Source organism: Dromiciops gliroides, chromosome 4, assembly GCF_019393635.1.
Source record: "Dromiciops gliroides isolate mDroGli1 chromosome 4, mDroGli1.pri, whole genome shotgun sequence".
NCBI classification, from domain to species: Eukaryota; Metazoa; Chordata; class Mammalia; order Microbiotheria; family Microbiotheriidae; genus Dromiciops; species Dromiciops gliroides.
Window position 1 is genome coordinate 62,349,457 of NC_057864.1, and position 72,089 is coordinate 62,421,545.

General features: G+C 39.7%; 1 protein-coding gene across 4 annotated transcripts; it reads left to right on the forward strand.

The window, feature by feature from the left end:
- The first annotated feature begins 15,411 nt into the window (after positions 1-15,411).
- GORAB (golgin, RAB6 interacting) lies at positions 15,412-35,780 on the forward strand. Of its 4 annotated transcripts, none has more exons than XM_043999687.1 (5): positions 15,412-15,564; positions 19,313-19,659; positions 23,126-23,232; positions 28,973-29,113; positions 33,438-35,780. In XM_043999687.1, exons 1-5 carry the CDS (start codon positions 15,504-15,506, stop codon positions 33,895-33,897), a joined length of 1,116 nt encoding a protein of 371 aa, XP_043855622.1. In that variant the 5' UTR covers positions 15,412-15,503; the 3' UTR covers positions 33,898-35,780. The 4 variants fall into 4 exon arrangements, with proteins under 4 accessions (XP_043855622.1, XP_043855623.1, XP_043855625.1 ...); XM_043999688.1 differs by having other exon boundaries at positions 19,313-19,655; positions 23,131-23,232; XM_043999690.1 differs by lacking the exon at positions 33,438-35,780 and having other exon boundaries at positions 19,313-19,655; positions 23,131-23,232; positions 28,973-29,117.
- The last annotated feature ends 36,309 nt before the right edge of the window (positions 35,781-72,089 follow it).

The window sequence follows — 72,089 nt, forward strand, 5'->3', positions numbered from 1 at the left end:
CTCATTGTATCATAGATGTGATTGTGATTTCTCAAAGGCCATACCGGTGGAGCCTAATAGGCTTTCAGAAGGGTCACAAGCTTAAAATCTCCAAAGTAAAGACAGAAAATTATCAGAAGAAGCTCACACAAGAAATAAGCTACTGGGAAGTCATCATTAACTGCCAACCAAACCATATACTTAATCTCTCATCTCTAAAAAATCATTTCCGAAAATGACCTATGTACACTCGGTGTTATCACTCAATAAAATAAGGGAACAGGAATGCTTTCACAGAAATTTCCGCAGCAGTCATTCAGTCATGCCAATTGACTGAAAGTGACAAAATACAAGATTCTGCATTTGATTGCAAAAAAGCATTTGATCCAGTAAAGCAAAATAGAGCCTTCAACGATCCCCAAGATGCCTTCTATTTTAATCTTTTCAGATCTTTCTGTGGTTTTGCCACTGAATATCTTAGCTATCCCTTTCAGCTTATTACCTTTATAAACATACCATCAATATCTTTAACATTTTCCCATTACCTGGAGGAATGAAATGCACCTTGTGAAATGCTAGTAGATAACTTCTTCCCTAAGGGGATAGATTGTGAAATATCCATTTACTGAGCCAAAAGAACCTCTTTGGGGTAGAGCCTATCCCCTGGAATTTTAGGATTTTGCCACCAAGACTTTTTTTTTTTGCAAGTAGCCAAAGTATTTCGTTCTCTTAACTATCAGAATAAGTGTTGACATTTATACCTTGAATATAATTCTCTAGAAATTCTGGTTCACTGGTGTACTAAAGGTATCAGAGAAGTTAAGATGTGATTCTGACTTTGGTTTGACCCAAAGACATTATACTGCCACAGAAATACCTAATATTGCCTTTTGGTAGCCCTTGGGCATTTGTAGAAGCCACATTCTAGAGGTCCCTAGAATAAGGAAATCCTTGTTGAGCTCATAGCACAATGCTTGACAAATAGCAAGTGCTATATAAACATTTGCTATTATTATAATAATTATTATTAAAGATGAATAGTGGGCTAAAATTACTTGAAATAATTAACAAAAAGAATAGGGAAGAGAGGTTTTATTGGTGAACAAGAGAGAATAGGAAACTGATCAATTTTTTTCCCTTCTTCTCACACTACTCATTGTATTATAGAACTTTCTTCGTTCTCTGCTTTCCTATTTCTCCCAAGTAGGACAGTGACCAAAACAAAAAGACATAGGGCTTGGGAGAAAACAAACTAAATGGACATCTACAGCTTTCTGAGCTTTTCCTTAATGCAGTGATTGGTTCTCCTGCACCTCCTGAGAATTCCTCCAGCAGCACTAGCGCCCTAAGTGAGATTGGAGAATAGGGCAGACTTTCCCCACCCAATTCATCACCTCCTCTTTCTCCCTTGCTCTATCCAGGTAGCACTTATACACTGACAACATTAGTTCAAATTCCCCTCCCCAAATCTGCTTTCACCCCCAAATGCATCAAAAGTTATCCCTTCTGAACACCAATAAAAAATCATTACATCAAGTAGATTCATCAGCTCTTTGAAGCAGGTTTTGTTTCATTTGTCTTTGTTTACTTCCCTGGTAGCTAACATAGTACTTGGCACAGAAGTATTTTAAAATGCTTGAATTAAATTGATCTTAACTAGTTTTCCAACCTATCTTTTTAAATTATCTGCCAGTAAGATAAAAATAGCTGATTAGCTTATATCCCTTGAAGAGTATTTCAAGCTTCCAAAAAAGAGATGACTTTTAGGCATCCTTTTCCCTTTCCCCAGCAATCCATGCATACTGCTCTCTTCCATTCCAACAAGGGAAGAAATAAATTGCATAAATAACTGATTTGGTTTCATGCAGTCTCTTCTATCAACCTCTCACTCCACCATACCTTTGTAAGTGATGCTTTACCCTTTGGGCTCAATAAAGCCATGAGCTGGTAATCCATTTAGAAATACCTAGTGCTTTCTGAAGTATGATTTGCTATGTGAGATAGAGAATGCTAGAGCTAGGAGGGACCTTTTAAGTGTTCTACTGAGGTCCTCTTTATTTTACAAATAAAGAGATTGGGGTATGCAAGGAAGGTGAATTCCTCATCCAAAGGCACATTCCGAGTTGCTAGAACCCAGGTCCATTGACTCAGTCCATTGCTCTTTTCCATTACATATTCCACTCACTGTCCACACACCTAGCCCCCAGGTCAACATTAATTCCTTACTCTAGTTTCCTATCTAATAACCACAAGTAAACCTAAAGCTTGGCTCAAAGACCTCAAAATGTATATATTTTTCATCTCTTCCTTCTCATATCTTCCTAAACTAGTGACTATGAGAAAACATGCAAGGCTCCAAATAGCAGGAATGCACTGCCAGGCTGGCCTTAGCCATTTACAAGCCAGAAGGGAATTGACAGCCTCCCCTTCACACATCTAGTATTCATAAGGATCCAATGAAATGATTTCATACAGTCAATTATTTCTGGAGTGCATTGGCAGAATAAAGTCATAATTAAACAGTTACTCAATGGTAAATTCCATCAATCTAATGGAAACCATTTTTAAAAGGAGGGCTATTTTGCCCAGCCGTGAGTTCCAGTTCATTTTATCTTCATGCGTCTTCATAAACACATGAACTTCAAAGTCATTATAATAAAAAAAACTTGCTTTTGGAGGGTAGGGCATATTTAGAAGTGCAGGAAGTAGAAGATGGGCAAGAGAAGGATTTAAACAGAGAAGAGAAACCTAACAGACTGCTAGCCCTCCTAAGCTAGGGTGGCTTCAACATTTGACACTCATGATTTCCCAGATTAGGCACACCCATATTCAAATATAAGTAGAAAAACATTCCCAAAGCCAAAGTATTGTACATTCAACTCTACTATTTATGTGACATTTCACCACTATGTAGATTATCTATGGCATTTTTATTCCCACATCAGCCTTCCCCCACTGGCCACCCAGCAAGATTTCCAAGCAGTCTGATCAGTGCACACCAGGGAGAAGGACAAACTTGTTCCAATACAGCAAATCAGCAAAGACTACTCCAAAGATTATGATTCATTTCAAAAGGCAAACTTGGGCAGTTACCTCCTTACAAAAGCACCCACTGACAACCCTTGCTCTCCCCTCCCAGGACTGCCAGAAGGCCCCACTCTGAATTTATTCTTACTGTATAATAGCCTCTTAAGCCTCCCAGAGGTTTTAAAATTTTTAAAAGACTATGCTTGTTAATCCAAATGAACCAATTATTGGTGGAATTTCAGGCAGCATTAGCAAGGTAACGTCAAAAATATTCTGACAGTTTCCGGGACACATTTTTTCAGTTAGATGGTACCCTAGACAGGGCTTTTTTTTGCCTCCTAGATCAGCTCACGCAAGTTGTTCCGCACCATTTCTTTTCTTCCTTCATTTCCAAATGCCTCAGATTCTTTTTTTTTTAAAAATCTGATTATTTTCCTACTAGCCCCTTATATGAGATCACCTGAATTCAATAACAAAAAAACAAACCCCATATGGGACCCAAGATAGTATGCACTAGGTACCAAGTATAGCAGTAGAAAAATGACAATCTCTGCTCTCACAGAGCTTATTTTGTATTGGAGGATGTGGGGGATAAGACATAATCAAAAGCAACTATATAGCAGGGAGAAATGGGAACAGAGAAGAAGGCCAAAGGAGCCTAGGATGATCTGAAGAAGATGATTTCTGAGGTAGTAAGGGAAATACCCAAGAAGAGATTACAGATAACTGAACACAGAGTAACTGAACTGAGTTCTGAAAGAAGGAAAGCATTCTGAAAGTCAGAGCTGAGATAAAGAGGGAATGCATTCTAGGAATGGATGTTAGTTTGCATCAATGCCCAGAAGCATGAGTTGGCATGGCTACCATACAGACTTTAGGAGGAGAGATGATGTGAAATAAGGCCACGGATGTAAACAGAAGCCAGAACGGTCCTTAATTGCCAACAATAGGAATGTCAAGGGAAAAAGTAAGCACTGTAAGGGTAAAGAGAGATTTACAGAAAAGGGAGGTAGGATGGATGCAAAACAAATTATTAAAAACAAAACAAGGTTTAGAGAAACAAGAGACTTGCCTAGTGGGCAGAACTAGAAACAATAAGGAGAAATTGCTAACATTTCAACTTAAATATGAAAAAGCTTCTAAGCAAAGCTGTCCAAAAGTGAAAATATAAAGGAAGGCACTGAGTTCTCAATCACCAAAGATCTTCAAATACAAGCTAGAATTGTAGAGGATATGCCTGCTCAGATATCCATTGGACTAGATAATCTGAAGTCTCTTTGACTAAATTTCAAAGGAAGAAATGCAAGCTACTAAAAAAACCATAAAAAAGATTGCTTAAAATAACTGACAATAGAAACGTGCATCAAAATAACTCTTAAGTTTCATCTCCCATCTAGCAAATTGGCAAAGATTTTTTAAAAAGATAAAAATGGCCACTGCTGGAGAAGTTGAAGAAAGACAGGCACACTTTTGCAATGTTGGTGAAGCTGTGAATTGGTCCAACCATTCTGGAAAGGAATTTGAGATTATACTTAGCAAGTGAGGAAAAGGCCCATGCGTTTTGACCTAGAGATCTAGCATATCTAGCATACTAAGCACATGTCAAAGACAGAAAGGACTCAACTACACTAAATTATTTATAATGGCCCTTTGGTGGTAGTACAGATTCAGAAATAAAATAGATGCTCATTGATTGGGGAATGACTAAATAAGTCGATGGTATATGAGTGTGATAGAATATTAAAAAGCCATAAATAAGAGGTGTATAAAAGAATTTAGAAAACCAAAGGAAGACTTCTATGTACTGATGCTTATATTTGTATTCCAAGCACTTAGTACAGTACCTGGAACATAGTAAGCAATTTTAAAAAATGCATATTGCTTGACCGAATACAGACTGAAGGAGACACCAAGGGAAATATATGTGATGGCTACAAAAAAATATAAGTAGAAAGAATAACCACAAAAATGAAAAAGAATGCTGTGTAATTATAATGACCAAGATTGGCTCCAAAGAGATGAGATTTACCTCACTCCCTACTTTGCTGATGTGGGATCCTAGAGGTGAATTTACCATCAGACCTGGTTAAAGTGCTTAGTTTTACTCAATTGCTTCACTCTCCTCTTTTCCTTTGTTACAAGGGATAGTTCCTTACATAGGGAAGAGAGAGTTATCATGATGAATGATAAATGAAGGTGATATGACAACAAAAGATTAAAAAATTAAATTTTAAAAGGGGAAGATTAGGGGGCAGCTAGATGGTGCAGTGGATAAAGCACTGGCCCTGGAGTCAGGAGTACCTGAGTTCAAATCCAGCCTCAGACATTTGACACTTACTAGCTGTGTGACCCTGGGCAAGTCACTTAACCCCAATTGCCTCACCAAAAATAAATAAATAAATATATAAATAATAAAAATAAAAGGGGAAGATTAAAACCACTACCATTTCAAAATTTCTGAACCCAGGGGAAAAGGAAAAAAAATTCTCTTTCTCCTTCCCCTGCCTTTTACCATTTAGCTAAACCCTTCAATTTTGGATCCAAGTCATTGTCCATCTGCAGTGCCTATGTACTATAGATCAGTTCAATATGCCTCCCATCCAACTGCATGTTATATTTGGAGCAATGCACATTTTTATTCACTTGGGTTTTTTTCCCCAGGGATTAGTTGGAGCTAATGAAAGGCAGCATGCCTACATGTAATGGATTTGTAGTCAGCAAGTTCTGCGTCAAATCCTGGTTTAGACACAGTAGCTGTGTCTAGGCAACTCCCTTAAACCCTGAGTTGAGCCTTAATTTCTTCATCTGCAAAATGAGATAAAAGCTCCTTTAAAGGGTAGAGGATCAAATGATGAGCTATTTAAAGCACTTTGAGAACCCTAAAGTGCTATATAAATGCCAGCTATCATTATGTTATTTAGGAAACGATTGAGTTCAAGAACTCAATTAAATCAGCACATTATCCAAGATGAACATCTAGAGAACTCCACCATCTTTATTCCCATTATGTCTGATTTTTTCTCTGCATGGTGTGCCTTTGGTTCATGTCTTACTTGATAGGTATGCTCAAGATTACTGAACAAAGTTCTTTGCATTTAAATAAAACAAGAACCTTTATTATCTTAAAATGGTAACATTGGCAAAAATGGCAATGGAAAGATGTATGCTAGATATGCTGTAGTTTACTTAATATCATTACTTATGTGTATTAGGTGGCATAAAAGAGGAGACCAGAAAAAGGTAGGTAGATCATGTATTAAAAGCAAAGGATAGGGGCAGCTAGATGGTGCAGTGGATAGAGCACCAGCCCTGGATTCAGGAGGACCTGAGTTCAAATCTGACCTCAGACACTTAACACTTACTAGCTGTGTGACCCTGGGCAAGTCACTTAACCCCAATTGCCTCACCCCCCCCCCAAAAAAAAAGCAAAGAATAGATAACACCTGGACAACCTATGCATTACATGGTCTTAAAGGAAATATTAAAAATAAAACAAACAAAAAATCCTACATGGTAAGCAGGCTTCCACTATCTGGAACAGTGTCTCTGTGAAGGATTTATGGGAAGATATGGTCAATAATCTTACAGATTGCTAGTAACTGTTGGAGAAAAAAACTGAACATGGTCTTTCAGACTCATGCCCAGTCCAGAAATCTAATCCTAATCCTATCTCCCTCATTCTCAAATAATCTTGCTACCTATTTTAATCAAGCTCTCGGCATGTGGTATAAGCTCACACCTATTTGTCTCTGTTTCACCTTGTGGCAAATAAAATTATATGTGGTCGCCTTATTTCTGACCCAAGTTTGGGGGAAATTAGCTGGAGTTGTCTAATATATTGCTACTTATAAATTAGAAGCTTTAGCACCAGTTTGGGGGCGGTAAGCATTTATTAAAGCATATTAGGTATTAGTAAAGATAGGGCACATTGCTCTGAAAGTTAGGAAAGCCTAGCTAGGATCTAGGGAAGAAGAGAGAAAAAAGTGCCTTAACCTATGAATCCTAGGCCAAAAAGGAAGTCTCTCTCCCTGTGTGACTGGGAGCTTCCTGCAGGTCCCAACAAAACGTTGCTTCAAGCTAACTGGCTAGCATCACTCAGATCCATTGGTTCACTGGACTTGAGGGCAGTCCATGACCAGAACATGCTGAGGTCAGAGTTCAGAGAACACACCCCCCTCTGAGGGCCAGGCTCTCAGGTAGGTGTGGTTTCAATCAAGTCAACTTTAAGTGAGTTAATCAGCAAAGTCAATCCAATCAATCCCAATATTATCCTCTCAAGCAGGGCCTCTGGTCATCCCAAAAGCCATTATTTTCTCACAACCTGTTACATCTCTCCTCCTCTGAAATATTCCTTCTCCTTTCCAAGTTTAGCCCTACCCTCCAAACTGTGTTCTTGATGTCTCCCTTCAAGACATTGCACTAGTCTCAATTTCTTTGTCTCCATAAACGTCTCCTCTTTCTCCAAACTTAATCTGGTTTCCTATAAAACAAACCTCTCCACTCTTTGAACAACTATCAAATCCCTCATCTTTGTACTGACAAAAATATGCCCCATCACTGCCTTGAATTCCTCAGCCTCAATTTATTCTGTAACTCTATGTAGTCTGGTTTCTTCTGCTCATATTTTAGATACTAATTTCTCATAGGCCAATAGTGCCAATTACAAAATCCCATGGTCTTTTCCTCAGTCTTCATCCCTGTCCTTTCCATAGCATTTGCCATGACTGACCACTCTTAAGCTCCTTGAAAATAACTTCTCTAAGTTTCCATGAGAGGAATAATCCTTGTTTTCTTCCTACTGAAGTCTTTATCCATTCCCTTTTCTATCTCCTCTAGCTCTTTTGTTCCTCCCACAGAATCTCAGAATTGGAAAGGACATGGTAGAGGTCTAAGCCAACCCATATGACCCCCCAAATCCCCACAAAGACATATATGTGGTCACCCAGCTTTTGCTTACAGACTCACTACTCCCCAAAGCAGCCCATCCAACTTTTGGAGAGCTTCAATTGGAGGACATTTTTTCTTACATCAGGCTAAAAATCTGCCTCTGACCAACTTCATCTTCTTGCTCCCAGTTCTGTTTTCAGAGATCAAAAGAACGCATCTAATCCCTGTTCTTCCAAGTACATTAAGACAGCTTTTATGCCATTCCCAGTACCATAACCACCACTAGCCATATTTCTCCAGGTTAAGTATCCCCAGTTACTTCATACAACCCTCATATAGCATGGACTCAATTCAACATTTTAGAGTGGATGCTCTCAGGCATATTATCACTTGCCTTTAAAATGTGGTATTCAAGACTAAATCCAGTATTTCTAGGTGTGGTCTGACCAAGAAAAAAAATATAGCAAGTCCACCACACCTCCTTATTCCTGGAAGCTATGCCTCAACACAGCCCAAGGTTATATTGGCTCTTAGGTGCCATGCCACTCTTGATTTTTATAGTTTGCTGTCTACCAATACCACAACATTTTTTCCCAAACTGCTATTCATGCCTTCTATGGCTTGTACTTATGATGTCAATATCCTGAACACAAATTAGCTTTTACCTTATTACATTAAATTCAACTTCCAAGTCAGGATCCTAATCATCTCAGATGCTAGCTATACCTCTCATCTCCATCATTTGTGAATTTGATACACATGCCATCTATACTTTTATCCAAATCACTGATAAAACTACTAAATAGTACAGATCCAAGTGGGAAACTACACTGAAGACCTTTCCCATTTTATATAAAGTCCAACCATTCGACTAATTCCAAGTTCATTAAATTTTACTATTTAGTCCATATCTCTTTGTGTTTCCCACAACAGCATGAGAAACTTCAATAAAATATTTTGCTAAAATCTAAGAAAACTATACTCTAGCCTAACACATCAGTCCAATATCCTCACACCCTTTTCCATCTTTAGCTCTGGGAACAATAATCAAATCAACCCTATCATTCCTGGAAAGGGCTATTAATCACCCTGTCATTTCACTCACTACCCCCAAAACTTCTGACCACATGGCCTTCCCATGTCCACCTCTACACATATGCACTGTCCCCCCCTTTTGGGGGGACAGAATGTTTTAATTTTTGTATTTCTGGTTCCAGTGCTTAGCATGGTACCTGACACATGCTAAGTGCTTAAATACTTTTTCATCCATCCATCACATTTCCCTGAGGCTTCTCCTGTTCCTTGAATATAAGCATTCCATTTAATGTTGCACCTTGACTCTGCCTTTCTCTATCCTTTCTTCTTAGAGATCTTATCTTATCCTCATATACCTGACCCTGGCTCACAGCTCACTACCTGTGTGACCTTAGGCAAGCAGGTCACAAAATTCCTCATTTGAAAAAAAAAATCAAGGGGCCTGATTAAACTCTTGATAAAGTATGGCAGCCTAGGGCAACACTTGCTTAAAGTTACCAGCTTATTTATAGTGACAAGTTTATGAGCAGATCACCTCCACCTGTGAAAGAAAGGCAATTGAAGAGAAAGTATTTTATTAAGTATTTAAAAACACTCAAGATATTTATATACTTTAATAACACACTTACACTTGACAAATACACCTCTCCCTTTTATTCAGGAGGCCTTCAGAATCATCTTTATGGTGTGGGATTTAAAATTGGATATAAGAGCATTAAACTCCCCCTTTAACTTTTCCCTTATATATCTCCCAGACCACTAAGAAAAAGAAGCCTCTGAGCTTTAATCAGTGAGGGACTAGCTTTTATTGTTTGGGAATTAATTAGACAACAAACAGGTGATACCCATTAGGGAAATAGGAAAGTAGAAATACAAATGAACAATCTTAGATCTAAGCTTAGTCTATATTCCATTATAAAACACCGAATCCCAAAACTGCCTGCCAGGCCAAGAACCAGAGCCAAACGCGTGTGCCGCCACCGCTAAACTGAGAAGCCAGAATGAGTGAGCCAGAGCGCAAACTTCCATTCCACTCTCAGTTTTAAGTTGGCGTCCTGGAAGTACAGCGTGCTTGGCCACGCTCTCCGGGCAGCAGCAGCCCACAGCCATTCGTCGAGGTTTCCTCACCAAAAGGGAGGTCCCTCAAAAACCGATTCAGTAGCACGCATTCAACTCTCAAATGATTCAGCTAAAACTTCCGTTTTTTACCAAAATGGATAAAGCAATTACACTTAAGGCTGTGTACTGTCTGGATTTAATTGATATCACCATTCCCACATCATAGAACACATTCATTTCCTATAATATGGATATATTATGGATTTCTAAGGCTCTTACCAGAGCCATATGATCTTTCCTGGAAGATACCCATAGGAGGTCATCCAGCCAAGCTCTCTGCCAATGTAGGATTCCCTTCTATACAACCCAAAGAGCCCAAGAACTTATTTCTATACTTATACCTCTTTGCAGAAATGCTCACCCATAGCTCCATAATTGTTGGCATTTCCTTCCTTCCACTGAGTTTGCATTTGTCATATTTCAGACTTGGAAAAATCATTGACCCTGTCAATGTATACATATGGCAGAAATTTCTTTTTTTAATCATAAAAGTATTTTATTGTTTTCCAGTTCTATGTAATGATAGTTTTCAACATTTGTTTTCATAAGATTTTTAATTCCAAATTTTTCTCCCTCCCTCCCTTCCCTCCCCTCTCCCCAAGACAGAAAGCAATCTGATACAGGTTATATATGTACAATCACATTAAATATATTTTTGCATTATTCATGTTGTGAAAGAAGAATCAGAAAAAAGGGAAAAACCTCAAAAAACAAACAAAAACCCAAAGTACATAGTATGTTTATTTCATCCACTTATTTTCCCTGTGCAGACAAAATATAGCAAACTCCTTTAAGGGAACACACAATCCACTGAAGAAGCTCTTTAATATTCTGGGGCTTGATGAAAACCAGCATATTTCCACCTACAGTCAATCCTCCCACTTGGATTGTGATAATTCCATAGAAGATGTAATATTTAAGCACCTTCAGTATCTATTATGTAATTTACTTGATATTGATACTTGGGAGTGGGGAAATTTCTTAGTGATTTAATCTTATCAAGAAACAGTATAGGAAATTTGTTTAAGATTTTATAAGAAATTTCTGTATTAATTTTTTTTTTTGGTGAGGCAATTGAGGTTAAGTGACTTGCCTAGGGTCACACAGCTAGTAAGTGTTAAGTGTCTGAGGCCAGATTTGAACTCAGGTCCTCCTGACTTCAGGGCCAGTGCTCTATCCACTGTGCCACCTAGCTGCCCTTCTGTATTAATTTTAGCACATACACAGGGAAATGCCTTGTTGAAGAAGAGTACTACTGAGTCAATTTTGTTTTGTTCTATTTTGCTCTACTACACATTAAAAAAAAAATTAGGTGATCAGCAGACATTGTGGAATCTTGTATTCTCTAAACCCCCTCATTTCTGGTGTTATAGAAAACAATGTTTAAAAAACTTACCTATTCTCATTATTCACACTAGGGAAAAAAAAAACAACCCAAAACAAAGAGTAAGGGTAACTTTTTGGCTAAAACTCTGCCCTTGCTATTTAGTGTTTGATGGAAGAGGGAAAAGAGAAAGTTATCTCTATCATTCATTTCCCTTATAAAAACATGTGTGTATTCACTTCACACATTTTGCTACTGATATTTGGATAAAAATTTTGTAATGTGAATCCTACTCTAAATGCACTGACTATTTAAAGGAAAGATATTAAATAGTCTGGTAAAAAGGGGGAGAAAATCTTACAATGTCCCACTTTCCCTTAAAGTTTGGATTTCCGTGTATCCAATTTCATCCAGATGTGAAACACATCTGCTAACAAAAGCCCTTTTTGACAAGTCTATGGAATGTAAGTTCTTTGAGGGTGGGGAACTTAGTTTTTGAGTCTATATGGAGAGCCTAGAAGTGCCTGACTCATACTAGACACTTAATAAATACTTGTTTAATTAAATTATTAATAATTTGCTATTTAAAATGTATTCCCAACTTACTTCCAAGAGGGCCTGAGATAGTTTCCAAATTAACATGACATAAAAATATCTAGAAATAAAACAGACCATCCAAAAACAAAAAACGAAAACGAAAAAAAAGCAAAACCCAGCTGTAGTGGTCATCAATTACTTGGGTTGAGCTAATTACTCGTTTTGGCTCTTAGGTTTTCCAGCAGATAAGACAAAAGGTGAAATTTTGTGAAATTCCCGAAAAGTGCTATTTCCTTTCCTGACAATGCAGCAGTTTTACCAAAAACTTTTCCTAATGTTGAATAATGCAGTTCATCATGATGATTCCTACATAGAAGGACAAGGAATGGGCAGTTCCCTTAACTAGTATTTCACAAGGGTCAACAGAATTCTCATACTGATTCTTTCAGAAAGCCTAACTCAGTAAAACCATTATTATAGGGGATTGGGTTGATACCTTTCTTTCTGAGAAACTTAACTCAAGGATATAATATGCCTGGGGAAATAACACATTTCTATAGCTCTTCAAGATTTGCAAAACACTTTCCTTGTCACCACCCAGTAAGGTAGATACTGCAAGTATCTCTATTTTACAGCCAAGCAAAATGAAGCTAAGGGAAGTTAAGTGATGTTATGAAGGTTACATGAAGAAATCATTGAGGTTGTGAATCTAGGTCTTTCTGACTCCAGGTCCACCACATTTTTTACTACACGATGCTTCCTTTCATAGTACTACACAGGCTATACAGTAAGCAACTAGATCTCTAAATCTTTCCAGGATAACTTCTCCCAATGCCTCCCATTAGTCACAGTGTGATGTTATAATCCAGGTTCTCAGATAAGTTGTTTCCAAAAGGATCTATATTTAAGTGATGGGAGGTTTGAATAAATACAAATCAGTGTCTTGATAGCTTCGTGCCTTATAAAGGAGTTAATTTGTCAAATAATGTCATGTTCCAAAAAACTAGGAGCAACACAGACTCTCCTGGAATTAATTCTCTCCTCACCTTTCCTCAGGGAAGGGTAGTTTCAAGGAACTACCTCAGTGCTATTTCCTCTTCCAAGTCCTTCCAAATCTCTTCAGTTAATGCACTCTCCCTCCTGAAGATACTTTGTATCCCCAAATGTCAAGTGTAGTGCCATACATTTGGTAGGTGCTTAAGGTTTTTTTTTTTATCTTAAATTTGAATTATGATATGCCTCTGCTTGAAGGTTTTGTGCAGACAAGGATCTTACTCATGATCAGAAAAAAAAATCATTAGAAAAAAATGCAACAAATGTAGAAAAACTTCCGGACTGTGCTTTACCCTCATTCATCAGATGTGGCCTAGAAGAGCAACTCTGTTGGGTTCATGGGGGTAAGGGGAAAAATCATTTATATATTGTTCCTTCATTCCAGCTCTCAGAGAAATCCTCTGCAAATGAACTTGATAAAAGCTAAAGTGACTGCAATAAAAAATGTGATTCCTTAGAGTTTAGTGTTATTCATCTTGATGGTATGATCTCTGAATTAAAAATTGGGACAAGGTGTTCTCACAAACAAAACTTATTTGGCAAAGTCTCAGATATCTACCTCCTTTAATTCTCCTTTCCAAGTCTCACTCTCTTTTAGTTATTTAATGCAGGCATCTCACCTCCCATAGACTACAAACTACTAGAGAACAAGAATCCCGGTTACATTTATAGCCTCTAGCTGTCTTGAACTTACTAGATCCTTAATCAGTGGTTTTGAATGGACTTTTCTCAAAACTGGAGTGACCTGGAAAAACACGGAGCATATCACTGTAGATATAGTTATCTAAGATGGCATAAATTTACTCATTAACCTGAATTAAAGCCTATTAAGATAGATCAATAAAATACTTTGAGAACTTTAACATCTCGTTTTCCCTCCATCAAAAAATAAAATAAATTAAAAATAAAGGCAGTTTAGTTGACCCTAAAACCTCTTCACACATTCTGTTGGATCGACTAGTACCTTGAACTTCTGTGATAGCTTCAGTCTCCTACGAAGTCCCTCTTTTTTTTTTTTAATGAGGCAATTGGGGTTAAGTGACTTGCCTAGGGTCACACTGCTAGTAAGCGTTAAGTGTCTGAGGTCGGATCCGAACTCAGGTCCTCCTGACTCCAAGGTTGGTGCTCTATCCACTGCGCCATCTAGCTGCCCCTTCTCTTTTAAAGAATCAGTTCCTGCCACACCCTCATGCAGCCCACTCAAAGCATTCTTTCCTCCTCCTCGAAGTTTTGATATTTTTTCCTGATCCTCTCCTTTGCCTCATCACAATGATAGCATCATCGACTGGAGCCGTTAGTTTAAAAATCCTTTATTTCTGCCCCCTTATTTCACAGACAAGGAAATAGCTCAGAGATAGAGGCTCACCCAGGTGGTAATTAACATATTTGAATTTGAACCCAGGTGTTCTGTCTTTCCAACAAACGCTACCCTGGATTGGACCTTATGCCCCACTCATGCTACTTACTCCTGTTCATTATGTCCTATTTATCCCACGTGTGGCTTATTCGTACATATTTATCTGCTTGTTGCCTTCTTGCCGCACGCCACATCCCCAGGAGAATATCAACTAACTTTTCAAGGAAAAGGGCTACGCCCTTTCTCCATCTTATTGTCCCAAGCTCCGGGCCTTGATAGTCTGCCCTCAATAATAACTACAGAACTAACAATAACTGACGCATCAAGCGCTTTAATTTAAGGTATGCAAAGCGCTTAACTTGCTTTGTTACATGATTGACTTTTGGAAGTGCCTGCTGCTTTCTCTACAAAGGACTCGAAGCCCACTATTTTGAAGACCAAACAAGCAAGAGATCAGGGGAGAGGAAGTAAGCGAGGAGGGAGAAACATAAGGAGGCAAGAGCACAAGCAGAGCCTCGGAGAGACAGAAGGAAAGTCCCAGAGTTTGGGTTGTTTTTTTAAAGGCCTAAGTCTAAACGAGGTTTTGGAGCCTGTTGGCAAAGATGTCCAGCGTAAAGTCTTGCTGATTTGAAATACGGCATGTAGGAACGTCATCTGCAAACCAGGTGACATCGTCCCCTAGACAAGGATGGTAAAGAAGCTGCCTGAGGGGCCTACGAATAAATATTGAAGGGCAAGTTTATGGTCCCGCCCCTTCCGGTTTATCTCCCCCCCCCCTTCCCCCCTCCCCCCGGGCCTCATGGGTCACCCTGTAAAACGCCTTTCAAGAAGCTCAACCTTCTTCCAAAACTCCACGAGGCTGTTCATTTTGTGACCAATAACTACAGCGAGGACGAGACTCTGGAGGAAGGTAAAGATGCACACGGTGCGTGGAGAACGTGTGCTGCGCAGATCTCTCGAGGTGGCCAATCAGGCACAGCTTCGGCCACCTAAACCTACCTGTCCCTGAATGAACGGGAAGGGATCGGGGGTGGGGTGGGGCTTATGTCTGAATGCGGCGCGTTGATTGGCTAATCGCATGGCCCCAGCCGGCGAAGGGCCGGACGTGCTGGGATGGTCGCGTTGGCAGCCGGGGATCCTTGAAGGCTCCAGGAGCCCTGGGAAGCTCCGGAGAGGCGCGGGCGGATGGCGCAAGGATGGGCCGGCTTCTCCGAGGAGGAGCTGCGGAGGTTGCGGCAGAACAAAGGTAACGAGCCGGGAGGTGGCTCAGCCCCTTCGGTCCTGGAGGGAAGAGGGGGCGGGGCTGGGAATGGGTCCGGTGGAGGACCGTGAGCGACCCTTCGGTGGAGATCCAGCCCTGCCCGCGAACATTTATTAAGCCCTTATTGTGTGCCAGGCACGGGGTCGGGGTGGTGGGGGGCTTGGTGCACCAGGTGGACAGATAGCGCTTCTATTAAGCTCTTGCTGGAAGCGCTGAGAATATCAGGCAAAGGCTAAACATCCTGCCCTCAAACAGCTTACTCTCTAATGAAAATAGGTACGAGTGTAAATAAAAAGTATTTGCGAAGTAAACACAAGTAATGGGGGAGGGACGCTTCACCAAAATTCCTCGTGACGTTTCAGCCGAGATTTCAAGATAGTTGGGGTCGGTGGGTTAATAAGCTCTTACTGTGTACCAGGTACATACCTCTGTAGTTATGACCGATTTTTTAAGCGCTTTGCTGGAAGCACTGAGTATACAAAGGAAAAAGCTAAACCTTCTCTGCTTCCGAGAAGCTTATTGTTAAATGGAAACACGTATGTGTATAAGTAAAAAGTATGTGTGAAATAAATACAAATGGAGGGGGACGTATCGGAAGTGCCTAGTGACATTTTAGCTGAGCTGTGAAGAAGATTAGCGTTAGTCGGTCGGTAAGACTATTAAGCGTCTACCATCCAGGTACTATGCTAAGTGCTGGAGGTAGAAGGAATGGCAAAATGTAGGCCCTGCTCTCGAGGTGCTTACAGTCTAATGGAGGATTAATATTTAACTAAATACAAATAAAATACGTAAGTTGCAAGTAATCTTAGAAGAAAGGCACTAAAATTAAAGGGAGCAGAAAAGGCTTCCTGTAAAAATGGGATTTTTAACTGGGACTTAAAAGAAGCCAGGAGAGAGCATTCCACGCCTGGGGGCTAGCCGGTGGTAGGGCCATAAAGTGGGGAGATGGAGTGACCTGTTTGAGGCACTGTAAGGAGGCCAGAGTAACTGGATTATAGAATGTGTGGAAGGAAGTGAGGTTTAAATGTTTGTGGAATTGAATTGAAAGAAGACTAGGGAGGGGGGCAGATTATGAAGGGATTTTATATTTAATTCTGGAGGTCTTAGGGAATCAGTGGAGTTTATTGAATAAGGATGTCATGGTCAAACCTACATCTTCCTAAAATAAGTTTGCTGGCTGAATGGAGTGTGGACTGGAATGGAGAGATATTTGGAGATAGAGGGTTTGTTCTCTTTGGGGAATGTGGAAGATAATCTGTGCAAAGGCTGCAGGGTGGAATGTTGTGGATGAGGAACAAGTAGACAGGTTTAAGTGGAACCTAAGAGCTCATGAAGCATATCAGTGTCAGTCTGTCCATAAGCATCAAGGGCCTACTATTTGCCAGGCACTGTGCCCTGCAGTTACGGGGAAAGGCAGAAAACATGCTCTTGAGAAGGTCATGATCTAATGGAGGTGATAACAAGCAAACAAATATATAGTAATAAGCTATGTATGGGATAAATAGGAAATAATTAACAAAAGAAGGGCACTAGAATTGGGATCTATTGGGAAAGGCTTCCTGTAGAAGGTAGAATTTCAGTTGGAACTTTAAGAAGGGAAGCCAGGATTGCTGAGGAGGAAGAGCATTCCAGTCCAAAGAAAATGACTGGTGAGGAGAGATACAGTATCTCGTTAGTGGAATAGCAAGGAGGCCAGTGTTGCTGGATTGAGGAGTGCATGGCAATAGCGAAAAGGTGGAGGGGACTAAGTTATGAAGGACTTTGATTGTCGAACAAGATTTTATATTTCATCCCATAGGTTGTAGGGAGCCCACCAGAGTGTATTGGGTAGGGGAATGATGTGGTTACATTGTACAGAGTTCACATAAAGGTAGTCTGGATACAGATTGATTGTAAAGGGGATTCCATTTTTAAAAGTACACTGGCTAATATGGTTTGAAGTCAAGAAAGGAAAGAGATCATGACATAGGTGACTCGGCTGCAGGCATGCCAGTATGTTGTTGTCTTGGCTCTCTTTAAGAAGAGAGTTGACTGTGCACAGTCCACAAGTACAAAATCACAACATAAAAAAATGCTTGCCAAGCAGGCGTTTGTGTTTTATCTTAGAAGTCATTGGGAGTTATCAGGCCTTATTGAGTAGAGGAGTGATATGGGCAGACCTCTGCTTGAGGAATATCACATAGGCAGTTGTATACAGGCTGGTGAAGGAGAAGATAAGAAGCAAGGAGACCACTCTGGACACTCATATTAGTCACTAGAGGAGAAATGATTTCGGATGATGGCTTTGTGAATAGAGAAAAGAGAATGGAGATAAGTTGTGGCAGTACAATCAGCAAAGCCTGCCAACTGATTGGTCATAGCTCCAGGGTGGTAATTCTTGGTGAGTGAAAGGATACTGGTACCCTCAGTGGAAATAGGGAAGTTTGGGAGAGGAGAAAGTTTAGGAATTATTGTCAGTAACAGCTTATCTATCACAGGTCTTTGAGTCTAGATGTTAAAGGTCAAAGTGGGGAGGAAAGAGGAACTAGATATATCTTTAATTTTTGCATTTAATAGAGTTTGTGGGGGAACTGTATGAGCCTTAAGTAAATGTCTGTGATTTTAGTTTAGAGAGATAGAAAGTAGAAGGGAATGGTAGTCACATTAATTAGATGAGGTAGAACAAATATATGGAATGGTAGTGGAATATATGGACTAGTTAAAATTTTGCCTGTTTCAAGGAACTTGTGTGTGTTGAAATAATATAAAAAGTCATTTGCAGACCTTAAAGTATTGTGTAAAATGTAAGCTACTAGTATTAGGTGTGAGTTCTGTGTAAATATATGTAAATTAATTTTAACGATATGATTTTTATACTCATGTTTTCATACTTGTGCCTTCTAACTCTATTTTTTTTTTATTTAATTTAATTTTTTTTTGGTGAGGCAATTGGGGTTAAGTGACTTGCCCAAGGTCACACAGCTAGTAGGTGTTAAGTGTCTGAGGTCGGATTTGAACTCAGGTACTCCTGACTCCAGGGTGGGTGCTCTATCCACTGCGCCATCTAGCTTCCCCTCTAACTCTCTTTAAAGAAAGAAAGAAAAAAATGTTTATACTGTCAGGCTTCTTTGGAGAAGCCTAGAAACCATGGTCTCTTTCAGTTCTTAATTCCAAACCATATTTACTAGTGTACTTTTCTAAATATTGAATTTACTTTTTTCCTCATTTCTACTGTCACACTTAATATCAGATATCAAGATGTATTTTGATTCTGTTTGGATGATCTTGTCAACAATCCCTTGAGAAGTTTTCTTTTTCAGTCAATGACATCCCCATCAAATAAAGCTAGGAAGATATTATTAGGGCTTGCCTGGTCATTTTGACCAGAAGGACCCTGAAATAATCTACTAAAGTAGCCTGGGGTGTTAGTAGTTGACTTTAGTGGTGTGATTACTCACAGAAATGAAATGACAGATCTTTCTGAAGTGTGGTTCATAGACGGCCACTCTGCATGCAGTTACATTTCAGAATTGACTATATGGGGAATTTTAACTGAACACCAAAAGTGGGCATGAGTACTGTTTAAGACAGAACTAGAAAATTATTTTTACCACTGTATGTGCAGTATAAAAGATTTAAAAATAGAGATCTAAAAGTTGGTTTCCTGAAGTCACTTTCTATTTTTATTATAGTAGAAAGTGATTTATAATCTGCTACTCTCAAATATGTTGTTTTTTTCTCATAATATACATAGATCCCTTTGATCCCGCTGATCGGCAGAGGCGTCACCCTATGAACAAAAGTCGACAGCAACTACTTCGTGAAAAGGCCCTTCAACAACAAAGCCAAAAGCTTGGACTTCAGGATGGGGCAGCATCTGTACCTCCAGAACAGTTGCTTTCTGCACCAAAACAGAGATCTGACTCTCAGCAGTGTCACCCATCTCCTCCTCTCCTTGTCTCCCCTGGCAATAATGAAAAGCATCCAAGCTTTGGAAATCAACAGAAAAGAGGAGGACTTGAGAATTCTTATAATGCTGATAAAAAAGATGAGACTCCAAAACCAAACTGTAAATTGGAAAAAAAGAAAGTGGAATTGTTAGTAAGTCTATATAACCCATGAAATTGATTCCATTTGCCCTCTTGGTTCCTTCTTTATCATTGGATTTTAGGGAAATTTAAGCTTAATGTCTTAGCTGTTATCATGTGTTCTGACCTAGAAATTTACTGGAAAGGAAAAGTTATTCTTAGAACCTGCAGAGCCCTCCCACTAAGCAATTTGAATGTCAGCCCTCTGACCTGTGTAAAACCACTCACCCTTCAGCTTTCAGAATGGGCCTGCCTGGTCTGAGGAAGAGTGCTGTGGGCAGTAGAAAAGGGTAAAGCACAGGGAAGAGGTGGACAGACACTGGGGATACATTTCAGGTGTGCTGTTTTCACCATATCTCATAATACAGTCTCTGAAAGAAGCTAATTTAGTATAAATGCCAAAGACCTATAGAATTTCCTATTCTTTGACATAAGTAAGGCGTCTGATCATCTGAACTCTAATTCTTTATTTTACATTCACTACTTTTCTTTCTTATCTCTTTAATTTATGACTCCCTGGGGAGATGGGATGCCATTTGTTTTTCTGTCTCATTCTCTCAGGATATCTTTCCAGATTATTGCATTCATCAAATCTCTTCCTGAGACTTGTTCCTAATTATGTAAAAATACTTTACTAAGTACCCCCCTGCAGGTCCTACTGAATATGAAACCAAGTGAGTTAAATGTTTCTTGTCTTCTAAAAGCTGATTATAATACACTTAAGAATTTGAGGGAACCTTGGAACTCATCGAATCTAACTGCTAGATGAAGCATGATGATGCCCTCAACAAGTGGCCATCCTGGAGCTTCGCCATAGAGCTAGCCAGGCACAGGGAATTTGCTGCATTCCAAGGTAGCCCAATCCATTTTTTAATAGCTTGAATTGTTATTTTAAAAATAAATTCTATTAATGTCCTTTTGTTTTGTATAAGTCTTTTATGGGCATAATTATCTACCCCAGAATAGAACCATTCTTTGTCATAAATGTAGTTAAGTAAAGATAACCAGATGTGGTTATGCCTGCCAATGTAAGTAACAGTCTTCTTTGTCATGTGACCACCACTCTAGGTTAGGGTTTCATCCTCATTCCCCTGGACTATTGGAATTGTCTCTCAATGGATCTGCTTGTTTTTTTTAGTCTTTCCTTTCTCCAGTTGGATTTACTACAGGTGCCAAAATAGCCTTGCTAAGGCACAGATCTGAGTACTTATGTCATTGCCCTGCTCAAACATCTTCAGGATCTTTGTCTCACATCCAAGCTCATGCAAAAGCCTTGGCCCTGGGTTTAAGGTTCTCTGCATCTGGATACAAGCCTTTCTGACCTTCTCTTATGTTGCTCCCCTTTACACAGTAACTCTTTCCCAGCAAAACTAGACTTCTGGTTGTTCCCTGAATTTGAAATGCCATCTCCTGCCTCCCCAGATTTGTTTCAGTTGTCATCCTTTCCTTCATGCACTACTTCATTTTATAAAGAATCTTGATATTCCTTGAAGGCTTGGCTCAGGTACCACCTTCTCCTTGAAGTTTTCCGGATGTCATTCTCTCCCTACCCCTCTCTTTTTGTAATGATTTCCTCTTCCTCAGTTTACCTTGCCTAGACTTACCTGTTTGCATGTTTTATCCCCATAATAGAAGATAAGCTCGTTGAGAGCATATTTCATTTTTTAATCTTTATGTCCCCAACATTTTGTACATATTAAGTGCTTTATGAATATAAATTTAATTACCCTCTGGCAGTGTCTCTGAGGATAGAGATGGTATGGTCAGAGTAATAATAATAAGTAGATGAGGAAACCATGGTATCAGTGTTGAAGTCCACTTGTGGAACACTGGGACTTGGAATGGAAGCAGGAAGTCTGGCTCTTAGTGAGAAATTATCTTTATCTAGACCTAACCACATCATGGTTGTAGGGTTGGAGAGGAAAGCATCACTTTGAAAGTTGTTCAGGTTTGCCTTTACTATAGGTTCTTTCCTTCTTATTTCATCCAGCATTTGGTACTTAGCTGGATGAATTTTATTTTGTAGAAATATATTTGAAAGTGGGTAAATTTGAAGAATCATGGAATTTAGGAGTTGGAAGGGATTTTAGCAACTAACTAGTTTAACCCATATTTGATCGGTGTCTGAAGAGAGGGAACTTCTCTCCTTGAGATAGTTCTCATTTGGAGCCTAGTTTTGCCTTTTTTTTTTTTTTTTTTTTTCTGCATCTCCCTGTGGCTCCTGCTTCTAGACTTGAAGACTAAATAGGACAAGTGTACTCCCTCCCCAGCATGATAAACCTTTAAATACTTGGCATGGGCTCAAGCTCCTTCACCATCCTGGCTACCCGCTTTTGTACGTTCTCTACAGCATCCTTCAATATTTGGAACCTATTTATTTTCAAATGTTATGCTTTTCACTGCAGCCTAAGATGACCTTAGCTTTGTGGGTTGCCACATCTTATTGCTGACTCATTGAGTTTCCAGCCCACTATAACTCCTAGGGCTTTTTCGGATTGCTGTCCAACCAAGCTTCCCTCGTCTTGTATTTGAGAGGTTCATTTTTATACCCAAGTGAAAGACTTTATGCTACTCTCTTGAATTTCATCTTACTAAATTTAGTCAGTGCTCTAAACTGTCAGGATATTTTTGGATTTAGGGTCTTAACTAGCCCTTCTAGTTTTGGGTTATCTGCAGATTTGATGACTGTACTATGTCTTTATCCAAGTGATTGATTAAAATGTTAAGCTGAGAAGGTCAGATCACTGAGGTACTCCACTGGAGACCTCCTGCCACCTTGATGCTAAATCAGTAACAGTCCAAGCATTCAGTCAGATTTCATCTGGTTGTGTTATTGTCTGGTCCACACCTCTCTGTCTTCTCCAGGAGAATAACATCATAACTCTATCAGAAGCTCTGATAAGATATAGGTAACCTATGTAGCATTCTCCCTATCTACCAGTTAAGCAAGCCAGTCAGGAAGGAGAAGAGGCAGGTCTGGCAGGACTGAGTCTAGATGTAGCCACCCTGGCTTTTTAGGATCACATTTCTTGTTCTGAATGTTCACTGACCAATCATTGCTCAGTGACTGTTAAGATGACCAAAACTTTCTGTGAGATCAGGGCCATAGATAACAGCTGAAAAAGCATAGTGAGAAGCATCTTCCAAGTAATTTAATTGGATTCCTTTTGTACCGGTAATCTAATGCCATCTAGTAGTACCATTACAAATGATCCACCATACACTGGCATCAGTTGCTTGTTCCTAGATCTCACACATATAAGGGATTCAATGGCCCAGTTTATTTAAACCATTACTTCTGATCAGCCTCTTTATTACTATCAGAATAAGATAATTAGCTACAAATGTGTCCTTAAAACCTCTTAATGGGGACTCTTAACAGGACATTTACACGACCGATTCATTACTTTTGGAGGAGGGAAAGGGAATTGGGGAGATGGGACTCATTTATGTAAACCCAATCTTATTCTTGGTTACTGACCAGGCAGGAAAAATCTCATTGGGAAGTCCTCCAGGAAGAGCAACGACTAATGGAAGAGAAAAATAAACGGAAAAAAGCACTTTTGGCCAAAGCTATTGCAGAAAGGTAAGAAATGTACTAAGGAATGATATCTGTAACCACACAGGCCCTTCCAGTGGGTTTCTTGCCTGTTTTATTGTATTTTCTTAATAACTGTCACTTTAGGGACCAGCAGTGTTATTAATATTTCTATTTTATGATAACCAAAATCTCCAGAGGAAATTTTTCATCCTGGAAAGAGTTCTATCTCTGATATAGTCTCACTTGCTAGCTATGATAATGACCACATCATTTAACCTCTTTGTTCTCTACCCAACTCCCTAGGATTTAGTTGTCAGGCACTAGTGAGATAATGTTTTAACACACCTTCCAGATCTTAAAGCACTTTATAAAGGCTAGCTCTTAAAGAAATTAATTCAGACTATTCATTGGAAGGCCACATACTGAAGCTGAAGCTTAAATGCTCTGGCCACATAATGGACACTTTACGTGGGACTTACGCTGGAAAAGACCCTGATGTTAGGAGAGATTGAAGTCAACAGGAGAAGGGGACAGCAGAGGATGAAATGGATAGAGAATGTCACGGAGGCAGTGAGCATGAGTTTGGACAGACTTTGGGACAGAGCGGAGGATAGAAGGGCCTGGCATACTACATGTGGCCATGGGGATTCTGAAGAGTCAAACATGACTGAACGACTGAACAGCAAATTACTTTTATGCAGTAGCCAATTTCATTGGTGGAGAAGTTTCTACCCAAGGAGTTCCCCACACTAATGAAATGTTAGGTCTGTGCCAAAACTAACACTACTACCAGATTTCTGCCTTGAGAGCTTACCAGGTAGAGATGAACCTGGACCTGTGATGACCAGAACCAAGGAAGAAGATTAGGACTAAGAGTAATGGCTTTGTGCACTTGATGTCCATTTGCATGAAATGTCATCTGTTGTGAAACTCAGAAGTGAGCAGCTTTGTCAGATGCACTTTACAAACAGTAAGACCATAGTTCTCCAGACTAAAGCTTTCTAATACTAAAACTTTATTTTATCAGTTGTTAGAAATATTTAAAAAATGCATTACATCATCAAAGATAATGAAAACTTTTAGGTATCACATCCATAAAACTGGAAAAAAATAATTAAGAAACATAAAAACACTGCTGATGGGTTGTAGAGAAACATAATGTATTTCAGTGAAATTGAACAATTATAGTATCTTTGGAGAGTAATCTGACAGGATTCAATAAAAGTTAATGAATCATACCCTTTGACACAGTAGTTTCTTGGGTGGGGGTTGGGGGGAGGAAGGCAGGCAACATATCCTAAAAGAATTATGGGAAAAAAACTGAAAAAGAATTTGCTACTGAGAAATGTATATAGCGGCATTTTTGTAATTCTAAAAAAATGGAAGCAACATAAATGTCCTGTAGAAGGGGAATGGTTAAAAGACTGACGATTCATCAATGTAATGACATACCATGATGCAGTTAAGACAAAGAATGAGTAGTATAAAGAAACCAAAAGGACTTTGTGAAACAATGCAAGTGAAAAAAATTGAACCAGAAAGAGAGAATATCCTTTAACTGACAGCAGAGAAGGAACACGAATAAAGGTGGACAAGCAGAGTTGTGATGAAAACGTAGAAATGATAAAAACTCTATTTTCTGTGGAAATTAGTTTAATTTAAATGTAAAGAGTTAAAAGCAAGTTCAGTGCGTTGCTTTGATGTTCGTGATTTAGTTCATGCTAAGTCATTTAACTATGAAAAGTATTATACAGTTCCAAGGATACTAATCATAATTAAAATTTTTCATGATGACTTAGGATCACCCTGATGATACCCATTATTAGAGCATGTGCAAAATGCAGTTGGCTTTTTAGTTTTTTGTGTGTCTTCCATCAGTGTCTGTGTGTTTTGTTATACCTGTTACATATGCATCTTGCACGCTCACCACTCTTTCTGTTTTGCTGCTTCTAGTCTGTGAGCTAGTTGACCAGCTAGCTAAGTTTGTTAAGATCTGTATTTGAATTAAGATGTGAGTAAGGGCAATTAGGATAAGGTACAAAGTCCTTTTTTTACAGAATTCAGACTCTTTCTTACTTTAGAATTCTCGCTGTGTGAGGTTGAGGTTATAGGAAATCTGAGCCTCCATAAAGAACTGATTTTTGATCAGCCAGTGGAAAATCTTTATCTTTTTAGAGAACATAAAAGGTACATACTTCCTTTATTATATCCCAGGAAAAGAAATAGTCTTTTTTGTCTGTGTATTTTCCTCTTTACTCCAGTCGATCATTATAAAAAAATAAAAATATATTTACACAGATACCCAGATGTGTGGGACGCTCATCCAAAAATCATAAACATAGTCTTTGTTCTCAAGGATCTAATGACTAAAGTTAAAAAACATCATCGAAAAGGAGACATGTAGATGAGATAAAACGTGAATGTGTGAATGCCAAAAAGTATGGCCTATCAATGTTAAGAATCCAGATGCTCAAATGCATCTATAAACTCCTCAATTTGGGTGTTCCCTCTGGAGATACAAATCATAATACCTCTGTGCCAGTTAACCCTTTGAATTCTTGTCCTCCTGTATGTTTATCACAGAGGAGTATCCTCACCTTGCTAGGATGCCAGGAAAACACAATGGGCTGTGGGCCAGTTAGCTTCACTCCTGCCTCAGGACAATACTGGCCTTTTTTGTTATGCGCTGTAACCTGTTCACAACACCATGTGCTTCTCCATTCCCCTCTTAAGTTTAGGTATGTCAGAGGGTAATGGATTTGGGGATGCCCAGAGGGCCTCCCCTCACCCCCACCCCTCCAGAGGGTTATACTAAGATTGATTGGATTGACTTTGTTGATTGACTCGCTTGGAGTTAGCTTGGTTGGAACCACACCTGCCTGAAGGCCTGGCCCTGGGGGGTGTTCTCTGAACTCTGAGTTCAGCACATTCTGCTCATGGACTGCCCTCAAGTCCAGTGAACCAATACATTTGGGTTTTGCTGGCCAATGAGCTTGGAGTGGTGTGTAGGGACTGCCTCTGGTCTGTAACACAGGAAGCTTCCGCTCCCAGAGGCAGAGGGACTTCCTTTTTTGGCCTGAGGCTCTTAGGTGGTGGTGTCTTTTTCTCTCTCCTCCATCCTACCTAGGCCTTCCTAACTTTTTGAGCCATGTGCTATCTCTCTTTACTAATATCTAATATACTTTAATAAATGCTTAATGCCCCCAAACTGGAGGTAAAGCTTTTAATTTATAAGTAGCAATATATTAGAAACCTCTGATAATTTCCCCCAAACTTGGGACAGAAATAAGGCAACTACATATAATTTTAAACACCACAGGTACTCATTTTTAATTCTTTGGAGCCATTGATATTTCATGTCTTATAAAAACATAAACAAGGTTTTGGTGATAGATATTTTATGAGAGGCAGTGTGATATAGTGATGAGAGTAGTAGATTTGGAGGAAGGAATTACTAGGTTCAAATCTTGTCTCTGACACATGGGCATGTGACTGCGCACCAGTTACTGAGATTGTTTCTTTGTCTGCCCAAAAGAGAAAATACTTCTTGTGTGACTCACATGATAAAAAGTTAAAACACTTTACCAACTGTAATAATCCATTATTATTGATAATTAGAGAATACATGGTTAGGGCAGTAGTCGGGGAGAATACTTGGAGGCAGATTTGTGAAACTTCATCAATTGGACACCAAAGATGACAGACAGCTTGTGGGTCTTTAAAGCAATGTGTGATGGTCAACTTATGTATAGCTCTCTTAAGAAGAATGTCTATGTAAAAAGTGAAATGAGATAGAAACTATTATGTGTAAGTGTGTATTTTAAAGTAGTGTTGAATTACATAAATAGAGAATATGAGTTTCAGTAATTGGTAAGGATAAGAGAAAATTGAGTTGTGAACAGGAAGGAGAATTTAGGTTGAAAATTAAGATCATCTTGACTCAAATAATATGGCAGAAACTGGTCATAGGCCAACATCATACACCAAATATCAAAAAAAGATCAAAAGGGGTACATGATTTAGACATAAACCGTGATACCAGAGGCAATTTAGGAGAGGAAGGAATAGTTTACCTGTCAGATCTATGGAGAGGGGAAGAATTTATGACCAAAACAAGAGAGAGATCATTGTGAAATATAAAATGGATAATTTTTATTACATCAAATTAAAAAGATTTTGCACAAACAAAACCAATGCAGCCAAGATTAGAAAGAAAGCAGAAAGCTGGGGAACAAGTTTTATAGCTAGTGTTTCTGATAAAGACTTCATTTCTCAAATATAGAGAGAATTGAATCAAATTTATAAGAATACATTGACCATTCCCCAATTGAGATTTGGTCAAAGGATATGAACAGGCAGTTTTCAGGTGAAAAAATTAAAGCAATTTATAGTTATATGAAAAATTATTCTAAATTAATAGAGAAATACAAATTAAAACAACTCTGAGGTACCACCTCACACCTATCAGATTGGCTAATACGACAAAAAAAGGAAAATGGTAAATGCTGAAGATGAGGGGAAAGATGGAACACGAATGCATTGTTGGTGGAGTTGTGAACTGACCCAACCATTCTGGAGAATAAATTGGAACTATGCCCAAAGGGCTATGAAACTGTACAAACCTTTGACTCAGCAATACCAGTGCTAGGTCTGTATCCCAAAGAAATCATAAAAAAGGGAAAAGGACCCACATGTACAAAAATATAGCTGCTCTTTTTGTGGTGGCAAAGAATTGGAAATTAAGGAGATGCACACCAAATAGGGAATAGCTGAACACATGGTAAAGGAATGTAATGGAATATTATTGTGCTATAAGAAATGATGAGCAGGCAGATTTCAGAAAAACCTGGAAAGACTTACTTGAACTGATGCTGAGTAAAGTGAGCAGAACCAGGAGAACATTGTACACAGTAACAGCAACATCTTGTAATGATCACTTGTGGTAGAATTAGCTCTTCTCAGCAATTCAGTGATTCAAAAGAATTCCAAAAGACTCATGATGGAAAATGCTCTCCACATCCAGAAAAAGAACTATGGAGTCTGAATGCAGATTGAAGCATACTATTTTCATTTTATTTGTTGGGGTTTTTTTGTTTTGTTTTGTTTTGTTTTTCTTTTTTGTGGTTTTTCCCTTTCGTTCTGATTCTTTTTTCACAACATGACTAATTGGAAATATGTTTAACCTGACTGTACATATGTAATCTTTTTTTTTTTTTTTTTGGTGGGGCAGTGGGGGTTAAGTGACTTGCCCAGGGTCACACAGCTAGTAGTGGCACTCCTGAATCCAGGGCCGGTGCTTTATCCACTGCACCACCTAGCCGCCTCCCGCCCCCATAACTTTTTTTTAAAGATTATCTTGACTCTAAGAATAGAAATGTAGAATTGATCCATTGGACATTAGGAGTTTCTCATGAAGGCTTTCTGAAAAAGGAATGCACTTGTATGGGTATGCCATTACAGTTTGCTCTGAGGCATGTGATTTAAATCTGGGTTGTATAATGACAGGGGAAAAAAAAGAAATCTAGTGGAAAAGCCCCTGATGCATTTGTAGCCTGGAGAGCTGTGTCCAAATGTGGGCTCTCATTCCACTTACTGCACTTACTACCTGTCCCACCTGCCTCAGGTCCCTTTCCCAATATGAACTTTTGCTTCCTCTTCTGTGACTCAGAGATCACAGGGGTTTGTTCTACTAACCTCATCAATCTGAAAGCATAGTACAGATGTGCTTTACTATGTCATTGTGAGTACATCATCCAGAATTAACTTTCTGTTTCCCATTTCCTAGATCTAAAAGGACTCAGGCAGAAACCATGAAACTACAGCGGATCCAGAAGGAGTTACAGGCTCTAGATGACATGGTATCAGCTGACATTGGAATCTTACGGAATCGAATTGATCAGGCAAGCTTGGACTATTCCTATGCTCGGTAAGCACTAACTGTTGGGGGGAAACTATATTTTTTGAAAGAAAAAAAGCATTGAAAAGACATTTTTATTAATGGAGCTGGCCTCTGTGTTGTTTTTTTGGGGGGGAAGGGGGGGAAGCAATCAGGGTTAAGTGACTTGCCCAGGGTCACATAGCTAGTAAGTGTCTGAGGCTGGATTTGAACTCGTCCTTTTGACTGCAGGATGGAGTACTCTATCCACTGTCCCACCTACCTGTGCACCACCACCACCACCACCCCCTTTTGGGGGAGGGGGTGAAGAATAAAAGGGCACTCTTGTTTTTAAAAAATAGGCATTTTTCCTTTAAATATTTGTGTTACTATCTTGGAAATTTAAAATCGAAACATTTCCTCCCAGAACAGCTTTATTCTTTTCTTCCCAATCTATACTACACAAACTGTTTTGATATTATCACGTTTTCCTTGGTTTCAGTCATTGGGGGTTTTTTTGTTTTGTCTTTTAAAGAAAGAAAATATTGTGGCATAATTATAAAATGAACATAACACATGTAAAGAATTACATGGACTTTGCAAATAGATAAAAGAGTAGAAAATTCAATCCAATTTTGGGGGTCTTCCATTCGTTTCAGCCTTGCTTTCATCATTCTGGTTTGTCTCTTGTCACAAGGGAGTTTTGTGTAAATGATTCAGTTGTGCATCATTCTCTGTAACACTAGAAATCAATCAGAATGCCTCATTAGTCCAGGGTAAACCACAGCATCAGAATGTTTATATAACAATTTAATAAAGCGGAAATACTTGGTTGTGGTTTTCATTTCACTGTTTAGTGTTTAAGAAAGAGTCTTGTGGTTCTCCCTGGGACTTTTTTTTTGTTTACTACATGCCATTAGATGTTATGAGTTGAATTTGTTAATTAACTTACTAAATGATTAAGATTCAACTCATCAAGCATTTATTAAGCACCTACTATGTGCTAGGCACCAAGAATACAAAGACAGTGGGGGCAGCTAGGTGGCACAGTGGATAGAGCACTGGCCCTGGAGTCAGGAGTACCTGAGTTCAAATCTGGCCTCAGACACTTAACACTTACTAGCTGTGCGACCCTGGGCAAGTCACTTAACCCCAATTGCCTCACTAAAAAAAAAAAAAGGATACAAAGACAAAAAATACACTCAAGGAGCATACAACTATAATGGGGAAAACAATAGGAACACAGATAAATAAATTATAAAGAAATGTCTTTGGGTGGAAAGGATCAGATTAGGCCTCCTGTAGAGCTAACTCTTATAGGATGATATGTATTCTACGAGGAGGAGATAAAGAGGGAGTACTTGGATTCCATACATGGAGATGGGAGACAGCCAATTCAAAGGCTTGGAGGTGGGAGAAGGAATATTATGTGTGAGGAGCTACAAAGAGACCAGTTTGACTATAATGTAGAGCATGTGAAGAAGAGGAGTATACAGTAAGCTAGGAAAGATAAGTTGGAACCAATTTACAAGGAATGTTAGGCTCCAAACAGAAGTTTATATTGTATCCCAGAGGCAAGAGGAAGCCATTGAAACTTTTGGGGCATGAGAGTGATATGGTCACACCTGTGCTTTAGGAATATCAATTTAGTAACTGTGTAGGGAATGGACTGAAGAGAGGAGATACCAAAGGCAGAAAGACTAATTAGGAGATGATTCCAGTTGTATAGACAAGGTGATGGGGGCCTGAACTGGGGTTTTGTGAATGGAGGAAAGGACACAGATGCAAGAGATGTTGCAGTGGTAGAACTGACCACTGTTAAAGAGGGAGGGGAGAGTTAGGTCCAGATGTCTCTGGGCTTGCAAAATGAGTCACTGGAATGATGGTCATGTCTTCAGCAAAAATGGGGAAACCAAGAAGGAGAACAGATTTGGGAAGAAAAGATGAGTCTTAAATATGCTGAGTTGTGGATGCCTGCAGGCCGTCTGGTTAGAAATATCCAGTAGACACTTGTTGATAAAGACTTTGCTATAGGGTTACAAGTCATCTACTTGAAGGTGATAGTTGAACCCCATGAGGAATCACCCAGAAAGTGTGTAAAGAGAGAGGAGGGAGGACACATCATCTAACAAGTGAGTCTGGAAGGGACAGCCAGGGAGGGAGGAAGAGAACTGTAAATGAGTGATGTCACAAAAGCCCAAGGAAAGGAGTATCAAATGAGACACGTGTGTGAAGCACTTGGCAAATCTTACCATGCCTTATAAACAGGAATTATCAGTGTCCTTATCCAGGAGGAGGAAAGGGCAGATGCTTTAGCTGAGAAGAGACCGTCATATTGGGCAATGAGAGGCCCTTGGTAACCTCAGAGGGAGTAACTGCAGCTGAGCTTTTAGGCAGAACCCACATTTCAAGGGGTTGAGAAGTGAGAAGGGCAGAAGTAGATTCAGTCAGTGCTAATAGCTTTTTTCTAGGAAGTTGGCTGCAAAAAGGATAAGAGGGGGCAGCTAGGTGTCACAGTGAATAGAGCACTGGCCCTGGATTCAGGAAGACCTGAGTTCAAATCCGGCCTCAGACACTTGACACCTACTAGTTATGTGACCCTGGACAAGTCACTTAACCCCAATTGTCTCACAAAAAAAGAAAAAGAAAGAAAAGGATAAGAGAAAAATAGAATGACAGTTTGAAAGTGTAGCTGTGTCAGTGAAGATTGTTCAGTTTTTTTTTAAAGCATAGAGGAGCTTTTTGCATGTTTGTAAGCAGAAGGGAAAGAGCCAGCAGATTGGAAGGGATTGAAAATTAGAGAGAGTGGATGTTTGTCAGGGCAAACTTATAGAGAGAAGAGGGAGATGATGGGTTGAGGTCATAAGTAGAAGTATTAGTTGTGAGAAATCTCTCTTAAAAGATCACTGAGGGGGCAGCTAGGTGTCGAAGTGGATAGAGCACCGGCCCTGGATTCAGGAGGACCTGAGTTCAAATCTGGATTCAGACACTTAACACTTACTATCTGTGTGACCCCTAAGCAAGTCACTTAACCCCAATTGCCTCACCAAAAAAAAAAAAAAAAAAGATCACCGAGGAGGTCAATATTGATTCCTGGAGTAACTCTAAACCTTATCATTTTGTACTTTGAAGCTAATAAGTTTTCTAATTTTTTGTGTAAATGATAGCCTTTCTATGAATATTTCAATGTACTTATTATTTGAACTGGACCTATGATTTCATGGATGGAAGAAATTCCTAGTGCAGCTGTCCTGCAGCTTATAGTCCTAGACAGTTGCTTGGGGTCACTAAAAGATTAAATGACTTGTCCAAGATCACACAGTCCATACATCTCAAAAGTGGGAGTTGAATCCAGGGTTTCTTGATTCTGGGACTGGAACTTTATACTCTATGCTCTGCTGCCTTTTAAAATATTGATATATTTTTAGATGTAATTAGTTGCTCTGTTACCAGAAAAAATCATTCTAAATTGTGCTGTAAGCCTTTCTTGTTAAAGCTACATATAAAAAGAATGTCATGCATGCTTAACATTAACACTGTAAGAAATAGCATCGTTCCAACTTTTGGACAGACCACAGTGAAAGGGGGCAAGTAGAGAAGGAGACAATCTCCCCTAATACATAAGTCTTCTTTGCAAAATATTACTAATTTCTGTATGGCTATTTGTGATAGTGCTTATACTTATGTCATGGGAAAGTTATTAGGAGAACAAGTGAGATAAGATTTTTTTTAATGTTTTATCTCTTTTGAGGAGAAAGACAAGGTAATAAATAGTATGATAGTATACTAGCCCTGCATATTGATTTTGGGGGGATTGTTTAAAAAAAGTATTGGCCTCTCAGATATTTTACCAGGCTGGTCTTATTTATACTTCTTCTTTCCCGTATCTTTCTATCTCTCCTGTCTCCTCACTTGTACCTCTCCCTGTTTTCTGTGGCCTCTGGCCCTTACTAAAACCCTCTCTAATCCAGACACAGACATCTTCTGCTCTTTTTATTGCCCTTCACAAACAACCCCCCCCCCCCTCACACACACACACACACACACACACACACACCCGTGCCTACTTTCAGGAACCCTGAAAACATCTTCACAGAGAGCAGTGAGAACAGAGAAATGCTGTAGCAACACCAACAGGAGGTGGAAGGAAGGGGGAGGTACAGGAAGTTTCCAATATTAATCTGTTAATCCTGGTACTTTCAGCAGCTCATAGACCCATTTGTCTGCCATTTGGTTTTTTTTTCCACTCACTCCTAGGCAAAATAGCACTAATCTGTGGCTGGCCATTCTCATCTCATTTTGAATTGATCGTGTTGGTATTTCAGTATCTCCCTCTAGAGAATGCATAAGCTCATCTTTGTCCATGTGCTTGCAGGAAACGGTTTGACAAGGCAGAAGCTGAGTATGTGGCTGCAAAGCTGGACCTGCAGCGGAAGACCGAGATCAAAGAGCACCTCACAGAGCACCTGTGCACCATCATCCAGCAGAACGAGCTGCGCAAGGCCCGCAAGCTGGAGGCGCTCATGCAGCAGCTGGAAGTGGAAGCTGACGAGGAGAATCTGGAGCTGGAGATCGAGGTGGAGAAGCTGCTGCAGCAGCAAGAAGAAGAAGGAAGAAGACAAGCAGCCCTTTCCGAGGAGGCCCAGAAGCCCCCTGGGAATGGTGTCACTCTAGAAATGGCGGCCGAGGGGAGCAAGGGTCCAGAAGCAGCTGTTGTGCCACGGGTAGAGGGCCCGGATACAAAGGCAGAGACCGGGGCCTGTCTGAATGCGGGCAGGCTGGAGCAGGAAGGGAGAACTGCTGCAGACGCACTTCCTGCCCATCAGGCCACCTGAGGGCACCGGCATCTGTGCTGTCCCGGGTACAGAGTGTGTGATGGGCTGCCATGCCTGCTGCCTTCAGGTCGTGTCCTAGCTCAGTGAAATGTGATCTTTATGTTAATTTTGAATGCCCATTTATGAAGTGCCAAGTAACAGTAATTGCATTTGTATCATTAAGCATGAATGTACTTAGTTATGCCCTTAATCTGGGGCATATGATTTGGTCCTGAGTTTAGTCAACTTCACTCCACCTTATGCTACTACTGCGGCTGCTCTTTTGTCCCCAGCACTTGACCAACCACCAGAGGCCATGCCATGGAGCCGCTTAGCTGCTGGGCCCCACTCTCCCAGGGACCATGTTTTCTCACTCCATGCAGGTGCTCACCCTCCCCCACTCCACCTCTGATTTGCACCCCTTTGTCAGAGGACTATGATCAAAACACTACCATTAGGATACCTAAGGTGTATTACTGAGCTGCTCTCTCGTTCCATTGACTCTCTTTGGGATTTCCCTGACTTTAACTGCCATCCCAGGCCACCACTCCCCGATACCTGGTGTTCCCCACATTAAAATATAAACTGAGCCTTTCACCAGAGTGCTTGGCAAGATAGTAAGTGCTTTCCATTCATCCATTCATCCATTCATCATTAAATTCCTTTACCATCTTATTTCAGAAGGCTGATGTAAAGAATGCAAGAAAACAAACTATGTTGGTAAAATTTTTTAACTTTCCTATTTTTAAAATTGGTTTTCTGATGCCCATTAAAAACACAAAAACTAGAAATAACTTCTAGTGTACAACTTTACCTGAACTGTATTAAATTTTGCTTCGAAAATTTGGTAGTTGTTCTTCATTGACATAGGATTTTTATTTGTTTGAGAGGGAGTGATATGTTAGGAAAGCATCTGTTTCTCTTTTTTACTATTGTGTAAAATGGCTTCCCTCTTCTAAATAGGCTCATTGTTGAAAGCCTCATCTGGACTATAGCATATTTGTTAAACACTCCTCAGGATGTGCATATTTGGCCTATTAGACTGTTGACTTACATTCATTTTATAAATCACAATGGATAGATCACATGAGTTTAGGGCATTGGGTTATTACCCCATCAAACTATTTGAAGACTCTTGGGACAAGTACTGTATACAAAGCAGTGGGTTTCTGCTCTTATTGTTAACTTTGCTTCAGTGCTGCTGGTTGTCTAACTTCAGAAGATTTACCTGTCTTAATATAAGAGTGAAAATGTCATATAACAAGGTGTATCAGGGAATAATTCAGGAATCATTTCTGTTTATGATTTTAAAAGTTTTGTTATTTTTCCTCAATGTGTTTTGTGCATTGGGAGTAAACCTACATAATAGAACAAATTTTTTAATTCTATAACTAATATTGACTTGCTATTATTACCTTAATAGTTTTTCCACTACTTAACTGCCAATTGCCTGGCCAATGTTTTACTCTTTAAACTTGTGTAAATAAGTGCTGTATTCTCATCAGAAAACCTGTGGGGAGTTTTGTATTAAGTTACGATCTGTATGTCACATACCCTAAGAAATACAAGGATTTCTAGACTAAAGTCATTTCAGATAGGGAAAGGAAATGTGCAATACTAATAACTTCTCAGAAAAAAACTTAGAAACATCTTATTTAATGTGTGGACTTACAGATCAGACTAGCTTCACTGTCATTTTCTACTTCTGTGTATGTAGCTATATATTTGTATATTATGCAGTATGATTAGAATATAACAGAGTATTGTTACCGTCATCTTCAAAATTGCAAACACAGGTAAACAATTGCATTTAAATTTATGAATTGTATACATAAAATCGAAACCTTTGGTGTCCAAGTCAATCTTATTTTTCTAAAAAATAAACAAATGAATTTATTCCATTATTTCTTGTCTGCACTGGAAAGCTTGTTTGAAAATATGTGTTGTCTAAGTAACTTGAAAGGAGTATGCCACCATATTCCCTGCCTTGACGTGTGGCACGTGTAATCACTTGCTTTTGATTGACTTACTGCTGGGAAAGACCTAGTTTTACTAAGACTAGAATGTTGGCTTAATGGTTACGTCCTAGCTAAATCTTAATTGAAAACCTTATCCAGTAAGGAACACAGGAGGAAAAAAACATGGGGATGGTTACCCCTAACCAGTGTTGCATAGTGAAAAGAGCCTTGGTGTTGACTGTAACCACAGGGCAAATCATCTTTCTACTCTACTTCTCATTCCTCTCCTGTAGGGTGGAGATAACGATGCTAACACTACCTACTTCATTTGTTGTTGATAACTATAACAGGCCGACTGGCTTTAAATCTGAAGTGCTGAACACCGTTCTTGATGTGATGAGGCCAACAGTTCAGGCAGTAAAATTCACTACCTTCCTTCAAGCTGATTTTTACGGTGTGTGGTGACTAAGTCAGCAGTTTCTTGTGAACTGCTTTCCAATACGACTGTAAAGGACAAATTATGTTGCACTGGAGCTTGTATTTTTTAAATAGTTCCTTCCTCATCTTCCTTGAAAGGGATGTTATCGCTTAGGTCTAAGATCTGATGATTATAGGGGCTAGAAGGGACAAAGGAGTGGAATGACACCCAAAGTCACATAGCAAGAAGCAGAACCAAGATTTGAACCTAAGACTTAGGACTTTAAGTTCACCCGCCTTACTATCCTAGTATATTGTTGGTAATACATGCAGCCAAATGCTACTATGTCAGATTTCTGCAAAATCAGTTGTTATGGATCTAATCCCTTGGAGAAACAAGAATAGAGAGGTGGTTCCAGATAAGGAACTTTCAATGCTAAGATTCTTACCCCTTTATTCATGCTAATTTTTAATGGCTAAATGTTAATACCATCAGGGTGCTCAAATTTGATTTCTGGTTCTGCCAGTGATCCGATTTTATTTCAAATTTATTCATGCTGTGTCTGCCCCAGTTTGTCCATTTTTTAAAGAGCAATTCCCAAGGCAGTTGTTAAGAGTAGTTCTCATACTGTATGTCAGAGTTGCCCCTTAGAAGTTTTTTGTACGTGGCACCTGTACACACTTCTCTCATAGATTGGCTAATTAGGTCAAATCCTCAAGAGCTCTCAGTTTCTGTTACAGTCTATTTGTATTGTCCTTTGACCTATTTTCTTATCAGACTTTTAGAGAAGAATCTGAACGTTTTAAAGCAAGATTGTACTATTTATAAGAAAAGGTGAGATGTGTTTCTTAAGGTACTTTGTATAAGTCTGGACAAAGGCAGTAAGGTGCAGCACTCACTGATAATGGCATACCTAAAATGATTTAGTTTCTAGGTTCAGATGTTAAAGTCGCTGACTGAAATCCCTTAGGGCATATTTCACTGCTAGGTTATGTTTTGACTATAGGACAAACACATTCAACTATAGCTATAGTAACCTGCCTCATTTTCTTTGGAAATTACATAATGTAGAATTCTCAGGTTGAAGGATTTCCTCTTCCATTTCTTTGGTACAAATCAGACCCAAGAGTAATAACCCAAATTCATTCCTTTTGACCTGAATGTATGGAGCTGTCAGTCTATATGTTTGGGCAAATTGATTAATGTGTTAGAGGAAAAAAAAAAGTCTGTTAGATCTGACTTGGTATTCCACACCTGGGAAGATAGATCAGGTAGCAAGTTTGGACCAAAGTAAATTATATCCCTCTTCAACATTATAGAATTGGGCTACACCCAAGCCTTTGTTCAGTCAGGGTATTGCAGACCTAGTCTACCTTTGTGTTTATGTTGGGAAACCAACTTCTAACACCAACCAGCAATCTTGCCAGTTCAGCAAGAATTTACTGAACATTTGCTGTGTGCTCAGAACTATGTCACTGTTAGCAACAATAGCTAACACAGTGCTTTATGATTTCCAATGCATTTTACAAGCATTCTCATTTGAGCTTCCACAAACCTGTGAGGTAGGTTCCACAGTTTACACATGCTCAAAGTAAGTTGACTTGTCCAAGATCAATACCATTGGTAAGTTTCAGGGGCAGGATTCAGACTTGGGTCTTGCTAAGTTCATATCCAGCACTCTTTCTGTTATGAAGTATATGATATAGTCCCTGTCTTTAAAAAAAGTCTAACTGGGGAGGCTAGATGGCGCAGTGGATAAAGCACCGGCCCTGGATTCAGGAGTACCTGAGTTCAAGTCCGGCCTCAGACACTTGACACTTACTAGCTGTGTGACCCTGGGCAAGTCACTTAACCCCCATTGCCTTGCAACCCCCTCCCCCAAAACAAAACAAAACCAAAAAAAAAGTCTAATTACATAAAAACTTTATTATGTATTTTAAAAGAATAGCAAGTTGTATATAAGAGATTGAAATTTCATATGCAATTATCTTTTTTTTTCTATTTTACGCTTTGGAAATGCCTGTTTTAAGTTCAGGATAAAATAAATAAAAGTTTTAGAAAGTCTAGCTGGGGCAAAGAAAACTTAAACACATGAAGCAATTACAGGAAAATACAAGGTGGCATATAACACATATGTGTTTATGGATTCTGGAAGATGAAAAAGGGGGAAGGGTCAGGGTCATCATTGGTTAAAATGTAAGAAGGTGACTAGATCAATTTCATCTGGAAAACGAGGCTGGTATTTCTAATACCTTCCTTATAGGAGTGTGGTGAGGAGGTAACGTATGTATGTGTGTGGAGGTAGGGGTGTCGAGGGATAACTGCAATAACACTAACTGTACTCGGCACTACACATCTCATTAATTCTTTATCAGGGTTCAAAAATAGTCTATTCCATATGCTCTGTAATAAATTCAGAAATTTAAAGTTACCAAAATACTTTCTTTAAGTGACTCAGGCCCTTCTCCCCTAGGCTAGTACCCCCTCCACTCAATCTCAAAACCTGAATTTACAGTCTTAGATAATTACTCTTAATGGCCATGTAATTTATTAGCATTATTAAAAAGATATGGTGACAAACATTTAAATAAGCTATAGAAGGCTGCCAAGGGGCTTACGGCTAAATGAACAAGGAAGAGCTGCTAACTTGAATTCCTCCTGCCAGCTGCTACAATGGACAACTGCTCTTAAGCCTGATCTCAGCTCTTGAGTCCACTCTCATCTCGATTTCATTTTCTCTCCCCTCACTCTTTTGTCTAGGTGCTCATCTGCTCGTGTCTCTCACTTCACCTCCTTCCTATCTGTCACTCCAAAACTTCCTCAAAAAACAGTGAAACTAAAACTTAAACAGCCTGGCAACAGCCCAGGACTCTTGGGATTCTCTCTTCTGGAAAAAAGTTCTCCCAAGTCTCTATGATCCTGAGAGGCTCACCCAGTCTTTGTGATCCTCAGGAGGTCAGTCAAAGTTTCTGGGATCCTGGGTCTCAGCCACTCAGGGTTACATATGTCAAGTACTCTGTAAAACTTAAATCACTATATTGTTTTTGTTCAGGCATCTTTCAGTTGTGCCCAACCCTTTGTGACCCCATTTGGGGTTTTGTTGGCCAAAGATATTGGTGTGGTTTGCCATTTCCTTCTCCAGCTCATTTTACAGATGAGGAAACTGAGGCAAACAGGATTGAATGACTTGCCCAGCTAGTAAACATTTATATTATTTTATATTATACATTTTATATTAGATTTATATGATACATTATGAATATATATTATAAATATGGGTGTTATAAATCATTATATGGATGCCAGCTATCTCAGTAATATATCCAACAAAAGCATGATGACCATTATTAAAGGAATTCTTTCAGGTATAGGTTGGACTGAAGTTCCATCCAACTCTGAGCTTCTATTAAACCTCTAACCACTATTAAAAAGTCATGTTGGGGGCGGCTAGGTGGCACAATGGTAAAGCACGGTCCCTGGATTCAGGAGGACCCAAATTCAAATCTGGCCTCAGACATTTGACACTTACTAGCTTTGTGACCCTGGGCAAGTCACCTAACCCTCATTGCCCTGCCCCCCCCCCAAAAAAATCACATCACATCTACTGCAGCGGCATCAATTAAGGGATAACAAATATTAACTAAAACTAGCTAGCACATATATAGCACTTTAAGGTTGACAAAGTTCTTACATGGTAGGTGCTAATATTATCCCCATTTTACAAATAAGGAAACTGATCCTTCTGGAAGTGAAGTGACCTGCCCAGAATTATCTTCTCTTCTCCAAATCCAGCCTTCTAGGCACTGTGTCACCTATCTGCCTGACAATTACTTCCCATCTATAGAATAATAAGAGTGCTATAAAACATACCAGGGAAGGCAAGAATGGAGTCAACATGGAGTCATGAGCAAGGATCCCATGAGAGAGGACGTTCTGAGCCCCCTCTTTGTTGTCATTGTTGGAGCCAAAGCTTCAACTAAAAGAGAGCCACAATTAAACACTAATGCGTGACAGGGAGCACATTTTTCAGCGATTATAGCCTGCATCAAGGGAATATCACTAGGGCAAAAGTTGAGAAGAAAAATGAAATAATGACTCTGCAGTATATAATCTCACTATTGTTGGAAGAAAGAATGATCAACAAAGGGGAAGTGTCCTGCTATCCCATGAACAAATAAAATGTCAAAGGGCAGCGCTGCCAGAGATGGGGCAAAAGTGGCCGTCAGCTGTGCCCCATCTTCTCAATCCATCAAGATTAGCACCAGAGTCTGCTTAAATTTGAACGTGTTGGGGTTTTTTTCCTCTTGATTTTTTGAACTGGATAATAACCCAACAACAGAAAGACTTGAAACCCATAACAATCCACAGCTACTTACAGTTTGGTAGAACCAGGAAGTTGGAACCTGCTACTGAAATCTAAAGACACTTTTAAAACTAAATCTACTTTATTTTTAATCTTTCTGCTTATTTATCTTAACAGACTTTCAGAATGAAAGGAAAAATGACTTCATGCTAATACTGATGCTCCTAGTAGTATTTTTTGCTCCAGGATCACCAATTTTTGAATTAGAAGAAACCTTATAGGTCCTCTTGTTCAACCCTTTCATTTTTCAGATGAGAAAACTGAGGCCCCAGAGTTTAGGTGACTTGTCCAAGGGTTTATAAGTTTCTAGTAGCAGAAGACGGAACTGAAACCAGGCTCTCTGACTGCAGGGCTCAGAGTAGGTCCTTCCCCAGCCATCAAGGGAATAGGGAGAATATAAGAATAGGTTCACATATGTTCATAATAGGTTCAGTTGTGACCAACTGAACCTCCAGTATCTTTTTTTTTTTTAGATAATCAGGATTAAGTGACTTGTCCAGGATCACACAGCTATTAAGTCTGTGGCCAGATCTGAACTCAGGTCCTGACTCCAGAGCTGGTGCTCTATCCTCTTTGCCACCTAGCTACCCCCTCCCCCCACCATTTTAAAGGTGTCATCTTCTATTACCTGTTTCATAGAGTCACTGCCAAGTGTTTTTGTAAACTGCAAGAAGTTATGAAAATATGAGCTATCATTGTGGTTTAAAATCATTAGTTTCCTCATCGAGGATGGGAGCTATGTTTTTTATAGTTCTTTCCCCCCTTTATCTTCTCTTCATTTTCTTTTTTACATTGTGCATGATGGTGGCCTACATCTGTAGTCCTTGCTAGTGGGGAGGCTGAAGCAATTGGATTATTTGACCTGGGGAGTTGTGAGCTGTAGTAGGGCTAACATCCATTGGGTGTCTGTACTAAATCCCATGCCAAAATGGTTAGTCCTAGGGGAGAAGAGAGCCACCAGGCTGCCTATGGTCCATCGAAGCAGCTTAGGTTGAAAACGGAACAGATCAAAGCTTCCTTGCTGATCACTTGTGGGGTCAGGTCCTTATTGATCCAGTGGCTGTTGTATTTCCAGCCTTAATCTCCACCCCCGCCCCCTGCTCAGTCAACAAGCAGAGCTAAGTACAGGATGGAGCCTAAGCAAAATTATGTAGTAGGTTTGTCTTTCTCTTTATCTACCCTCTTCCCAGTTATGGGGTTTGGTGTCTTCCCTCCATTGAACTTGCCCTCAGAAAACTGTTACCTCTCCCAGGATTAGCTGTGATTTAAGCATTGTCTGTGGTGATGAAATGAAGTTTTTGCCTCCTGTTAAAGGAATTTCAAGCAGCAATGAACAGCAGGAAATTTGAAGGAGATAGCTTTAAAAAAAAACAAAAACAAAAACAAAATGATCAAGAGAGCTTTCCCCAACCCACATGCCATTTATTGGATCTGTTTGTAAGGTCAGTCCTATCTTGCACACAGTAGGTACCCAAGTGAGGAATAAAGGAAAGGGAAGGGAATAAATATTTTATGTTCATATAACTAGTGTGGCAGGAGCGATCTCCTAACCCCTGGCCCCATGCAAGTTAGACTGATTTTTATTTAGAAAGTATTGAGACCATCCTTGAGACATGCTTAGTCCAGAAGACTAAAGACTCAGGTGGCTATCATCACTTTCTCATAGCCTGAGTACAAAAACAATCCCAAGGAACTCCAGGTTTTCTGATTCTTGGCTGGCAGACCACAATAGGCAAGTCAAGGGAAAGAGCTTTGTTCAGCTAGATCAGCCTGATGGGTCCTCAGTGGCTTTCCCAGATGAATATCCTTCTCTTGCTTTGCTAACTGTTGTCTCATGAGTATTTCTTGTTAGTTAATATCTAATTTAAATGACATGGGGCAGCTAGGTAGTGCAGTGGATAAAGCACTGGCCCTGGATTCAGGAGTACCTGAGTTCAAATCTGGCCTCAGACACTTGACACTAGCTGTGTGACCCTGGGCAAGTCACTTAACCCCAATTGCCTCACCAAAAAAAAAAAAAAAATTTAAATGACCAGAAGACTGGCCTGAGTCAGGCTCAGCTCAGAACTGCTACAGTGTCACAAGTTGACCTTTGGACTCCACCAAGTCTTCCTGAAGCCATGGAGCCATGGTTTGGATTTCCATACACCAAATGATTTACTTCTTCTTCTTCTTCTTTTTTCTTTGGTGAGGCAATTGGGGTTAAGTGACTTGCCCAGGGTCACACAGCTAGTAAGTTGTCAAGTGTCTGAGGCTGGATTTTAACTCAGGTCCTCCTGACTCCAGGGCCAGTGCTCTTTCCACTGCACCACTTAGCTGCCCTGACAATTTACTTCCTACACCTGATTTCTAGCACTGGTTTCCCCAGAAGGTTTTGATGGTTGTTCTTACTTATCGTTTGGCTGTTCATTTCTCTATGCAGCATCCCATCAGGAGAACTTTAATGGACTGAGTTTATACTATATTAATGTGCATGTCTTTGACTACAAAAATTTTCTTTTTGCTGGTAGTGGCAGGGGCCAACATCTTATTACTTCAGTGATCTTGTCAGCATTCACGGTTTGGAGGTTAATTCTTCCATTTCTTCTCTAACCTTTCTACCCAGTCTTAAAACAATAAACAATATCAAATACCATGCTCTGTGCAGTTGGCTCTTGTGACTAGGACTTTTCATCTCATTCTAATGTGACTAGGTGGCATGGTGGAAAGAGTGCTGAGCCTGGAGTCAGGAAGACCCAAGTTTAAATCCAACCTCAGACACTTACTATTTGTGTGGCCCTGGACAAGTCATTTAACATCTGCCTGCCTCAGTTTTCTTAACTGTAAAATGAAGATGATAATAATAGTACCTTCCTCCCAGGGTTAACTTGTTTCGTATTACCTCCAAAAGTTGTGAGGATTAATTGACATAACATTTGTAAAAGTGCTTGGTAAATGTTTTCTTCCTTGCTTGCCTTCCTTCCTTCCTTCCTTCCTTCCTTCCTTCCTTCCTTCCTTCCTTCCTTTCTTCCTTCTTTCCACCTCCCCTCAGTCTGCCCATTCTTGAAGTGAGAACCAAATACCTTCACTACTTCATGGGGATCCACTCACACTAAGATTTGAAATAAGATTGTTTTTTGTTTTTTTTAGTAAAGTCCAGCCACTTTCACAAATACACTGTATCATCTTACATCTCCTATAGGCAGAGAAAGGGTTAAGTTGTTTTGCACTGCGTGTTCCCATATTCCTGACATGATATAAAACACTACAATTGTGGCTTTTCCATTTTAGCTGACATAGTTTAAGTTGATGAATATTTTGATTGGTGCCAGTCTCAGGCAGCTTTAAATGCTAACCCTGAAGGAATCAGGAAGGCCAGTCATAATCATAACAATATGCCTGTCACTCAAAAGCACCGGAAGAGAGTTTAGGTGCAAAGAAAGCGGTTTTTCCCCTGAAAGGAAACGGGGCAATTGAAATCACCTCCTTTTCAAAGCATTGAAGTCAAAACTGTTACCAGGTTCATGGTGTGAAAATTCAGGTCCCAGTACCCTCTTGGTCAGGCTCCAGCATGTCCTGGGGCTATCCAGACAAGTACAAGTTGGAGTCTGGGTCTCCAAAGAAATTAAACCCAAGGAAAAGTGCAGCCATCAAGGCTGATTTCCCACTTGTTATTTGCTGACTGCGATTTCTTCAGGGAGTATATAATGAATTCCCTTCTAGCCCTGCTTTGAATGTACCTTGGGCCAGGTCTGCACAGCCAAACCAAGGCCAATTACCTAAGTAATTCAGGCAGAAGGAAGTAGTTTCCCCCCAACTCAAAAAGTATGGCAGCAGACCTGGCCTAAGGGCTAGAACAGAGAGCAAATTAACTTGTTTACATTATAATTGCCAATCTTTCTTTCTTTCTTTCTTTTAAGTGAAAGTTAAACCAGAGGGGGATGGAATGAAAAATCCTACACTTGATTGAGTGGAGGCTTGGGGGAGGCCCTCTAGCCTCAGCAGGAGAGTGAGGTAAGTGAAAAACCTGAGAAAAAGGGATGTATCTCAAGACAAGCCATCCTGAAGGCTCCCTTTTTCTCCCTTCCAAGGGAAATAAGAAGGATGGTGATCATAAGATCATAAGTCTGATGCTCTTTCATTTTTTCGGATTAGTAAAGTGAGACCCAGAGAGGGGTTAAAGAAGAAAAACTTAAGCTGAATAGTTCAAGACTCCACTTCTTTTGCCATGGAAGGGTACATATTTTACAGAAATGTAGAAGTAAGCAGCAAGGTATTGATATGAGTATTGGGGATTTTAGATACCGGAATCAAAAGTGTTCTGAATTCACTCAGAGTAATAGTATCAGTTTAGAGGTTACATACGATATTATTTTGGGTTGTTTCATTGAACAAACTCATTCGTTTTTCAAATGAAACAAAATTGGGGGACTATAGTAATATTAATTTTAAAGAATGTTTCCATTTTTGTTTTATTATATGTTTCATGTATAAAAACTAAGATTCTGAATTCCCTTAGACATGTTTTTGAGAACTCTCATTGTTTGATTTGATTATTGACAAAGCTGTTTTAAAGTTGTGTTAAGCTCAATTTTGTAGGAAAATTTCCTGACTGATTACCAGCATCTACACATCAACCCCTGAAAAGACTTCCATTCCATGACTACACCTAGAGGACATCTGAGAAAAGACTTTCAGAGACTTTAAATGAACAGTTTTGTTTTGTTGTTGTCTTTTTTTTTTTCTCTTTCTGTTATAATATACACCATCTGTAACATGTACTCTCTACAGAGGCCCTCCCTTTGCAAGACCAATGTCAAAGTGCCAGTTCATGAGGACAAAAAAAAAACTGCCCCTCTGGACAAAACTTTCCTCTCTCCCTTTTCTATATTGTTATTAACATATTGTTAGTTAGCATAGGTTATTATATTCTGTTATTTTTTACTGTTTCATCAAGGAAATGTCCCATTTCTTGAAGAAACAAAGTGGGGACTGTAATGATTGGAATGACACCACCTGCTGGAGACTTACTGTAGAAAAGCTGCACCACAAGGTGAAGGTCTTTGAGGGCAAGACCATGTGTCTTTTCTTTGGCATCAGGAAGTGATGTTTGCTTGTGGGAGGAAGAAGGGGGATCCTGGGGCTCTGACTCACACTCTTTCCTGTGGACTCTGGTGGAGAGTGGAGCTAGAAATGTGCTCTCCCTTTAATAAATAGATGAATGTAGGCCTTTCTCTCTCTCTTTACCAAATTCTTATTCTCCTTAATAAATGCTTAAAAGTCTAACCTTGTAAAGCTTATAATTTGTTGGCGACCACTCATTAGAGGTTTTAGACAGACTAGCTAGAATTTTAGCCTTTAACAACATGTAGTATATGGCATATCCAAGGCTAAAACTTAGATCTCATGCCCAAGTTCAGTCCTCCAAATTTATGACTCTTTCCATGTGCATATGGGAGAGCCATGATCTTGAAGTTGGGAGAGCTGCTCTCTGATATTTAGCAGCTGTTGAACCTGAACCGGTCCTGTCCTATCTCTGGGCTTCAGTTTCTTTTTTCTGCAAAATGGAGACAATAGGGGGCAGCTAGGTGGTGCAGTGGATAAAGCAGCAGCCCTCGATTCAGGAGGACCTGAGTTCAAATCCAGCCTCAGACACTTGACACTTACTAGCTGTGAGACCCTAGGCAAGTCACTTAACCCTCATTGCCCCCCCCCAAAAAAAAACAAGCAAAAAATGGTGATGATGATACTGCCACTTCCTATTTCACTGGGTCACTGTGAAGAAAGCACTTTCAAACGTTAAAGTCACCACACCAACATCTCCATGTTTAGGTCATGCTCTCAAGACCCCAAAGGAGGTTGCTTAGCAAATTCAGCCCCACAGAACCCCACCACATCTTGTGATGGATGGAAAGAACACTGTACTGGAGCATTTGGATTGCAAAATCACAGAAGGAATCAGAAGGTACCACAGATATCAACTAGTCCATTTTACATATGGGGAAACTGAGGCCCAGAAAAGTGAAGCGATTTGCCTACATGGGGAGTAAGAGCTCAAACCCAGTCTCGGAGACCATCACTCTTTCTATGACACTCAACTTACAATGTTCAAGGAAGTGAATTGGTTAAATAAAAAGTTGTTAGACTGGAACGTGCACCTTTCACCCTTAAAGAATTCCACACAGCCTAGGCTGATATTAAAAGAACCTCCTCATGGGAAAGGGGAGAATCTGCTATTTCAGGGTCCACTGGGAACTTCAGAAAAATATGAAACAATGATGTCATGTGGCCCATACATTCCTGAAATTCTTCAGCGAGTTTTATTGGCGTGATGTTCCTATTTATCATCACAGGCAAACAAAGCTTCCCCAGAATATCCGCAAGTGGGCTCCACTCAGCACATGGAAGACAGTTACCCAGTGCTGGGATTCTGTTGCTAGCACGGCCTCTTAACCCAGCACCTGACCAGTAGTAGTGCTGAAAGGGATGGTGGATTCCTTCTAGTCCAGTAGTGTAAAAATCAGATAGAAATGGGGTCCACTAAACCATCCATAAGAATCCCTTTGAGCCATATATTCACTTAGAAAACCATGTGTTTATGTATTTCTTATTAATACAACAACATATTAAAATCAGATAGGAACTACATTTTCATCTGTGTTCCTACTCTAGACAATTGTGAGCTCTGTGGGTCTTGTGTTTGATACCTCTCATCTAGTCCAACCCACTCATTTTCAAAGTAATTTTCAAAATGAAGGTCCACAAAAATGAAGTAATGTGTCAAGGGGTCAACTCAGGAATAGATGGTAAGACCAGGGTCCCATGTCCTCTGACTCTAAAACCAATTATTTGTCTACTGCACCACACTGCCTGCTAGTTGGTCCCAAATTAATTATAAATATGGCCAATATCCTCTCTCTCTCTCTCTCTCTCTCTCTCTCTCTCTCTCTTTCTTTCTTTCTTTCTTTCGTGGGGCAGTAAGGGTTAAGTGACTTGCCCAAGGTCACACAGCTAGTAAGTGTCAAGTGTCTGAGGCCAGATTTGAACTCAGGTCCTCCTGAATCCAGGGCTGGTACTTCCACTGTGCCACCTAGCTGCCCTTTATCCTCTTTATTTTTACAGATAAGGAAATCAAGATCTGAAAAATGTTGTGTTATTTGGCAATTTGGTAACAGAACTACATTTTTTGCTAATATTGCCCCCACCTTGTTTAAAAACCTTCAGCGACTGCCCAGTGGACAAGAAGATAAATTCCACATACCTGAGACTGGCATTCAAAGCCCTGCAAAATGTTACTCCTCCCAGAAGAGGATAGTATAATGCATGCAGAGTGTTGGGTTTGGAGTCAGAGAACCTGACTTGCCACTGAGCAATCTCAGGCAAGTCACTTAACTCAGTTTCCTTCTTTGTCAAATGGGAGGGATGGACCGATGACTATGAAAGTCCCTTTCAGCATCAAATCTATGATCCTGTCTCTCTCTCTCTTTTTTTTTTTTTGCGGGGCAATGGGGGTTAAGTGACTTGCCTAGGGTCACACAGCTAGTAAGTGTTAAGTGTCTGAGGCTGGATTTGAACTCAGGTACTCCTGAATCCAGGGCCAGCGCTTTAACCACTGTGCCATCTAGCTGCCCCCAATCCTGTCTCTCTTACAAGGAGTGTGGCATGGTAAATACAAGGCTGAATTTGGAGTCAGGTCTTTGATACAACCTTTAGAGCCATCTAGAAAGTATTTCTTTCCTCTAAGCTTCAGACAGCTCTCTAAGATTATCTCTTACATTAGTGATGGATGGACATCTGTTCTTGTCCTCCCTTGACTGAGTGAGTGCTTAATCTTCTAACCTTTATCATCCTGGTTCTCCTCCTCTGAGTGCTGTCTAGCTTATTGTTGTTCTCCTGAAAATGTGGTGTCCAAAAGGGAACAACACACTGTTCTAGATGTCATCCAAACCCTCTCCTTTTATGGAGAAGATACTGAGGTGTAGAGCAGGAAAGTGACTCATTCATAGTCACACAACCAATCTATCAATCAACTAGCATTTGTTAAGGGGCTACCAAGCACTAAGTGACTCAGTGCATAGAGTGCCAGACCTAGAGTCAGAAAGACCTGAGTTCAAATCTGACCTCAGATACTAACCCTGGGCAAATCATGTAACCTCTGTTTGCCTTAATGCACTGGAGAAAGAAATGGCAAAACACTCCAGTATCTTTGCCAAGAAAACCCCATGTCCAGTATTGCTGTGCTTTGGTCCACAGGGTCATGAAGAGTTGGACATGACTGAAAGAGTGAGCAACAACATGTACTAAGTGTGTTGGTCTTAAAAGTAGAAAAGAGAGACAGTCAAAGAACTTAGATTCTACATTATGGGTAGTAGAGGCAACACTGAACCCAGGGCCTCAGGTTCCAAATCCAGTTTTTTATTCCAGAGGCCCCAAGACATTATGGAAAGAGATCCAGACTTGGGGTCCCAGGAGACCTGGGTTCTAATCACGTCTTCTATACTCTGGCTTCTTAAACTGTGGGTCATACCCCCCTATGGGGTCACATAACTGAATGTGGGGGTCATGAGAAATCTGGCAACAGTGAAAGGTTATATATACCTATTTTATATCCCTATATACCTGCTGTTGCTTAAAAATTCCTCAGGCAAAAAGGAGTCGCAAGTGGAAAAAATTTAGGAACCTCTGTTCTACATTATTAGCTATATGGCCCAGGATGAGTCATTGTAATGATTGGAATGACACCACCTGCTGGAGACTTACTGTAGAAGAGTTCTGCCCATGAAGCGAAGGTCTTTGAGGGCAAGACCAGGAGTCTTTTCTTTGGCATCAGGAAGTGACGTGGGCTAGTGGGAAGAGGAAGGAAGAGACTGGCGCTCAGTCTCACTCTCTTTCCTCTGGACTCTGGTGGAGAGCGGAGCTAGAAATGTGCTCTCCCTTTAATAGATAGGAATCTAGGCCTTTCTCTCTCTCTTTATCAAATTCTTATTCTCCTTAACAAACGCTTAAAAGTCTAACTCTTGCTAAAGCTTATAATTTATTGGCGACCACTCATTAGATATTTTAGACAGTTTAGCTAGAATTTTAGCCCTTAACATCATGTACCCTCTCTGAACCTTAACTTCTTGGAGGAAATGAAGTATAATGTTACCTATCATACCTATGCTATTGAGTAGGAAACAATACATGCAAAGCCCTTTGTCAAACTTTAAAGTACTGTATGAATATGAGCTAGGAGGAAGTGTAGCTCATAAAAGAGAGTTTCAGATTTGGAAGAAGACGACTTGTCTTCAAATCTCTTATCTCCTTCCTAGGACGTCTCTGATCTTGGGGCAAATCATTTCATTTCTCTAGGACACAATTTCCTCATTTGCAAAAAATGAAAGAGGTGGACTAGATGATCTTGGATTTTGTTTTTCCAGCTCTAAACTGATTGCCATATGATCACATCATTCTGAAAGCACATGTACTCATTGTACTATTAGGGATCTTTCACAAGCTATTTCCTACTTTAACCCCATGGCCAAACATGCACAAACTTTAAAGCTCACATCAACTTAGGAGTTAAAACAAAACAGAACCCACAGCCATGAAGACAGCTTCCTTGCTTCTGTTCTGAGACTGAGGCTGTATTTGTTTGTTCCAGTGTTGTCTCAGATTATTTTCTCTTGGGATTAGCAGGAGGTATAAGAATGCAGAAGGATATTCAGAGTACTAGAAATCCAACTAGATTTCCTTTGGCATATCTTCCCAGCCTTGGACCCATGTCTTATTCATGGACTGTTTTGCTTGAGACGTGTGTGTGTGTGTGTGTGTGCACGCGCACACGTATACACAGGGCAATGAGGGTTAAGTGACTTGACCAGGGTCATACAGCTACTAAGTGTCAAATGTCTGAGGCTGGATTTGAACTCAGGTCCTCCTGAATCCAGGGCCAGTGCTTTATCTACTATGCCACCTAGCTGCCCCCAGGGCCCATGTCTTATTGCACCAGCAACTTTTCACTGCACACACCAGCAGCAAAAATCAGATGTGAGGGATCCTGATTGATCCCTTCTCATCAAAACCCTGGAGTGTCTCTAGATTCTTTGAGCATCTTTTTCAAAGCTATAATATCATGTGCCCACAAAATGGTTTCTCCCAAGGTTCACTTTCTTTTGGCATAATAGGAAACACATGCTTGGTTGAGCATCTTCCCCAATTTGCCCACTCCCTACCCCATTTTGTGCTTCCAAAATGATACCAATGAGCTGGGCACGTGTTCTTTTGAAGATGAGGGAGGCATATCTTGATTTATGCCTTGGCCCTGGCCTTCTTTAGACAGGTTGGAAAAGATTTAGTAACCAGAGAAACAACAAAGGGTGAAGGAGTTTGGAAAAGAGGAAGAACACTTTGTAAAAGTCAGCAGACTTGACTTTTGCTTCAAATTCTTGCCATAGGCAGTCTATTCATAACAGGGCTTAAATCATGTTACAAGTTTAAATCAGATAGAGAGTGAAAAGCTCTGTAGTCTTATGAATTAGGGACTGGATTGCATAGGTAAAGACATTTTCCAAGTTAGCAAAACATAAATCAGTGGTAATGAGGCACCTGTGAGCACTAGGCAGGCTTAATGGGTCCCTCATCACCTTCCTACCTTTATTCCACTCCCATTAATTCTTAGATTACAGCCCAACACACACACACACACACATACACACACACACACACACACACACTTCCCACTTGTTGCTACATGAAACATCAATTATTTGATTTTTCCATGTTTTTTGAAGGGTGAACATCAAGTTCTATGGTCTCCAACTGGTTGCTGGGGGAAGGGGTGATCAATGGGCAAAGTATACATGCCCAATGTTTATATCAAATATAAACTAATTTCTGTATTATTCATTGAGAAGCATTAAGTAGTGCAAAGAGGATGGAAACAGAAGACAGGAAGACCTGAGTTCAAATCTTGCCTCTTAAACTCATGAACAATGTGACTATGGCCAAGTCAATTTAGCTTCTCTGATCATAAGTTTTCCCACTTGTAAATTAGTCATGATGATACCTATGGTACCTATCACATAGTGCTGCTGTTAGGCTAAAATGACACCATATATGTAGAGTACTTTGTAAAACTTGAAATACTAAATAAATAATAGCTAATCTTTTTTTTTTTTTTTTTGCAGGGCAATGAGGGTTAAGTGACTTGCCCAGGATCACACAGCTAGTAAGTGTCAAGTGTCTGAGGCCGGATTTGAACTCAGGTACTCCTGAATCTAGGGCTAGTGCTTTAGCACTGCGCCATCTAGCTGCCCCAATAATAACCAATCTTATTAGAAGCTGAATACTGTGAAGAAAGGAAACCCAAGTCAGCAAGCATTTATTAAGTGCTTACTATATGTCAGGCATTGTGCTTAGTGTTGGGAATACAAAGAGAGACAAAAAACCAAAACAAAACCAAAAAACCCAACAACCAGGCCCTGCCCTGAAGGAGCTCATATTCTAATGGGTATCCTGTATAAATATCTTTGCATATGAGGAAATTCAGAGTAGATGGGAAGTTATCTCAGACAGAAAGGCATTAGTCAAGTTAGGAGTTGAGCCCAGAAAACCAGAGGCAGAAGTAACGAGGGAAACAATGCCAAGTATGTGGGATAGCCAGTGCCAAGAAACAAAGATGGAAGAGGAAGGACCATGTGTGTGGAATAATAAATAGGCCAGATCCTGTAATGGATGGGGACGAGGTGTAAGATGGCTGGAAAGGCAAGGAGTGGCTAGATCAAGAAGGCCTTTAAATGCCAAGCAGACGGCTTTCTATTTGTAATAGGGAGACACTGGAGAAGATTGCTTAGAAAGGTGACATAGTAACCTGTGCTTTAGGAAAATTATTTTGGTGCAGAGCAGAGGATAGATCCTTGTGCACAGTAACAGCAATGTTGTTACAATGATCAACTGTGAAAAGTTTGGCTACCCTGATCAATACAATGATCCAAGAGAATTCCAAAGGACGTATGATGAAAAAAATGCTACCAATCTCTAGAGAAAGAACTGATGAACTCTGAGTGCAAATTGAAGTGGAATTTTCTGACTTTCTTTTATTATTTTTCTGCATGAACTCCAAGCCTACACCCAGCCCAGTGTCACAAGATTCTCCTGAGGACATCCTAAATTGTTTTAGGCTGGAAAAATGTCTCTGACTTTTTGCTGGCATTGATTTGGGGCATTATTTTTAAGTTGTTTCGAGGAGAATTTTGGGAGAGTTCAGCTTAATCCCAGCCATCTAGTCTGCCATCATTCTCTTCTATCTCTTATTTGTCTTTTCCTAACTCCCCCCCCCCTACTGTTGTACTATTATTATTTTTGTTTCAAATATGAGTCTCAACTACATTAGAAAAGGTCTCCAGTTTATATCCTAAATTAACTACTCTTTTTTTTTTGGGGGGGGTTCATTATTTCTGCTCTGAGAATTCTGGATTTCAATATAATTGTCATTCTAATATCTTCTCTGAAAAGCTTTATTTCTTCTTGGAACCATTCTTGAATTTCCCACTCTTATTCCATAATGTCTTGAAAATTTATGGAATTTTTTTTTTGTTCATTTTTCTTCATGGCATAATATTCCACTATATTATTATTATTATTATTAGTTGTTTTTGTGAGACAATGAGGGATAAGTTACTTGTACAGGGTCACACAGCTAGTAAGTTTCAAGTGTTTGAGGCTTGATTTGAACTCATGTCCTCCTGAATCCAGGGCCAGTGCTTAATCCACTGTGCCACCTAGCTGCCTCAGGGATTGTTTTCTTCAGTCAATTTTTGTGCTTTTTTTTTTTCCAGCCTGAGATCATTTCATATTTTTCTTGGAAGCTTTTGATGTAGGAGCCCTCACATTGCTATCCTCTTCGGAGGGTGCACCTCGATCTTCCTTGTCATTAAAGAAACTTTCTATGGTTTGCAACTTTCTCTGCCTGCTCATCCAGCCCATCTTTTACTTGACTTTTAACTCCTTCTTGTAGTGGGGCCCTGTTTCTAGGCTGTACTGTCCCAAGCTTTGGGGGATCCCAGGTGGTACAATTTAAGGAGGGGCATGTTCTTCACTCACCTGCCCTATGCTCTGGTCTGTAAATAACCCCAGGCCAACTTGCTAATTAACCAGGCAATAAAATTTTGTTTTCTATGGTTGTTAGCTCCAAAGAACCTGCACCCCTCCCTCACCTGGGCTACTGCCACTCAAGATTTCTTCCTGGTTCCCTGCTGGGGTAGGACAACAGAAGTGCTCCTCAGCTCCTGCAGACACCCCTGTATTTTCTTCTCTGGCCAGCCGTTCAGCCCTCTCACTAGACCATGAGCTTAGTTCCAGAAGACGATGGTGCTGAAGCTGATTTGGAGGCTCCTGGGTAAGTTTCTCTGCTGCAACCTGCCTGGGGCTGGATCTATGTTGGCGTGATCACAGAGGTGGATTCTACTCCCAGCCTGGCACAGCAGCCCCCTTCTGCTGAACTTCTAAGCTGTCTTTGGCTGGAAAATAATCTCAGCCCATCTTTTTGTGGGTCCTGCTGCACCAGGGGTTGTTTTATGGCTGTTTTTGGAGGGTTTTTTTTGGAGTTCCACTGTATTATTTTTTAAAATTTTTCATTCATTTTAATTAATTTTCTTTCTGTTTAAATCTCAGTGTTAGGGGCAGCTAGGTGGTGCAGTAGATAGAGTACCAGCCCTGGATTCAGGAGGACCTGAGTTCAAATCTGACCTCAGACACTTGACACTTACTAGCTGTGTGACCCTGGGCAAGTCACTTAACCCTAATTACCTCACCAAAAAAAAATGTTGCTATAAATCTCAGTGTTAGTTTATCTGCTGGTGAGATGAGCTGATATTCAGCCTTTGGTTTTTGAATTTTCAGCTCTTTTCTCATATTCCTGGTATCTTGTCTTTGATGGCTTAATTTACTCTTTACCTCCCTCTCTCTTCCACTTGATACTTACTAGCTGTGTAACCCTGGGTGAGTCACTTAACCCTCATTGCTCTGCCAAGAAAAAAAAAAACTACAAAAATTAAAAAAAAAAAAAAGAAAATGACTACCTCAAAAAAAAAAAAGGAAAAAAAAGAAAATGATCTCACCATCTTGACAATTAAGGAGATAAGAGTGAACTTTTCTGCTTTCAGTATCTCAAAAATTATTGTATCATTTCTCCTTTGTCTATACCATCTCATTCCTCTCTCCTTCTTCTCCCTGTCTTTCTCCTCTTTATCTTTCTCCCTCTGCTTTATTACAAGAAGCATGAATAGAGAGTATCTTAAGATGAGCTGCCCTAGTGGACATGGATGTAGGGAATTCTTTTAGACTCTACCAACAACTTCGACTTATCTCTCATGTCTTCACAATCCAGGATCTAACTTTAAACAGTCATGACCCTACCTGAACAACTTATAGGAGAATTTAGTTCCACTAGAAATGCAAACTTTGAAAGGGTAAAATTATCCCTTATAAATAAGAAATGAAGAGAATAAATAGACATTGTTCATTCTTTCCCCCTCTTCCCCTACCTCCTAACATTTTAAAATATAGCTTATTTCAGTGACATTTCTATTTCTGGAGAAAGGGAAGAGATACTTTAAAAGAATTGGTTCCTTTACTTTGATTCTCCTTGCATTCTCCTTTGCCTTTTTTTATTCTGTGTGTGTGTGTGTGCGCGCGCCTCTCTCTCTCTCTCTCCCAAACACACACACACACACACACACACACACACACACACACACACACACACACACACACTCTCACATGCACACAAATAATTCTTGAAAATTGAATTGTTTCAAATGGATAACTTCAAGATCTTTTATGACACTGTTCAAATATTCTTCCTTGGATTAAGAGGATCCAAGAATAGAAAGGAGTATATCATGTCTTCCCAAATGATTTCCTAAGGACCCTTCAAACTCTCGATTCTTAAGCCTTGTAGAGACTGCTTGGGCTTCCTATGGATTTCTGCTAACATATTCTTGACTCAACCAGGTAACCTCAGATGACTGGGTGAAGAATTTACTAGTCTAGAACAAAGATAATATGCCCACTGATCAGTTCTCTACTTTTATCTATCTAGAATATGGGCACGATCCATTTGGGGTTAGTACTTTGGAGGAAAGAATGGAAACTACAGTGGAAAAGAAATGGAAAGAAGTGTACTATAGTTAGCATCCAATAATAAGACTGGCTAAGAATTTTGGAACCTGGATGACATTCAGATGGGTTTTTTGCGGTACCTACTCACTTGTTCTAGAAAGAAATATTTGAGACCTTGGAAGACTGAGACTCTAATGAAAACAAACCAAAACATTGTAGTAGAGGTCCATTATTATAGTCTTACATGTAACAAGTCAAATTTTATCCCATAAAACCCAATTTCTATGTATAGTTTAGTCCATGATAGCATCATTCCTCCCCCTATCCCTTCCTATACCCTCTCTCCCACTTAATTAGTATTATAAAAAGAGATGCATTATAAATGAATAAAATTTTTAAGTAAGTTCCTTTCTATAATGACTGAAGGAAAGCCAAGAAGTTGCTCTCCAGGAGACAGGAATGGGGAATGGAGGAGAGATTGGAGGGGAGAAATGGGCTTAGGGGTAAAAGTTGTTATCTAGCCCACATTTGTTATAATGGCAAATCCTAGATTTGTGGTCAGAGTGCTTGGCTTCAAATCCAAGGGCTGCTTTTACACACATGTGGTGGGAAGAAAGAGAAAGGGGAGGGAGAAAGAGACAGACACAGAGAGAGAAGAAAGGAAGAGACAGAGACAGAGAGACAGAAACAGAGGAGAAGAAAGTATATACTGTGTGATTTTGGAAGGTTCCTTCTCTGAACTTTATTTCCTTCTCTTTAGAAGGAAGGGGTGAGACTAACCAGTCTCATTGGTCCCTTCCAGTTCTGAATCCTATGGTCCCAATTACTTCAAATAAAATGTTGATTAAATAAAATTTAACAGGAGTTTCCATAAGATAAAGACAAATCTTTTAGACATTTTCTAGAAGAAGCTAAATAATACTAAGATAGTTTGGTATTTCAGAAAACAGTGGCTTTATCAAGATAAGTACATAAGGAGGACTTGAGCCAAGGAGTACAAATCGCTTCTTGGTCTCTTCAATAAGATCCAGAAGGATGAGCTTGGTGTGGAAATAGTGCTATATTTGGAATCAAAGGGCCTGAATTTAAACCCAAGGTCTGCTACCTGTGTGACATTTGGCAAGTCACTTAGCCTTGATGGGCTTCAGTTTCCTTTATCCTAAACATGAAGGAGATGAACCTCAAGGTCCCTTCCAGCTCTGAATCTACAATTTTATGATAACTTATATATATATATATATGTATGTATATGTATATGTATATATGTATGTATGTATGTATATGTATATGTATATACATATATATATGTGTGTGTGAAAATATGTGTTAAATAGACAAATTTTTAAACATCTTTTAAAAGAGCTGCAGGAGAAATGCTTTTAGGCAAATAACATTCTCCCTCCTCCCCTCCTCCCTCAAGCCAGTTGCCCCCAAGGAATGGGATCATTTCACTCCAGTAGAAGAAGGAAGGGTGGTTTTTGCTTGTTTGTGTCTTTTCTGTTTGCCATATTGTTTTGGTTTGAAGTCCTCCATGGTTAGGACTCAAGACATTTTCTCCTTTTCCATTCTAGCTTTACCGCGGTCTGGCAAGGATTCTGGTTTAATTTTAATGTTTGGAGAAAATGATCTTCCTGTTTCATATTCAAAGATAAAAATACCTCCCAGCTGAAGTGATTGTGAATGCCAGCCCAGGTTCCCTTTCAGGAATTTCCTCTCTGAACTTGGCCTTCAACTTCCGAACTAACAGTTGTTTTTCTGCTTTTCTTAAATCAAAATATTTACCAACAGGGTTTGGTTTTACAACATCCCATCTCATCCTCTGGCCTGCTGGGATATTTACATCAGCCTGGCTGACATTGAGCAGGGAAGAAGCCAAGATAAAACCTGTCTGTTCAAAAAGGGTGGCTGAGAGGGAGGGAGGGAGAGGGCGAAGTAAGGAAACCTGTCTTGGTTATTTGACGTGCACATCAGAATTTCAAAACAGGCCACGAGGCCAAATAACCAAACAGAGAGGAAATGTGTATCAGATGAAACACTGACACTCTGAGCTGATTCAGAATGTTTTCCCCTGTGGCAGGAGCCAGTCTGTTCTAAGATCCGCACACAGACTGCTGTGCTGTTGACATTCAAAGAAAGTAGCAGCGAGTGGCTAAGAGAATCATAGAATCTTCCTGGTGGAAGATAGTGTTTAATCCAACCTTGAAACTCAAGCAGGGATCCCCTCTAAAGCATCCCTGATGAGGGGTTCAGCAAATTCCTCAGTGAACACTTCCTGTGATGGGAAGGTCACTCGCTCCTTCATATGTTACCATATGGAACTATTGGATAGGTTATACTGAGCTGAAATCTTCTTATACCTTCCATTCATTGGTCCCACTTCTGCCCTCCAGAACCACACAGAATATATAAAAACTCTCTTTTTTGTGTCAGACATTTACATACTTGGCTTCATAGAATTTCAGTTGGAAGATACCTCAGAAGTCATCTAGTCCATCTTGATTTTGAACAGAAATCCCCTCTATGTCCCCCACAAGTCATCATCCAGTGTCTACTTAAAGACCTTCAAGGATAAGGAATGAAATATTTTTTTGGGGGGGGAACCTTCCCTGTGATTTAATTGTTAACAAACATTCTACAACTTATAGTTTTAGAGAGATGCCTAGGGAGTCAAAAGGTTAAGTTTATTGTAGAGCATCACACAACTAGAACATGTCAAGGCAAGACTCAAACCCATGTCTAGCCAAGGCCAAGGCCAACTGTTTATCTACTATACCAGGTTCTCCCTTGATTTACTGTTCAACCCACTGGTTAAATTCAGGGAATACTTTTTAATTTAATTTAATTTTTTTTTTTAGTGAGGCAATTGGGGTTAAGTGACTTGCCCAGGGTCACACAGCTAGTACGTGTTAAGTGTCTGAGGCTGGATTTGAACTCAGGTACTCCTGACTCCAGGGCAGGTGCTCTATCCACTGAGCCACCTAGCTGCCCCCAGGGAATACTTTTTAAATGTAGATCACTATCTCCCAAAGTAGCCCGTTTCACTGGGAGATAACTCTAGCTGTAAGGAAGTATGACATTATATTAAGCTAAAATCTGCATCCCTTCTCACCATCTTCATCTGCCTTCCTTTATACATGTGCCAGCTTGTCAATTACTTCCCTACAACTTGACATCCAGAACTAAAGACAATACTCCATATTTGGCCAGACAAAGGAAGAGGACAATGACATTATTACTATTCTCCTTATTTTGGATACTGCTTTACTTAAAGCAGAAGATCCAATTATTGTGTCTTATCATCTTATCTTAACTTTTTTGTTTATTCACTTATTCATCTATCCTCTATCTCTTTATTTAAGTTTTTGTTTTGCATTTTGTGTTGTCTATTGACTTTCTTTGAATTTTCTGTCCACTGTATTACCCAGGTATTTTTAAAAATGTTTTTTCTTCAGCCATGCCAGTGTGGAGGGAGGGAGGGAAGGAGGGAGAAAGAGAGAGACAGAGAGACAGAGACAGAGAGACAGAGAGAAAGAGACAGAGACAGACACACACTCATACATAGAGACAGAGAGAGACAGAGACAGAGAGACAGAGTCAGAGAGAGAGAGAGACAGACAGAGACAGACAGACACACACACACATACAGAGAGACAGAGACAGTGAGAAAGAGACAGAGACAGACAGACACACACACACACACACACACACATACAGAGAGAGAGAGAATGAATCAGGAATTCCGGGATGGATAAAGAGCTGAACAGATCAGAGCTAAATCAGGGAATGAAAGAAGAAAAGATGACTAGGGGCATCCTTCTTGGAGACAACCCTAGTAGGTACTAGAAGGGAAGTGAAGGCTCCATGTACCAAGACTCAAATAAGTGAAGCAGAAACTGAGGATGATTGGTGTGGTCTTTGGTGATATGATGAACAGTGAAAGTTGTAGGAAGTTTTGTGAGTTAAAGTGGGAAAACAGGGATGAAAAGGTAAAGTAAGTAGAAATGACGGCTCTAGGGGAAAAGTAAATAGTAATGATACTATTAAGAAATGGCTTTAGTTAAGACAATTTTACTTGTATTAACAAAGCCTGCAATTGTGTCATCTCTTTTTTGGCCACCACATTGTATCACACTGTTGACTGACGTTGGGACTGCAATCAACTAAAGCCCCTGAGTTTTTTCATGTGATCATTAAGCTGCGTTTCTTTGAACTTGCATGGTTCAAGTTAGTAGTCTCAGTGCAGGGCTTTCTATTTAAACTTCTTAAATTTCATTTTTAATTTTAGATTTGCATCCCTAGCTCCTCTCCCCCTCCTGTGGTCCCAGATCAGCAGGAATCTGGAGGCAGCTCAGGATGACAGGAAAAGATCCTGTGGCCAGCTAACGCCTTGTCCAGATGCTGATCAACATTAGCCTGTGTGCAAAGGCCCTTCAGGTTCGGCACCAGGTCTGGCTTCCATCCTAGACCCTGTGCATGCAGATTTTCCAAGGAGCTAGCCAATGGAACAGTAGGACCAACCCAAAATATACAGGTAGTGAGTCCTGTGCCCCAGTGACTGATATAGTCAAAATCGCTCCATCCCATTATCCACGAGTACCCATTACAATGAGTTTTCCATTGAGCCCTTGACTATTTCTCCCCTTTCCCACGTAGTCATGGAGGGGCAAGAGGTTTTTCAGCTGACTGGCAGCCTGAACTCCTAGTGTAATTAGTCTTGCATCCAATACCTGGACTTGGAAGGCTATGGGCCCAATAAAAGGACACGAGAATCTGTCCACAACTTGTGTGCCCCAGAATTTGTGGAAATCTTCCACCAATAGCATCATACTGAATGAAGACTTCTTTCTTATGCTTACTAGCTAGCAGATTTCTCAGCTCAAATCACATTGTCTATGGTCAGTAACTTAATCCACAAGGATTAAGACTTTACTCTGTGTCAGGCAGTCACAGTGTAAAACTCTAGGGGTAAAAAATTAAAAAATGAGGAAGCTCACATTCTAAAGGGGGAAGGCAAGCAAATCCTGTACCTATAAGATATATACAATGCAAATGGAAGGTCATCTCAAAGGGAAGGCACCCGCAGGTGACCTGGGGCTGGGTGGGGGGATAGATAAAGTTAGGGTTATGTATTCATTAAGCTCTAGTGACTCTATTACCTCTAGGATCCTTTCCAGGAAGGAAGGAAGGAAGGAAGGAAGGAAGGAAGGAAGGAAGGAAGGAAGGAAGGAAGGAAGGAAGGAAGGAAGGAAGGAAAGAAAGAAGGGGGAAAAGGAAGGAAGGAAGAAATGAAAGGAAGAATCAGGGAATTTGGGACAGGCGAAGGACTGAGAAGAGCAAAGTTGGGGAGTACAAAAACAAAAGAGGAGAACCTGCAGTGTCCCTATCCAGAAATAAGGTCCTCTGTTTGGCATTTAGAATACCTGACAACCTGGTCCCTTCCTACATTTCTAGCCTTAATTTATGTCCCCCATGAACTCTACAATCCACGTACACTGACCTGCCTGCAGTTCCTCTCACAGGACACTTAATTTCTTGACTTAGTCCTGCAGTATTCATGTGCCTAGTAGCACCATGTCCCACCTACTTCATGCTGAAGGTAGGGCTGGTGATAGAGAAGGACTAGAGGGAAGATAATTTTATCCTCTTAAGTGATTTAGCAGGGGTTTGCCTCCCCCTACCCGATATTGAAGTAAGCAGAGAAAGTGTTGGAGATAAATGAGGTGATAGCAATGAGGTAAACAAAAAGGTGTGAGTCTTAGCCTTGGACAATGACTGAAGTACAAAACTAGATTCTTCAGTCAAGTAAATTAGGTAGAGCATGAGTGTGACAAAGGACTATGGGGAGGGTAGTTTGGATTACCTGAGTTGTTCCTTCAGAGCCATCTTTTGCCCTGGGGAACTGCACTGGTCAGGACTCTCCCTCCCCGCCCCCGCCCCCCAAGAATAGCGGTTTTCTCCTTTACAATTCATGCACCTTACCTCCCTTGGGGCAGCTAGGTGGTGCAGAGGATAGAGCACTGGCCCTGGAGTCAGGAAGACCTGAGTTCAAATTCAGCCTCACTTTACACTAGCTGTGTGATCCTGAGCAAGTCACTTAACCCTGATTGCCTCAGACATCAGGTAGTGAGTATGGGAGAGAGCTAAGATTTAAACCTTGGTCCTCTTATTCCAAATCTACTGTTCTTTTCACTGTTTTATACTTCATTCAATACAAATTAACAAGCATTAAGTGCTTTCTGTGTTCCTGGCACTGGTGTTTAAAGACAAAATGAAAATAGTAAGGAGTTTATATTCCACTTCTAAATCTATACAATATGATTAAATTAGAGTGAAGTCTATAATTTAGGAAGTTGTTCATATTGTATAGATTTAGAAATAGAATAGTCTTTTTCTCAGTTAAAGGGAAACTAATCTTTTCAATAAAAAAGGAAAGGAAAAAAGAAAGAAGGAAGGAAAGAAAGAGGAAAAGAAGGAAGTCAATTTTTCATATTTTTGGCAACATGCGCCACTTGTCCTTTGCCTTAACTGGAGTATTCTTAAATACAAGACTCCCAACTAGGAGTTATTTGTTACTTGTTCAGTCTGACCTATGACTACTTTGAGCCTTAAGATCAATTGTAGGTTGTATCCCTCTCCTCCTCTCATCCTTCAACACTTATTTTGGTTTAAACCTAACTATGGTTCAGAATAATTTTGTGTGTGTATTCCACAAAGGGAACAATTTCAAGTATGCCCATATGAGGATTCAGAGAGCTGCTTTCACCTCAAACATCCCAGTTTGTAAATGAAGGTCTTGGAAACTGTGAGGGAATTCAGTCAAAGAAGGGGGGCAGTGGAAAACCAAACTTCCCCTGCCATGACTCAGGCACTCATTCTTGCCCCCTCCAACCCCCACCCCAGGCTCCCTTTGCCTTCCCATCAGTGAGGTTAAAGGAAACGTGGCCTTTTGTTTCATGGGATAGATTAAAAATTGCTGGATTGCACGGAGGGAGTGAGGACTTTCTCATGCTGTAACATGCTGAAAGTGTTGAGAGAGAGTGGTTATGTAACACCATATTTTTTAATACAACTGACAGTCTGTCTTGAGATTTAAGTGTTTTTTGACAGTTTTTATGCACCTGTTAATTCAAAGCTCTTAACATATGCCAGTTAAAAAGAGCCAGGCACTAAAACATTGAACTTTAGAGGCTAAATATGACTCAGCTGTAAACCCAGGGAGGCAGGCAGTCAGGCTGGCCGACAAGCAAACAGTCAGGCTGATGGGAATGATTCCTTCAACTAAGATGGAAATCAGTTGTGCTCTCTTATCTCAGACTTCAGCATATATTCCTTGATGGGTTGTGGAAAATTTCCATCTGATCTCTTAGGGAATGTTATCAGGGTCAAGTTCACTCTTGAATAGATCTCATTGATATAGTAGTAGAGACCACCTTGCTGTAGAATGATAGCCAAATTTACAATGGATGTTCAAGCTGTCTGGCCCATCCTAGACCACTTCTCTCTTTAGCTTGAAGTTCCACCCAACACAGAGAAGCCAATCTCAAAGCAAATTGAGTATTTTGACTTTTTCTATGGAAATCACACTGTATGTAAAGGGCAAATGACACCTACAATCCTAGAATACTGATATGATAATGTTTAGGTTGAATGTAATGAAGTGATGCTTTGATAATGACAATGGGATTTAGGGTTTTCTTGCCTGAGGACTAGAGGTAATTGTTGTGTTTCAGAGTTGGATGCCAGTCATAGCTTTCGCTTGATGGGTAAGAAAAAAAAAAGGAGGTGTGTGTGTGTGTGTGTGTGTGTGTGTGTGTGTGTGTGTGTGTGTGTGTGTGTGTAAACTCTCTGTGCTTTCCTTCTGGTTCTCTGCCAGGGTATACACCACTCTATTTTTCTGGCACTCTACCCTTATTTCTTCTCTTCTTCTTTTCTCTTTCTATATATTTTCTTGTGGTCAGATAACAGGTCACATGTTCTTCCATCTGGATCCATCAGCCATGCCAGTCTTATCCACAGTTCTCTGTCTCTCTCTGTCTCTCTCTTTCTCTACACAGACAGATGAGTGCCCACCCTGACTCCCAGTCAGATTCAACTGTACCTCTTCCCTTTTTGATATCTTTAGTAGATTTGGAGCAGTTAGACTGTGTTAGCTCCCATCAAGTAAGTCATCTCAATAATACTCTAGGAAAGGCACTGATATACAGGCTAATTCCAGTGCCTGTTGACGAGTGCTTGGGTTACTATGTCTTTATAGTTATTCTTAATAAGTATCATACTCTGAACTTACAGAAGCCAAATCACTTTTCATGGATCTATATGTTTGTATTGCACTCAAAACTTTCCTAAAAATCCATGTCCTTTGCAAATCTTCAAAAATGTAGCCCCCACCCCCAAAGTATTTATAACAGAGCAGGAGAAAATCACGTCTGCTTTGTTGAAAGAGATTCAGCCAGGCCATCATTATATCAAGTACTTGCTAAAAGATCCTGAAAGTTGTTAGCTGCAAAGGTAGTCAGTTGAGCACTAAAATCCCTCCAATGTTCAGAACAGTTGGCGGATGGTGTGGAAGTAGTGCTTATAGCCATATAAATATAGTACACTTAACATTAATATATTTATATTACTAATATACATTTAGTATAGTACATTTAATATATTCCTCCCTCCCCCCCAAAAAAAACCCTACAACCCAATCCCCCCCACAACAATCAACTATGAAAAACTTAGAGAAAGTTGGAAACAACACTTCAGTAACAGAAGGAAAACAAAAACCTACAAGATTTTTAGAGAGACTTGTCTTCATCAGATCTTGCCTTTGCCGAATTTTGGGAAAATGTATGTGTCAACTTTGTTGGCTCTAGATTCCCAAAGTTAGGAAATTTACCAGTATTGTAATATAGAGCAGAGTTAATCCATTTCAAACTTCATATGTATTTTCCATCCAAGATAACGTCATCCTGGTGAGAACTAATTTTCCCATGCTCTTTTTTTTTTTTTTAGTGAGGCAATTGGGTTTAAGTGACTTGCCCAGGGTCACCCAGCTAGTAAGTGTTAAGTATCTGAGGCCAGATTTGAACTCAGGTACTCCTGACTCCAGGGCCGGTGCTCTATCCACCGCACTATCTAGCTGCCCTCTTTTTTTCTTAATTGTAAGGGACAATTTATAAAAAATTAGAAGCAATTTGCTCATTCCATGATCAATGGTGAGGATGAAATTGGAATTACAATAGCTAGTTGACTTGTATGCAACCAGTTAACCCAGTTCCATGGATAATTTAAGCGTGTTAAGTCTTATTTTACAAGCCAGAGAGAGCAGCAATATATGCTCATAAATAAGTACAACGCTAAAAAATTCTTAATCACGGGCAAACATTTCAGACATCCATTACCACCCAAGCCATCAGTGGATTAGGTCTAATAAGTCAAGCATTTGCAGACTTCGGGCCTGAGGGCTGTTGGACTATCCAAAGTTGTGTGAAATCAAAGTTGGCTGGCAACATGCCCAGGTTTCTGCTTGAAATAACTCCTCTCCCTTGTTTGCACTGGATAGAATGAAGCTAATCAGGCCTCTCCCCACCCATCTCCCCAAAAGGGGGTCTTAATAAATGAGTTGAAATAGAGTGGGCCCAAATAGCAAGGACTGGACATTTGGTTAATCCAATGGAGACATGCCCATGGAGTCAACACATGAAATAATTTAGAATGATGTTGAGAGAGGATAGGTAGGTAGGCTTTTGTGAATTCTCTCAAACCAGAGTGATAGGAGGAATGGACTCATCTTTTTCAGGAAGGGACAATTACAAAATATTCTTCCAGAAATAAAAAATGAAACCACACACAGACGAATACAGACAGTCTCCCCAACAGACGCCAAGCCCTGCTCTTCGGTCATGTGAATTTTTCTCTCGTGCATTGTCAGCCTGACTCTGATCCATTTTATTCTTTCCTCATTTTACGTCTCAGTCTGGTCTGGTTTCAGTTAGTTGCTTCTTGGCATGGCTTCTGGTGGGTCTGAGATTCTTGGTGTGTGTGTATAAGTGTGTGTGTGTGTGTGTGTGTGTGTGTGTGTGTGTGTGTGTGTGTGTATTTCTTATTCCTGGTGTTTTTCTTTTGGGTTCTGCAGTGGCTCTTCAGAAAATGCCAAATCCAGAACAAACAGAAGATGTGTCACCGGAGCCAGCCCTGTCCAAATCTATCAAAGATGTAAGTTATGTGCAAAGAGCAGGCTCAAGTGAGCACGGCTGCCGAGTGACACGTCATGCATTCAAAATGCACATCCCCAGCCATCCATGTCAAGTGGGGAACCTTTATCATTTATCCCAAATTATCTAAATCAAAAGAAACAAACAATGTCCTCACCCCCCCTGGGGTAGGCTTCTCTTCTTTAAATGACCCCCACACATACACACACACCCATTTGAGGTAGAAGTTAGTGGCTTAGTTGGATAGAGCACTGGGCCTGGAGTTAGGAATAATTGGATTCAAATCTGGCCTAAAACAATTAGCTGTTTGACCCTGGGCATGTCACCTAACCTCTGTTTGCGTCAGTTACCTCAACTGCAAAATGGGGATAGAAATAACACCTACTTTGAAGGGTTGTTGTGAGGATCAAATAATATTTTTAAAGGCACTTAGCATGTTTCCTGGCACATAGTAGGTGTTATGTAAATGTTCAGTCCCTTCTTGCTTCCCACTGCCATGATGCTTTCAAGACTGATTTGTAAGAGTGATAGTTATTAAATTCCTTTTACTCCTAGTATTTAATTGACTTATTGGAATTATTTTGATGTCTTTTTCCAAATAATATTAGAGAATATCCACAGGCTTATAGATGAAAAGAGTCCAGCAACCTAATTTTACAGAACAGGAAAATGTGCCCCAATCTGGGGAATTCACTCAAGATTATACAAGGTTGTAGGTGGCCCATCTGAGATTCAAACCCAAGTTCTTTGACTCCAGATTTGATGTTCTGTGGCTACTTCTTGTCAAAACAATCAGTTTGAGAGTGAAAATGCAGGCAGAGTGGTCACTTTGCATGATGCATACCAAAAAAGCTTGTTTGGATTTTTCTTTTTAAATCAAATTCAGGCAAAGCCAGTTGTGAAGCTAACTAGAAAGAGTCTCTCTCTCTCTCTCTCTCTCTCTCTCTCTCTCTCTCTCTCTCTCTCTCTCTCTCACACACACACACACACACACACACACATTGATCAAGTATGGATTTTTCTCCTTTAATTACTGTTTTACATAACTTTGTTTAATGAACAATAAGCACTTTTGAGAGGGATAGTGATATCTGTCATATATATGATTATATATATATACACACACATATATATACCTTATCTAATTACCCTAAGAAATGTATTATATAAACATTTATATATGTATATGCATATATAACATATATATGTATATATTATTTGTGTGTGTATACACACACATACACACACATATGCATAAAACATGGGTAGATTAGCCTATGAGGGCCCATCCTTGAAACCTGGTTCTAATCTAAGAGACTAAGTAGAAATTTGGGAGTTTATTTTGGTCCATACTTGGCTAAGATACTGGTACTGGGTGGTGACAAAAGGACTTTTGATTGACTGTGGAACCAGAGCTGATGACTCAGGTATTGCCAATCCAAAAATTTTAATGTGTACAAAAAAGGCAACATGCCTTTTGATGCTCTCTCTCTCTCTCTCTCTCTCTCTCTCTCTCTCTCTGCTCTCCCCTCTCTCTCTTTCTCCCTCCACTCCCCCCTCCCCCAGGGGATATAATGCTAGGCTTACTATTAGGAAGACCTGAATTCAAATCCAGTCTCAGACACTCACTAGCTCTATGACTCTGGCCAAATTATTAAACCTCTATTTGCTTTCACCCAGTAAAGAAAGAAATGTCAAACCACTCCAGTATCTTTGCCAAGAAAACTTCATGGACAGTATGGCCCATGGGGTCACAAAGAGTTAGATATGATTAATTGACTGAACAACATGTATGTGTGTATGTATATATGTATGTATGTAAATATTATAAAGACCTTTGATTTCATCACTATAGGGAATTCCTGGTATGGAAGCCAATGCATAGCAGCAATTCATCTGTAACATATAGTCTTAGAATTAATCAATCAACAATCATTTAAGTGCCTTTCATGTGCTCAAGGCAAAAACCAGAGATGCTTGGGTGCATTGTGATATTAAATTAATGGTCCATGGTTGAGGAGCCATTTTATATTAAAGACAAAACTCTAACTTAGGTTTTTCTGTCTCCAAGACTAGTTCTCCATTTTCTATGCCCCTTTGTTTCATGTTGTAAACATTACTGGTGCTATGATTTCTCTTCTTCCAAACAGGTTCCAGGAAGCCCACTTGATATCAGGACCCATTCATAAATATTTTCCAGATTAGGCACTTAAAAAACACAAAACCTTCCTCAAATTGATATTTAATGAGCAATAGAAATCTGATTTTCTTTTCTTGTCTCATCTTCTGCAACATTCACGTATACCCTGTTCTTTCATAGGATTAAAGTACTCCTCAGCAGACTCACTCTATCTCTGGATGACTTTGGAAGAAGAGACTTTTGCTCTCTTCATCAAAGGCAGTGTCCAAAGACAAAGACAAGTACGGTGCCTGGTTGTTAACTCCTCTGAGTGGGCAAGAATCAGTGCACAGAATTGGAAGCAGAATTAAAACCTTAGGGTTGTAGACTCCCTAAGAATGGAGTCCAGCAACCACAAATGAAAGGCTAATACACTCAAGCCCAAATGCTGATGTGTAGATCAAGCAAACAATATAAATTCAAATGAATCGATCCAACGAACGAGACTTCTAACCTTTTCGGAATGTGCAGCCTGGAGACATTATCATTTCAGTTACTTCTGCTCTTATGCCCCTTGGAGGATGCAAGGAACCTAGATTACTTTGGGAAATATTGGGTATCTGGAAATGCTATGCCCCCTCAAAAGACTCAGGAAAATATCCCATGACTGTGTCTGCATAATTCCACACAGACAAAAACGGAAAATGTTAGGGCAGCATCTCCATGAATTCCCACACTCGGCTGTTTAACATCATGGAGGAAAAACCTCCAGCTGTTTGACTGCATTTTTCAGTTTTTACTCTGACCCTTGAACATATATCCAAACATACACTGGAGTATATTCTAACCGTTGGCATTGCATAGATATTGTCGATATTAGTTTGCATTCTCTAGAGCTTTCCTATCTTTCTTTCCCCTGAGTTTAACACAAAGAATATTTAGCAGGCAAACAAGAGCCACCACATACTTTAAAGAGAAATACAAACTCAACTCAAAAACAATGCAGATAAAAAAGAAGTGATGTCTACCTAAGAGAAGGATACATATGCATCCCAATGACACACACACACACATGCACACACGAACATACATGCATGAATCTAACAAACAGGTTAATAGAACTGGACTCTTTCCTTCCACTGAAGTAATTAAAATGGCCAACTATTTGACAGTGGAGAGACAAAGCTCACTCATGCATGAGTCAAACAACCGACATTGTGATAAAACACTGCAGAAACACCTGATTTCTTTTTGGAAATCTATTTTCTATCTATCACTTGAAATTTTGTCTCTGTGTTTTTTAGTAAATGTGTTGAGAACATTTCAGGGACACTACTTAAGTCCCAAATGCCCACCAAATCTTTTCTTTTTGGAAATCGAATGGATGCTAAAGGTAACTGTTTCTGTTTCTTTTGTTTGTTTTTGCAGCACTTCACACAATAATGACTAATTCAGCTATAAAAATAACTGATGATTATTCAATAGGAAGAAAATCTTTAAGCAAATGATTGTAATAAGTAGAAATCAATGCATCCAAAATTAGTGTACTTTCTTCTTTGCTCATGAGAATTAATAGTTTTTGCATTTTGGTAATAACATACGTTTGCTAAATGACTTACCTTAATTTATATTAATGAAGAAATGAAGAAACAGAGAAGTGAAGGTGAGCATTTAAAAGAAATCATTGAAATTGCTTTTCTTAAAACAGATATTAATGTATTGGCTTTCTAACAAAAATGGAAGAGGAAATGTTTCCAACTTCTGTTTGATAAAAGCTGCCTTTAAGAAAAAAATAAGCAGTAAGTACCTCTGACCTTTCCTCTGAGCTCTGCATTCCTCAGAAATGCTCCTGGCAACAGGGCATATTCATAAGCCATAGATCTTTGGAGAGATGATTTTGTGACATATAACCTTGTAAATCTCTACAGTAGTCCATTTCACAGTTTTAACCAAGCCCACCTCTTCTTTTCTGTCTTTAACTGAAACCTTGGTAGCAGAGAGATGCTTGGTTTTTGGTATGGCCAATTTTTCCATGACTTTAAAGTTCTTAAAGAGAGTCAATCTGAAGACCGAAGGGGACAATGCTTTCGAGAAGATGCACTGGAGATCAATGTGTGTAAAAGACAATGTTTTGTATGCGTGAGGCTCCAAGTTGTCGTGATTGATCATCCAGAAAGCTATGAATTATATACAGTACATATGGTGAATCACTCAAAACCTGTAGCAGGGAATTCTGCTAAAATAAAAATGGAAAACCACAGAATGCACCCAATTATTAGAACATATTCCAGGGACTAGTGATTTCCATATTTCTTTCTTATCTTTTAAAATTACATTCGATAATATTGAGTTAACATGCATTACATATATACATACGTAAGCACATATACACATATATGTGAAGAATAAACATACAGCAAACACACATGTTTACTGTACACTTCAAGAGACATTTTAATGAGGCAAGGGTGGAAATCCATAAAGGTTTGCGTGTCAACACTGGTTCCATAGCAGAAATATTTTCCTTCCTCTGTTTCATTACTGAAAATATGAAACATGTTAGGAGAGCAAAAAAAAAAAAAAAAATCCCAACAAAACAGTTCTCTCGTGGACAAATAAATATCCAGACCCAAGGGTTTAATGGATTTTCTTTTTTTCCCTATTGAGAATAGGAGTGCTTCTATTCCGTATCCTTAATTCTGTCTAACCCAGGATCGTGTTACAGATGTTGAGCTTTAGGGTGCACTATGACCGAAATGATAGCTTAGGGGGTACAGCAAAGAACTCAGAGTAGTCATATGCAATTTATGGGTGGCTTGGAATCTACTGCATCAGATGTCCTTAAAAAATATTCCTCAGGCTTTTTTTTTTTTTTGATGCTCAATTCTTACTTTATTTTCTACAAAGAATTTTTTAAAAGGAGTTCTGCATCAAATGCTCTTCTTCCTGAAGTAAACACATCTGATTGATAACTAAAGGTTTAGTGGGGAAACAAATAAGGCATGTTCTTTCTTTTTTTTTCTTCTTTTTCAGTACAAGTCTTGAACCAAGAATGAAAGGGTCTGATTAAAAAAAAAATTAAACATGAATTTGACTCAAAGAGAGAGCAGAGTAAATAAAGTGCCAATTTGCCCTCTAACAAACCCCAGCTCTGCCGGCCTTTCTGCCGCCACACGAAAGTGTATTTTTCAAGAAAATTGGTTACAGCAGTTAATATGCTTTATAAGAACAGCTCAGAGCAATAAGGCGGTGAGCGAGTCTGACTGTGCTCCCTATAGAAGTTACATTCTCTACCTTTCTATCCTTGCTGCATTTCTCCTTTTCCCAACCATATGGAATCCATCTCATTCAAGGACAGAGAGTAGAAAAGGGGTGAGATACTTGGAGGAAACTAGGACTACATTGGATGTTTCACCAGCACACTACAGGAAAGTTTTATTTCCAATTGATTGGTTACAAATCAGATAAATAACGCTTCTAATGAAAGTAACTTTGAACTGCTCGAAATGTTATCTAGAGGAGTCTGGGGTTTATCAGAAGTCAAATGTTGCTTTAATCACATCAACATGCTAATTACAGGCAACAATAAAAGCTTTAAGAAATGATTGCATGGGTTTTATTACTATTGACAGTCACAGAGGTATATTTATTTCTGAGTGTAATTGTCAGAAGACTTTCTCCAGAAAGATTTGTTTGTATAATTAAGCGTGTGTTATGCAAGCTTATCTCCTGATCAGCTCCTGTGGGTTATGAAGCTAGGAAGGAGAGAGAGAAAGAGAGAGAGAGAGAGAGAGAGAGAGAGAGAGAGAGAGAGAGAGAGAGAGAGAGAGAGAGAGAGTTTAAAAGGAAAAGGACAAGAGGGGTTTTTTCCAGCAGTTTATTTGGGAGGGATAAATAATGTCTAATGTGTCATTAGGGGACTGTGATTCAGCCAGAATCTACAAGGAAGAGAAATCTTAGCGGCTATTAAAATTGTTATTTTTTTGAAAAGGTAAGTGGAAACTGTCTCTCCCCACCCCCACCTTACCCCAATCAGTGATGCAAAAACAGGGTAAAAATGGAATGGGATTTA

Bases quoted from the DNA above. Each gene is read 5' to 3' on its own strand.
- GORAB (XM_043999687.1), top strand. From the start codon at position 15,504: ATGGCGCAAGGATGGGCCGGCTTCTCCGAGGAGGAGCTGCGGAGGTTG. The intron at 19,660-23,125 runs GTAAGTCTATAT...TCTTGGTTACTG, and splicing joins AAAAGAAAGTGGAATTGTTA to ACCAGGCAGGAAAAATCTCA. The intron at 29,114-33,437 runs GTAAGCACTAAC...ATGTGCTTGCAG, and splicing joins TTGGACTATTCCTATGCTCG to GAAACGGTTTGACAAGGCAG.